Source organism: Gadus macrocephalus, chromosome 18 (genome assembly GCF_031168955.1).
Source record: "Gadus macrocephalus chromosome 18, ASM3116895v1".
NCBI lineage: Eukaryota > Metazoa > Chordata > Actinopteri > Gadiformes > Gadidae > Gadus > Gadus macrocephalus.
In genome coordinates, this window is record NC_082399.1 from 19,336,561 (window position 1) to 19,397,508 (window position 60,948).

Sequence of the window (60,948 nt, forward strand, 5' to 3'; positions counted from 1 at the left end):
CTTCCTTCTCAATTCACTGTTGCACTCTTTGCAACATTGATCTCTGAGAGCACATACAGTGTGTATAGATCTTAAAACAAGTATAAATATTAAAAACTGTAAAAATAACTATATAAAAGCTGTGGATAAGTGTAAAGTGGCGTCAGAGTTCCTTAGTTCATTGTTTATTTAAGCTGTTTATGGCAATGGGTATGAATGAGTTTTTGTGTATGTTTTTCTTAGATAGGGGTACTCTATACCGGCGGCCTGATGGCAGAAGTTGGAAGGACTTGTGCAGGGAGTACTGATAATTGAATTTGAGTTGCCAGTTATTTTGCTTCCTTGATTGACGATCCGGGAAAGCTTTGATTTGTTTTTGACAGAGGTGAGGGTGAACCAGGATGTGATGTTGAACGTGAGTACAGATTCTATGAGTGATTTATAGACAGCTGTTAAAATGTCCTGTTTGACATCAAAGCTCCTGAGTTTCCTCAGCAGGAACAGGCGTTGCTGTGCCTTTTTGTGCCTTTTGTGTGAGTCTGTGTGCTGGGAGAAGGACAGGTGGGTGTCCATATCTGTGCCCAGGTATCTAAAGGCCTCTACCTGCTCCACTGTCTGCCCATTCAGCCTCAGAGGTTCAAAGAGAGGTTGGGGGGAAGATGTTTGCCTCCCCCCACAACACAGCTCCTTGGTCTTGGAGATGTTGAGCTCCAAAGAGCTCTCTTTGATCCACTGCATCAGGGCGTTGACCTGCTGATAGTAGGCAGCCAGAGAGGAGTGATCCTTGATGTCGGCCACCAGAGCCATGTCATCTGCATACTTAAAAAGGGGAATGTCACTGTTGTTGTTTGTTATGTTGTTTGTGTAGATGGAAAATAAGATTAGTGATAAAACACAACCCTGGGGGACACTGGTGTTTAAAATCATGTTCTTGGATTTAAAGCCATTTACCACCACGTGCTGGGACCGGTCCTGCAGGAAGTCTTTTATCCACAGGATGAGTGATGGGTGGACTTGTATATCCAGAAGGCGGTTGCAGAGGGTGGCCGGGTTGACTGTGTTAAAAGCGGAAGAAAAGTCCATGAATAAAATCCGTGTGTGGGAGTGTGGGGAGTCCAGCTGTCTGCAAACGGTGTCCAGGAGAGTCAAACAGGCATCCTCCACCCCCCGCTTTGCCTTATAGGCAAACTGAAGTCGGTCAAGCTTGTCCACCACCATAGAAGTGAGGTGATCACACACCACCCTCTCCATACACTTAGAGAGAATAGATGTGAGGGCCACCGGTCTGAAGTCTTTCATCTCCCTGGCGTTGGCTCTCTTCGGCACCAGTTTAAGCGTGGACTCCTTCCACATCCGTGGGACACAGCTGGAGTCCAGGAGATGCTGGAATAGTCGAGTGATTACATCACCCAGCTGAGCTGAGCATTCCCTCAGCACCTTGCCCCTGAGCCTGTCCGGGCCAGAGGCTTTGTGAGGGTTGATGCGGCCCAGCATGGATGTGACCTTCCCTTTATCCACTGTGAGTGATGAATTGCTGGTGAGGGTCCAGTCATTCTGGGGGTGTGGCATGTTGAACCTACTGTAGTATGTGTTGAGCTGCTCTGCAAAGGTGGCAGGGTCAGAGCATTGGATGAGGGCCGGTTTCTGGGCTCTGCCCATCATGGTGTTTAGTCCCTGCCATGCCTCCCTTGCCGCCAGTGGTGAATTTTTCCTCCACTTTGTTCTTATAGTGGAGTTTGGCCAGTCTGGTCTTCCTTCTCAATTCACTGTTGCACTCTTTCACTCTGTCTTTGTCTCCCTGTAGGAATGCCACCTTTTTGTTGTTAAGACACTGTTTCAGGTCCTTGGTAACCCAAGGCTTGTTGTTCGGGTACATCTTGACCTGCTTTGTTGGAATAACAGTGTCCACACAGAAGGACAAATAGGAGGTGATAGAGTCTGTCAGCAGATTAAGGTCTCCCTCACAGCTTTGGAAAAATATTTCCCAGTCTGTGATCTCCATGCAGCCCCTTAATGCATCAACAGAGTCATTGTTCCAGACTTGAACAGTTTTTGTTTGTATGTCTTCTGTTTTTAGTTTTTGTCTGTATTTTGGAAGCAGCAGAATGACATTGTGGTCGGAGCGACCGAGTGGTGGGCGGGGCTTTGCGACATAAGCTCCCGGTATGTTACCGAAGCACAGATCCAGCGTTCTGTCAAGTCTGGTAGGTGTGGTCAAGTCAAGTCCTTTATTCATCCCTTTTTAGGGGGAAATTCTTTCTCTGCTTTTGACCCATCCGGGTAGCCGGTGAACACATACACACACAGAGGTCCACACACATGGGGGCACACACATGGGGGCACACCGGCACTACCGGAGCAGTGGGCTGCCGCGGTGCAGCGCCCGGGAGCAGGTGGGGGTTTCAGATGCCTTGCTCAAGGGCACCTCATCCGTGGATTTTATCAGGATTCGAACTGGCCACCCTCCAGTTACCAGTCCAACTCCTTCACCAGTATGCCACAGATGCCACGGTGACATACTGCTCCAAGTTTGGAAGCAGTGTGGTGACATCGCATCTGTTAAAATCCCCTAGCAGGAGGACAGGCTAATCGCTGCTCTGATTGACAGCTCTGTTGTAGCAGTCAGCAATGCGCTCCGCTGCAAATGTGAAATCAGGTCCAGGGACATACACTAGGATGGCTGTAATTTGTGTAAATTCACGGGGAAGGTAGTGAGGCCTGAACGACACGGTCATGATTTCATGGTGTTTACTGCATTCAGTCTCTCTTACAGTGAAGTTGACAGCCCACTTTGTGTTGACAGCCATACAGAGCCCGCCCCCAATCGACTTCTGCGTCATCCTAGTGTCTCTGTCAAAACTAATGATCTTAAATCCATCTATATCGACATCGGTTATTTCTTCTGACAACCATGTCTCCGTGAAGCAGAAGAGGCTGGTTTGACGGTAGTCAAGTTTGATGAGTGCGGAAAGTTCAGTTATTTTGTTGCGTAATGATCGCACATTGGAGAGAGTTATTGCAGGTAGTGGCAGCCTCCTACCTCGTCTCCTCATTCTGTTCCGTATTCCTCCTCTGGATCCCCTTTTCCTACGAATGCGCTTGATGTCATGATTCCTCTGTAGATGCTGAGGAATCCCATTCAGGCAAGAAGGTGTTGCTTGTAGATCCAGCGAGGCAGGCCGCAGATCCAGCAGAGCCTCCCGTGAGTAGGTGAGCCTCCCTCCATGGCGTGCGGCAAGAGTTTGCCGGTGTGATACAGATCGCAAATACTGGTTCCAGAAAGGCGATCAGGACACACAAACTCGCTAAATACTTGAGCATAGTAGTTAGACTTGCTGTCGGTAAATACCGCACTCTCAGAAAACACAAAACAACTCCAAAAACATGCAAATTACGGGAGCAGCACGCCGCGAGTCGCTCACAGAGTAGCGCCCCGTTGCCATGAAAAAAATAAAAATAAATTCGTTGCAGCAGACAGAGCAAGGTACGTTTTATTACTCTGTTTTCTGGGAATAATTGACATAAGCAGAAACCAAAAACCAGCCGTTTTTTCGTTTTGTCCAAAGAAACGAAAATCAAAATTTCAGCTTGTTTATTCGTTTTTTGGTTCTTACTGAGCGAAACGAATTTACCACTCAATATCTGGTTTCCGCCGGTGGGCGGGTCCTCTTATTGGCTAGCGTGCTTTGTTGACCTGTGCTCTTCATAATAAAAGTTCTTCCGTTTTGTCGTGTTATTAAATAACTTGCGCGGAGTCCAACTGTAAAGCGTGAATGTTTATTTCACCACGTGCCTCCATTACTAAACTCGCACTGCTCCTCCCCCCACTGACGTTCCACCTCTGACGTCATCCTACAGGTCTCCCAAACTCTACTTAAAACAGTTACACCACATCTCCCCTTTCTAGAATCAATGGGTAGACTGCCATTGATTCCGCAGGACCTTAGGGGATTATTTTGCCCCTGTGGCTGGAAGGTCTGCTCCTATATGAGTCATTCACACTCACAACAGACACACAGCAATTTAACCTTGCTTCGGAACAGGAAAATACAAACTACAATACAAAACACCTTGTACTGTCTATGCTCACTCTAACCCTGAAACGTGAACATTTACATTCAGACAATGCAACAATAAAGTGGCTCAATAACAGTATCGAACACATGTTTGTCTTTTTTTTTTTTTGAATTGTCTCTAGGTCTCTGTAAAGACTGTGATAAGCAAAATTACAAGTCGAACCGGGTCGGTCTTACCACAGCTCTCCCAGACCTGGTTCTAACTGTAGGAGTAGATGGTGGTTCTGGAACATTCTGCTGCGGTGGTGCTGCTGCAGGTCGTTCTGGAACACCTACTAGATTCTGCTCAGCTGCACCACTGTTGCTTTGGTCTGGGGAAGGCCGCATGGCTATGAGATGACGACGGTTTCGCCTGATGATCCCGTGGGGTCCCTCCACCAGATATGAGCGAGGTGTGGTGTGACTTCCGATGACAGCTCCAGCCGCTTTTTGGTCTGTGACCCAAACGTCCTGCCCAGGAGTGAGGCTGTTGAGGTTCCGTGCACGGTGTCGCAGGTTGTAGTGTTGTGCATCTCTCCCCTTCCTCTCCTCCTCCTTCAGCAGTACCGCGTCTCCATCCGGAAGAGCAGGCTCTAACAGTGCAGGCAGAATAGGCACAGTGGTGCGAAGTCGCCTCCCCATGAGAAGTTGAGCCGGGCTGTATCCATTTTGCAGTGGGGTAGACCTGTATGCAAGCAGGGCAAGATATGGATCACCCGACTTCTTCAGGAGCCCCTTCACGGTCTGTACTGCCCACTCAGCTTCGGCATTCCCCTGGGGGTATTTTGGACTGCTGGTCACATGACGAAACCCATAGGACTCAGCAAAGTTGGCAAAGTCAGCTCCTGAGAACTGTGGCCCGTTATCAGTGACCAGTGTCTCACAGATCCCGTGACGTGCAAAAATCGACTTGAAGTGAGTGATCACATCCTTAGATGTTGTATGGCTTAACAGTGCGATCTCCACGTACCTTGATGCGTAGTCCACTACTAGCAGGTAGGTTTTGCTCTCTAGGACGAACAAATCTGCTCCGCACTTTTGCCATGGTCGGCCTGGATACGGTGTTGGCGTCAGCGGCTCCCTGTGGTTCCGTCTCTCCTGGCAGCATGCCCGGCAGTTCAGAAACACCTCGTTCAGCTGCTGGCTCAGCCCTGGCCACCATACAGACTGTTGCGCCCTCTCTCTACACTTGACCACACCTTGATGACCTTCGTGCAGCTTGACAAGAACATCATTTCTCATTGTTGAGGGGATAACGAGTCTTTGTCCTTTCAACAGTAGACCATGCTGAACTGTGAGAGTTCAGACCAGTACAGCTTAAGAGCAGGTTCGTTAATGCCATGGGCTGGCCATCCTTCTGAACACAGCTGCATCACCCGTGCACACACACTGTCCCTCTGCAGCTCGTCTCGCAGTTCAGCTAGATAGCTGGTGCTCGCAGGTAAGTTCTCCATTACCATGTCGACGTAGATATTGGTGTCTTCAAACAGCTCTTTCTCAGCTGGTGTCTCTGCTCTCTCGACTGGCGCCCGTGACAGTGTATCTGCCGTCCACAGACATTTCCCTGCCACATGAGATATGGAGTAGGAATAGCGCATCAGACGCATTCTGAAGCGCTGGATCCGAGGAGGTAGGGCATCCAGAGCTTGAGACCCCAGGAGACTCAAGAGAGGCTTGTGATCCGTCTCCAGCTGGAAGTGTTTTCCAATCAGGAAGTTGCGAAACCTCTCGCAGGCCCAGGTCAGTCCCAATGCCTCCTTTTCCACTTGTGCATATCTCTGCTCGGTTGGAGTGAGAGACCGCGACATGTAGGCTATTGGCCTCCACTCTTCGTCCCACTTTTGTAGTAGCACTCCTCCAAGCCCGTATGATGATGCGTCTGCTGAAACCTTGCATTCTCTGTTAGGATCGTACATGGCTAGCACAGGTGGCGACGTCAATGCATTCTTCAGATCCTGAAATGCTTTGGCCTGCTCAATGTCCCACATCCAGCAGTTCTTTTTCGACAGGAGATCTCGCAGGGGTTTGTCCCTCTCCGACAGCTGCGGGATAAACTTGCCCAGCTGGTTCACCATGCCGAGAAAGGATCTTACTTCGCTCACTGTTGTCGGTTCCTGCATCCTCTTTACAGCCTCTGTCTTGACTGGGTCTGGGCTGATGCCGCTGGCAGAGACCACATGGCCTAGAAAGCTCACCTCTGACCTTGACAGGTCACATTTCTCAATGTTCAGGGTGATGCCTGCCTTTTGGATCTTCTCCAGCACAGCATGCAGGCGGTCGTCATGCTCTGCCTGTGTACGTCCCCACACCAGCACATCATCTATGTGGCACACCACACCCTCGAGCCCTTCTGTGACCTCTGTCACCATTCTGTTCTGGAAGTGCTCGGGAGCCGATGCTATCCCGAAAGGAAGACGCTTGAAGAAAAAGCGTCCAAAGGGTGTGATGAAGGTTGTCAATTTCACTGAATCATCTGTTAGGGGAATTTGCCAAAACCCCATATTCGCATCCAGCTTACTAAAAATTCTGGCTCCAGCCAGCATTCCCAGTGTTTCTTCCACTGATGGCAGGATAAACTTCTCCCGACGTACTGACTCGTTCAGTTTAGTGAGATCAACACATATGCGTACAGCACCTGTTTTTTTTGGCACCACCACGATACCAGCACACCAGTCTGTCGGCTCCTCAATCCTGCATATCACCCCGAGGTCTTCCATGCGGGACAGTTCCTGCTTGACTTTACCCATCAATGGCAATGGGATCCTCCTAGGTGTTTTGAGTGAGAACGGTTGAGCCCCTGGTTTCAGCTTTATGGCGTATGGCTGACGCATTTCTCCAAGTCCGCTGCATATTCTTGGGTAGGTTTGCTTTAATGTCTCCACAGTGACACTGTCCAGTCTGGCAACCAGCCCCAGCTTACAGCTCACGGATCTTCCCAGCAAGGCAGTGTGTAGATTACGTACAACATATACGTCCTCCATCTCTGCTTTCTTAACTCTCCTCAGCAGCAGCCTAACAACGCCCACAACATCCAGTGGACTCTTACCTGGTCCCAAGAGTCATTTTGTTGCTTTTCGGAGTATTGGTGGATTATTCTTGAATATCTCCAGGAACACAGCGTGTGGCAAGACTGTGACGTCGGCACCTGTATCGATTTTGAACGTCACACTGCTGTCATGGATGCCTATGCTGACTGTCCATGGTTCACCATTTGCTGTGATGCTGCCAAGGAAGATTGCATCGTCCTCCTCTTCTTCAACTTCATGCACAGATTTTGGCGCTCTGCACACGCGACTGTAGTGACCCATTTTGCCACATGCATGGCATTTACTTTCATTTGCAGGACAATCTCGTGCAGGATGAGATGGAGTACTGCCACATTTGTAACACTGCGCTTTCCCTATGCTATTTCGGGCATTGTGTGGCTCATTTACGTGCTGAGGTTTGTTTGTAGCAGGCTTGCTGGTCTTGAGCATTCTGACCCTATCCACAGGCTTAGCATCACTTGCCTGTGTTCTGGTGTCACCCCGCAGTGAAACTTGCTGCTTTTTGACCTCTTCGCTTTGGCGTGCCATTCTAACAGCTTTGTCCAAGGTAAGGTCTGCGTCCAGCTGCATGCATTCGGACAGCCGGTTATCTAACAGTCCAACAACGAGTCTGTCTCGGATAAGCTCGTCATGTAGCACACCGTAGCTGCAATGTTCTGCTAGCGCGTATAAAGCAGTGACAAATGAGTCTACTAGCTCTCCTTCTCTCTGTATGCGCATGTTAAACTTAGCACGGTCGTAAATTACGTTTTTCTTGACCACAAAGAAACTTTGAAAGCCATCACGTACCCCTTTGTAAGTGCTTTCCTGAATAGCCGTTAAAGTTAGCCCACGTAAGATGTCATCCGCTTCGTCCCCCAATGTATTGACTTGGTTCTCTTCAGAGCTTGCATTTAGGTTACTTGCCAGGCGAAATCTTTCGAATCTCCGGATCCATTTATCCCACTCTTGCGGCTTTGAAAAGTCGAAGGATTCCGGTGGCTGGATATTAAATGTAGCGCATGGTCCCGTTGTTGCTGCCGTTGGCTGCCGACCTCTGCTGCTATCCTCTTCTCCGTCGCTCATCCTGACCTTCTCTTTCTTTAGTTCGCAGGTTTAAAATGGTCCTTTTCCGTGGCTTCTCCCTCACGCTAACTACAGGACTTCTGACACCATGTCGTGTTATTAAATAACTTGCGCGGAGTCCAACTGTAAAGCGTGAATGTTTATTTCACCACGTGCCTCCATTACTAAACTCGCACTGCTCCTCCCCCCACTGACGTTCCACCTCTGACGTCATCCTACAGGTCTCCTAAACTCTACTTAAAACAGTTACACCACAGTTTGATAATGTCGACAAAAATGTATTATAGACACTAGCAGACACAGAGGACCACACCACCCACAGTCAAGACTGACACGGCTTCAAATAACAATAATAGTATTCATAATCATTTGAAAATGAGAACTTCTGAAGTTATGATGACTTCAGTACAGTTGATGTTTAGCCACAGTTAATACATGCAGAGTAGACCTGAGGGCTTTACTACGACATCATTGTCCGGCTCTGAACTATGCGCTCTGTGCGCGTTCACATCAAAGGAGCTGCGATCGCGGGCTGCTGATTTCCTCACAGCCTGAGAGCTATGAGGAATACAAGTGATCACAACACATTTCTGACAGCTGAAAATTGCGCAGGGCTCTCCGTGAGACGCACGCAATTCAACCCATGCACACGCTCATAAATATTTTTTTCTTGTTGAAAGATGAATGAATGAATGATTTATTTCAAATATGCAACAACAAAACAACAATAATAATTATAAAAAAGTTTTCCCAAATGGAGTGTCATTTGGACAAAGCCCCTCAGAAGTGTCAGAAGTGTCCCAGTTAGGTCCTAGAATAAGGTATTAAAATTTCAGGGCGGTAGGACCTTCCTATCTCAAAAACAGTTTTTCCACCACATTCTGAACCATTAGGTCTTGCAGGCTACACTTCTGAGGGGCTTTGTCCAAATGACACTCCATTTGGGAAAACTTTTTTCTCTAAGGGCTAGAACTCCAAATCTCGGATATGTCGTTCACGGGGCCCCGAGAAATGTGTGTAAACATTTTAGCATCCCTAGCTATCTCGAAAAGGTCGGCAAAGGGGCGTGACCTCCAACAGTACAGTAAATGTACATAAGACAGAGGTTAGTTTCTAGTCCCCATTTTTTGTGGGATGGAGGTGTACATTTGTGGCTAAAGGTGTGTAGACACAGCTGGCCTGTGGCCACGTTTTTGAAGTCGGGGGTCAAAAGGAGCCGGCACCACGCCCCTTATGAGATAACAAAAAGTTAATGTGTGTTTCTCTCATAACTTTGTCATTATTAAAGAGAGGCCTGATTCTCAGATATGCATGTTGGATGGCTAGGGTGTAGGTCTGGGAAGAACTTCAGGCCAAAATCTTGCAAGCGAGCCGCTGGGTGAGTTGCAACGAGATGGAGCACTTTCTGAGTCATTTCCTGTAGTGCTGGAGCCACAGGTTGAAGCGTATGCGTCCTTTGAGACCCCCTTTGATATATAAGAGACCCTATACAGCTTACTTAACTGTTGTCGACTCAGTCACCTATTGCATCACTTCCTTTATTCGGCCTCCTAATTGATCATTGTAGTAGGCTATAATTGAATGCCCTCTTTCATATATATATATGATACCTCCACCACTGGGACGTGGCAACAATTCTCCAAATCCATATGGGGAGGGGGGGGATGCTTGTGGACAGTAGGGGTTTACCCTAGACATAAATAGGAAGTAAAATCAGGAGAAGGAATGACCTCTCATAAATATTTATTTAATAAATTGTTTCAAATAACCCTCCCTCGTTAAATCAAAGAGCTTGGTGTTTTGCTTTCAAAAATTAGTGATAGAAGAAGTCTAAACTGCAGAAAATTAACACATCCAAGCTGCCTTTTAAGGATACCTTGGAATATCTGTCTATTTTTCAACCATCGGACCCTAGTTTACGACAAAAACAACCCAATTGACGGCAGCTCCTTTGCCGCGTGGTTTTTAGAGCCACGAGTATTAGAGGGGGCGGTCAATAGCAACCACCATAGCAACCATGACGGTCAAGTGACTGGATTCAGCCCCGTTGAAAAAAATAGAATACCTCCCTACACACTCAGTAGTAGATTAATGATATTTAAATTATTATGACCATGAAGTCTTTATTTGCATGGGTTTACATTTCGTTGTGTAGCATGGAAAAATCGGAGAAACACTCCCATTCAGAATGCATTGGTTTACACTTCGTTCTTTGGAGCACGGTTATTTTTATTTATTTTCCGTTTTTGAGGAGTTGAGGATTTTTCTGCAATAATCCAAAATCCAATGGAAAACCCGTTGGCTTTTTGTCAAGGGAACCGAGGGCGACGCTCACTTCCGGATTTGCCAACATACGTCATCCCTCTCCACCACTCTATACTGTAAAAACACATGTTCAAGTTGAATGATAATGCATTAATTTATTCTTTATTCTGCCATAGTAACACGGTAAATAAATGGCAAAAATAGGCTGAGAACGAATTCGTATTTACGATATTGTAGCGACCCTGGGACAGTTAAATCGTTTGTGTGTTATGTGTTTTGTATTTGTATTTCGTTGTCCGTTAGGCCAGTTGTTCTGTGTGCATGTATTGTAATGTTCTTCTTGTCAATCAGTGTGGGGGCGAATCATAAGGTCAGCTGGGGGAGGGCCTTGGAAGAACATGAGGGTGGGGGCCTGCACGTGAGTGAGACTGTGTTGGGGGTTGCCGGGGTAACCGGGGTTTGTTTTGGGTGGGATTTCTGCCGTTGGTTACGGGGGGTTTCAGTGACCTGGTTTTGGTTCATTAAAAGTTCCTTCAATTACTAATGACTCGACATCGTTATGTCACCGGCGAGGTCATTACAAAACGTAATCACGGACAAAATACGTTTTTTAGACAAACGTAATTGAGAATGCCGAATAGTTCTCTGGGAACGTAATTTTGATGAGAAAGGGTTGCTCTGTCAGTTGTCAAAAAAAGCGCACGGATGTGGCCTCTATAGCAACGACCTCAGCTACCCAACACTGATCAAAAAAACGATTGTTTCTCTCAATCAAAACACAAAACAGGACAACTGATGCCCATAAACTTAACCCATACATGTTTTGTAATTAACAAGGACACGTTGGTGTAGTTGTGTTGAGGAATGTCACAGATTTCACTGTAACTTCGCCGTTAATGTGCAGCCACCGGGTCTTCCGTTAGCCAATGGGATGAATGCTCATAGCTTCATATATTGCCGTGGAGGGATTACATTGCAATGAGTGGAAAACCCCCTGCGTCGAAAAAAGAAGCACATGGTCCTGCGTTAGCTAATGGGATGAATGCTCAAAGCGTCTCTATGTGCAGCCATCGGCTCTTCCGTTAGCCAATGGGATGAATGCTCATAGCTTCATATATTGCCGTGGAGGGATTACATTGTAATGAGTGGAAAACCACCGGCGTCGAAAAAAGAAGCGCAAGGTCCTCCGTTAGCCAATGGGATGAATGCTCATAGCGTCTCTATGTGCAGCCATCGGCTCCCCCGTGAAGTTGTTACATTGTAAGGAGTTGAAAACCCCATGCGTCGAAAAAAGAAGCGCAAGGGTACCCTTTTACGTCAGAAACTGAAGCCAAAGTCACTGACCGTTCGTCAGAAATCGACGCGCTCGGAGTGAGAATGTGTTGGTCAGAAATGTGTTGTAATCACTTGTATTCCTCATAGCTCTCAGGCTGTGTGGAAATCAGCAGCCCGCGATCGCAGCTCCTTTGATGTGAACGCGCACAGAGCGCATAGTTCAGAGCCGGACGATGATGTCGTAGTAAAGCCCTCAGGTCTACTCTGCATGTATAAACTGTGGCTAAACATCAACTGCACTGAAGTCATCATAACTTCAGAAGTTTTCATTTTCAAATGATTATGAATACTATTATTGTTATTTGAAGCCGTGTCAGTCTTGACTGTGTGGTCCTCTGTGTCTGCTAGTGTCTATAATGCACATACAGTAATATTTTTGTCGACATTATCAAACGGAAGAACTTTTATTATGAAGAGCACAGGTCAGCGAAGCACGCTAGACAATGAGAGGACCCGCCCACCGGCGGAAACCAGGGGCTGTATTCACAAAGGATTTTAGGGCTAAAAGTATGTCCTAACTGGCGAATTTAGGAGTAACTCCTAAAAATAATGGGCGTGTCACTCTTAAATTTAGAACTCCTAACTTTTTTCACTAAGAGCAATTCACAAAGTATTTTAGGCCTAAAAGTAGCACCTAAGTCTAGGAGAGCTTAAAAGTCCTCAAGAGGACTCCTAACTCAGTAAGACCTATTCACAAAGAATCGTAAATGCCTGCGAGACGAAATGTTAGGGTATTAAACTTGTTGTGGAGTTAATCGCAATGCAATAACATCCCGACTAACAGGAATAATCTGATTAGTCCCGAAATAAAATGTTTGGCCATACGTTATTTAGCAACAGGTGCAATGCAACTTTGCAATTTTAAAAATATCGCAACCATCAGTCAGCCGTGCCATAAACTTTCCTTTGGACATTCAACAATTACACAGGATCAAAGCCAACTTCATGGCAATTGCAGGTATGCCCGGTGTGGTCGGTGCTATTGACGGGACGCACATAAAAATAATTGCGCCATCAAAAGACGAGGACGTGTTCGTCAATAGGAAGAAAGTGCATTCCATCAACACGCAGGTTGTTTTTGATGCAAATTTTAACATAGCCTGGATGTTGTTGCAAAGTGGCCTGGATCTTCAGCTACCCATGATTCGCGCATTTTAATGGAGAGCGGTCTGAGGCAGCTTTTTGAGATGTACCAGTTGGGTGTCACTTGCTGGGAGACAGTGACTATCCATGCAAGACGTGGCTCTAGACACCCTACCTCAATCCACAACCGGGAGCACAGTTAAAGTATAACATGTAAGTGATTACGCATATTACGCTTAGTCCTACGTGTAAAACACATCGTATTGGCTATTTGACGCCTTTTATTTGTTGAATCCATATTTATTATTGTTTACTGATTTCTTCCATATATGCTAGAGCACACAAACATACACGAAATGTTGTGGAGAGAGGAATTGGGCAGATGAAACGTCGGTTCATGTCCTCCACGGCAAAATACGCCTCACCCCAGAGAGGGCAAGCACAGTCATTACTGTATGTGCCATTCTACACAACCTCTGCAAACGGAGGAACATTCCACAGCCAGACGATGATGATGATGATGATGGTGATGGCGATCAACATGACAATGAATTTGGCTGGCATTTAGGGATCACTTTGAAAACACATTTTAGGTAAACACCTTGGCACAAATCAGTCAACACTTGTGTAGTTCATAACATTTATTTTCTTTTAAATTTTACGTATTTTTATTGTTTGCTTTCTCTCTCTCTTGAACGTGCAGGCTACAACGTCATGAATAGATCTGCGCTGCATGTGTGAAAGGGTAGAACTCAGTCTTTATTTGTTTTTATGACTGAGTACGCATTTCTAATTACTTTACTTTGCTCTTTTATTTCCAGGACGTCCTTCAGGAGGAGTTGCTCACACGGCTACAGTCAAGACTCCAGCAAGCACTTTCCAGGCAGCCTCTTGATTTGGACTTCCTAGAGTTTGTCTGGAGCAAGGTACGTTTTATTATTCTGTTTTCTGGGAATAATTGACGCAAGCAGAAACCAGAAAACAAGCCGTTTTTTCGTTTTGACAAGAAAACGAAAATCTAAATTTCAGTTAGTTTATTCGTTTCTTCGTTTTGTCAAAAAAACGAAAATCTAAATTTCAGTTCGTTGATTTGTTTTTTGGTTCTTACTGAGCGAAACGAATTTACCACTCAATATCTGGGGCCGTATTCACAAAGCATTTTATCTTACCGCTAGGAGTGCTCATAACTCGCGCTAAAACATTTTACGTAGGAGTTTTTTCTTAAAAGTTATTCACAAAGCCGCTGAGACCTACTCTTACTAAGGATAAATCACAAAGAATGAACTAAGAGTGACGCGCCGTTGCTATGGATTACGTCAATTCTCGTGCACGAGTTTAGAAGCAGTCAGTTCGGTGATTGGTTGTTCAGACGAGCCCACTGAATCACCGAAAAACAAGGAAATAGCCTAGGCTAGAAATGAATTCCTATTAAGTAGTTATAGTGCAGTTAGCAGAATACACGCATGATGACAATTTTGTGCAGACCACGATAATGACGTTGTAGCCTGCACGTTCAAGAGAGAGAAAGCAAACAATAAAAATACGTACAATTTAAAAGAAAATAAATGTTATGAACTACACAAATGTTGACTGATTTGTGCCAAGGTGTTTACCTAAAATGTGTTTTCAAAGTGATCCCTAAATGCCGGTCCACTCGGTTCCACACGGCCAAATTCATTGTCATGTTGATCGCCATCATCATCATCATCATCATCATCACCATCGTCTGGCTGTGGAATGTTCCTCCGCTTGCAGAGGTTGTGTAGAATGGCACATACAGTAATGACTGTGCTTGCCCTCTCTGGGGTGAGGCGTATTTCGCCGTGGAGGACATGAACCGTCGTTTCATCTGCCCAATTCCTCTCTCCACAACATTTCGTGTATGTTTGTGTGCTCTAGCATATATGGAAGAAATCAGTAAACAATAATAAACATGGATTCAACAAATAAAAGGCGTCAAAGAGCCAATACGATGTGTTTTACACGTAGGTCAAAGCGTAATATGCGTAATCACTTACATGTTATACTTTAACTGTGCTCCCGGTTGTGGATTGAGGTAGGGTGTCTAGAGCCACGTCTTGCATGGATAGTCACTGTCTCCCAGCAAGTGACACCCAACTGGTACATCTCAAAAAGCTGCCTCAGACCGCTCTCCATTAAAATGCGCGAATCATGGGTAGCTGAAGATCCAGGCCACTTTGCAACAACATCCAGAAAATTAAAATTTGCATCAAAAACAACCTGCAAAAACGATGGAATGCACTTTCGTCCTATTGACGAACACGTCCTCGTCTTTTGATGGCGCAATTATTTTTATGTGCGTCCCGTCAATAGCACCGACCACACCGGGCATACCTGCAATTGCCATGAAGTTGGCTTTGATCCTGTGTAATTGTTGAATGTCCAAAGGAAAGTTTATGGCACGGCTGACTGATGGTTGTGATATTTTTAAATCGTCGGCATTGCAAAGTTGCATTTCCCCTAAATAACGTTGTGCTGTTCTGATGTTTATTTGGTGAAAGGGAGACCCCTAGTGGTCAACTTTTAACGCAATGTTTTTGTACTAGCAGTCTTGCCGTAGTTCGACGATGCATGTGAACCAACAGTCACGTACTTTTTCTCTTTTGTATTGGTTGGCCAGAAAACACGTTTACCTGTAAGTAGATGTCATACAGCTATCTTGTCATGGAATTAAATTAGTTCAGAATGTATATTTTGATCTTTTATGCTAATCGCGAGCATCTTAATGTAATTTCCAATAGACGTTTGCCCTAAGCTAACGTATATGTTAATGTTTGTTATGAAACGTTTTAAACGGACAATAGATGAATACTGTTCTTGAACGTCTGTATGAGATACTGAAAGATGTATTTTGTATCTGTCCAGTTTTACAGTGCTTACCAAGTAAAGTTTGGAAAGGAAACAAGCTGCTTCATTCTTTATAAGGGAAAACTGTTATCTATCTGCCGAGCTGACGCAACAGGCTAGTTCGCGCCACACACACAAGGAAGCGGGGGCAGAATAGTAAAAAGGCAACTCTTCCAACGGCCAGCGTTCGTCCGATCTGGAGGTAAAGTACCATCTAACACAATCACCATGTCACTTAGAAGAAAAGAAGAGGATTGTGATGAACTAGAAACAAGATCACTCGTATCCAACTGCTCCAGAACCAGCAGACAATCAGTAGCTAATTCTATGGCAGTGCAAGCACGGGCTAAAGCAGAAGCTGCACGTGCTGAGTTTGCATTTGCTCGACAAGAGGCAGAGCTACTAAAACAGCAAGCCATTCTAAACGCCAGTCTGCATGAACTGAAATTAGAAAAGGCAGCGGCGGCTGCAAACGCTGAAGCTTTAATCTTAGAAGCAGCTGCTGAAGAATATGATTATGAATGGTCAAGCCCAATTAAAAGGAGAGCAAATGAAAACACAGAACCTCTAACCCAAGTCGAAATGCACAATTCAAATGCTCAATTGCAGACTCCTGTTACAAATCCAGGTCACCAGTCCTATCGGGGTGAAAAAGCAGCCTGCATGGTAAATACAGTCACAGTCTCACCATCAGATGCAAAGCCACAGAAAACTTCACATTCACCAGAGCGCCAGCCTACCATGGACAGCGGTGAAGTAAACAAATGTGAAAACCAGGGCCATGCACATCTGAGTAAAAGCAGTGACCATGAATTTATTGAGCTGCCTCAACCCCACACACTCACAGGAGAAGACACCTGGATCCCAAATCAGGCAACCAGCACTGCACAGAAAAAATCATACAGCTACAGAGGGCTCTCCTACAACCTGAAACCAACCAGTGATGATTTCCAACCTTCCCAGCCTTACCACACACAGTCATTCCCTATGTCCAACACAAGCTCATCCAGCGCAGTGGCTGCAACAGACCTAGGGAGGTACCTGATGCGACGTGAGCTGGTGAGTTCGGGCCTGCTGAAGTTTGAGGACAAGGCAGAGAACTACTGGGCCTGGAAGGCATCTTTCATCAGCTCCACCGACGACCTAAAACTCTCTCCCAGAGAGGAGCTTGATCTGCTGTGCAAATGGCTGGGGCCTTCGTCGTCTGAGCAAGCTAAAAGAATCAGAGCGGTGCACATTCACAATCCACCTTCAGGCCTCAGGATGTTATGGCAAAGACTGGAAGATGTGTATGGCTCACCAGAGGTGATTGAAAACGCTCTTCTAGGAAAACTTGAAGAATTTCCTAAAATCTCAGTCAAAGAAAACCACAAGCTAAGAGAACTGGGAGATATTCTCATGGAACTTGAAGCAGTCAGGGCAGATGGATTCCTACCTGGTCTTGCATACCTCAACACCTCCCGTGGAGTAAACCCAATAGTCCAGAAACTCCCGTCCAACCTGCAAGAGAGGTGGATTACTGTAGGATCACGTTACAAGGATCAGCACAGAGTACCATATCCTCCTTTTTCAGTCTTTGTCAACTTTGTCTGTGAACAAGCAAAAACACGCAACGATCCTAGCTTTGCTAGCATAACAGAAGCATGGCGTACAACAAAGACAGAAAAGAGTGTTTTCCAGCCGTCCAGTCATCACACAAGAACATCAGTTGCTGTGAGTAGGACTGAAATCTCAACAAGTGGCGACGATAACAACACAGCAGCCAGGAAACATGATGACCCAGACAAACAGTGTCCACTACATAACAAGCCTCATCCATTGAGAAAATGTCGTAGCTTCAGAAACAAAACTCTGGAAGAAAGAAAAGCGTATCTGAAGGAAAAACACATCTGTTTCAAATGTTGTGCGTCGTCCACTCATGTTGCTAAGGACTGTGGGAAGACTGTGCTGTGCCAGGAGTGCAACAGCGACAGACACCCAGCAGCTCTACATCCAGGTCCTGCTCCATGGAAAACCGAGGCCCATGTGAGTACCATGGATCACAGCGGGGAGCGGCAGACGCTCGAAGCCATTCCGTCTGTGACGTCGAAATGCACGGAAATCTGTGGAAGTGTGAACACTTCAAAATCATGCTCCAAAATCTGTCTTGCATTAGTGTATCCTGCAGGTCAAAGACACCTAGCCATGAAGACCTACATTGTTCTTGATGAGCAGAGCAACAAGTCGCTAGGCAGAACAGAATTCTTTGAACACTTTGGAATTCAAGGCACAGGAAAACAATACACTTTGAAGACGTGCTCAGGAGTGGTGGATACGGCCGGACGGCGAGCCAGCAACTTCATGGTGGAGTCATTAGACGGCAACATCCACATTCCTTTGCCTACGCTGATTGAGTGTGACATGCTGCCAGACGACAGGTCTGAAATACCGTCACCAGATGCAGCCAGACATCATCCTCACCTCAAACACTTGGCAGACAAAATCCCAGTCCTCGACCCAGAAGCGTCCATCCTCCTTCTCCTCGGAAGAGACCTAATTCAGGTGCACAAAGTGCGAGAACAATGTAACGGGCCACACAAAGCACCGTTTGCCCAACGACTCGACCTGGGATGGGTGATAATCGGAGATGTGTGTCTAGGAAGAGCACACAAACCCACCACTGTCAACATCTTCAGAACCAGTGTGCTGATAAGCGGGCGCCACTCCCTCCTCAGCCCATGCAACAGCAGCTTAACAGTCAGAGAGAAGATTGACAGTGCTGTGCCACCCCACACCTCTCCATGCGTGTCTCCTGCAACCAATGAAATAGACAGCCTGGGCAGAAACGTGTTTCAAAGAACACAGCGTGACGACCAAGTTGGCCTTTCCATCGAAGATGAGTTGTTTCTTGACCTCATGGATAAGGAAGTCTACATGGACAACGCAAACTGCTGGGTAGCACCGCTGCCATTCAGGCCAAATAGGCCGCGCCTGCCCAACAACAGACAGCATGCTGTCAACCGTCTCGCCTCCCTCCGTCGCATGCTGGAGAAGAAAAGTGCCATGAAAGAACAGTTCTTCAACTTCATGCAAGCCATGTTTGACGCAGACCAAGCAGAGCCTGCTCCAGAGCTGAGGCCTCAACAAGAGTGCTGGTACCTACCAATATTCGGTGTTTATCCCCCACAGAAAAAGGACCAGATACGGGTAGTGTTTGATTCCAGTGCGAAGCACGAAGGTACCTCCCTCAATGACGTCCTTCTCAGTGGGCCTGACATGAACAACACCTTACTGGGGGTCCTGATGCGCTTCCGCAGAGAGCCTGTAGCAGTAACAGCCGATGTGCAGCAGATGTTCTACTGCTTCATTGTCCAGAAAGAGCATCGAGATTTTCTGAGATTTTTGTGGTTTGAAGATAACAACCCAACCAAACGCATCACTGAGTACCGGATGAAGGTACATGTTTTCGGCAACTCTCCTTCCCCTGCGGTAGCCATCTACAGCCTGAGAAAAGCATCCCTGCATGGAGAAAAGGAACACGGCAGCGAAGCCAGACAGTTTGTCATGAGAAACTTCTATGTTGATGATGGGCTATCCTCATTCCCCACTGAAGAAAAGGCCATTGCCGTCCTGCAAAGTACAAAAGAAATGTTAGCAGAGTCAAGCATTAAGCTACACAAAATAGCCTCTAACAGCCGCACTGTGATGGATGCCTTTCCGCCTGAGGAGCGGGCCAAAAACTTAGTGGATCTGGAGCTAACTGCTGACCCCTTGCCACTGCAGCGCAGCTTGGGACTCACCTGGAACTTGCAGTCAGACACATTCACTTTCCGTGTATCCAGAGAGAAGAAGCCATTTACTAGAAGGGGAATCCTGTCTACTGCAAATGGGCTTTACGACCCCCTGGGCTACGTGGCACCTGTCACAATTCAAGGAAAGGCCTTAGTCAGGGAGCTGTCTGCCGAACAAGCTGAATGGGATGCTCCTCTGCCAGCGCTAAAAGAGGAACAGTGGAAAATGTGGACCGACTCACTCCATGAGCTTGAGCAGCTTCAGATTGAAAGAACCTATGTGCCTGTTTCTTTGTGCTCCACCAAACATAGAGAACTCTGTGTCTTCTCTGATGCTTCCACTATGGCCATATCAGCAGTGGCCTATCTTAAAGCAACAGATGAAAATGGACACACTCACATTGGATTCGTCATGGGCAAGTCAAAGCTGGCACCTCATCCTCCACACTCTTCCCATATGGGTGGAGTGTGGGAACGGATGATAGGCATTGCCCGCAGAATACTGGATGCACTGCTTTTAAAGACAAACACTGCCCGTCTGTCTCATGAAGTTTTGGTCACACTCATGTCTGAAGTCATGGCCATTATGAACGGCAGACCCCTTGTTCCAGTGTCATCTGATCCAGACATGCCTACAGTCCTTACACCTTCCATGCTGCTAACACAGAAAGTCAACCCAGTGCTTCCACCCACTGGAGAGTACGACCTTAAAGACTTATACATCAAGCAGTGGAAGCAGGTACAGGCGTTGGCCGACGCATTCTGGAAACGCTGGCGTCAAGAATACTTGGTTTCCCTCCAGCCAAGGAGAAAGTGGCACGTTGAAAAGCCAAACCTGAGCGAAGGAGATGTTGTGCTGCTCAAGGATGCACAGGGCAAGCGGAATGAATGGCCTGTCGGAGTGGTGTTGAATGCCATTCCCAGCAAAGACTCTAAAGTTCGCAAAGTAGATGTGAGGGTGGTCAGACAGGGTACTCAACGGGTGTATTCTAGACCAGTCTCTGAAGTTGTTCTACTTGTAAAAGGGGAATAGTGTCATAACGCATTATAACAAGCGGGGAGTGTGCTGTTCTGATGTTTATTTGGTGAAAGGGAGACCCCTAGTGGTCAACTTTTAACGCAATGTTTTTGTACTAGCAGTCTTGCCGTAGTTCGACGATGCATGTGAACCAACAGTCACGTACTTTTTCTCTTTTGTATTGGTTGGCCAGAAAACACGTTTGCCTGTAAGTAGATGTCATACAGCTATCTTGTCATGGAATTAAATTAGTTCAGAATGTATATTTTGATCTTTTATGCTAATCGCGAGCATCTTAATGTAATTTCCAATAGACGTTTGCCCTAAGCTAACGTATATGTTAATGTTTGTTATGAAACGTTTTAAACGGACAATAGATGAATACTGTTCTTGAACGTCTGTATGAGATACTGAAAGATGTATTTTGTATCTGTCCAGTTTTACAGTGCTTACCAAGTAAAGTTTGGAAAGGAAACAAGCTGCTTCATTCTTTATAAGGGAAAACTGTTATCTATCTGCCGAGCTGACGCAACAGGCTAGTTCGCGCCACACACACAAGGAAGCGGGGGCAGAATAAACGTAGTGTGGCCAAACATTTTATTTCGTGACTAATCTGATTATTCCTGTTAGTCTGGGATGTTATTGCATTGCGATTAACTCCACAACAAGTTTAATACCCTAACATTTCGTCTCGCAGGCATTTACGATTCTTTGTGAATAGGTCTTACTGAGTTAGGAGTCCTCTTGAGGACTTTTAAGCTCTCCTAGACTTAGGTGCTACTTTTAGGCCTAAAATACTTTGTGAATTGCTCTTAGTGAAAAAAGTTAGGAGTCCTAAATTTAAGAGTGACACGCCCATTATTTTTAGGAGTTACTCCTAAATTCGCCAGTTAGGACCTACTTTTAGCCCTAAAATCCTTTGTGAATACGGCCCCTGATGTCTCTTAAGACCATGTACCCAGAAATGATAATAAAAGATTAAAAAAACAATACACAAAGTGATGGTGTGAAAGTGTAGCTGTATTTTTGGTTTAAATATCAAACTTTCAACACACAATATAAAATATAAACAAACAAACTCTTTTCAAATTGCTGTAGTTTCTCAGCATTCAAATTTCCTCAACCATTTCAATGAATCCACCACTTGCCTCGTTGACCTCTTTTACTAACTCCTTCGTAATGTATGGAGCCAGCCCGAACCCTAACCCTAACCCGTCCACAGACATGGTGACTAATGTATGATAGTAAGCATTATTGGCCCTTAACACTAATATTTGGAAACACTGCCTCAAAAGGATATTGGCCTAAGCAACACCAGTAGAGGCTATACTTTTCCCTGAACTTTTAAACGTTGCAAACGTGCAAAAACATAATTATATATTTATGTGGCATTCAGTCCAATGCTTAAAATATATCTGTGGCATTCAGTAGGCCAATGCTGTGGTAAAGTGTGTAAAGTATGACCAAGTGTTTCTTTCTGTTTAATAGATAGAACTTTATCAATCCCCTGTAGGAGAAATTTGTTAATGTTTGTCCCTATAAAACAATAATGGCAACAAAAAAAATAATACAAAACATGACGGTAACTCTAAAGTCAAACCGTCCAATCTGAAGGCTCTACTTAACCACTCCCCCTACTCACTTCCAGCAATGCAAAGCGAACAGAACTGAGGTGGGGAGGGCGTAGCTTAAGTAGTTTGTGACCGACCCAGAGGAACGCAACGCAAATTCAATGTGAACATGTATGAGGCTTTAATAAAATCCCGGACGATTTTGAAATTCCGCCCGGACACATTTATTTTTATAAGTGTCTCAAAAAGAGGGTATGTCTGGGCAAAAGAGGACGTCTGGTCACCCTTCGTAAGGGGAACCCATTTGATTCCTACCTGTTCCACTGTTAAATAGTGGCGCAAGTTGGTGGGCGCTATCCTGGTAATTTCTCTGCGTGAGAAATAAGTGTGGCGTGTGAGCGTGTGCATGGGTCGAATTGCGTGTCTCACGTCGAATGCGTGAGACTTGAGAGCCCTGCTTCCCCATGATGTGGCGTCTCCTCTCGACTGATTATGTTTGTTGAGATTGCCGGCGCGAAAACCCAAAGTATTGTTCGCGCATACTCCAATAAAGTTGGTGAAAATTATGAAGAAGATAAAATAGAACACAATGTCATGTTTACAGATGTTTGAATTTTAGTTATATTTTTTTTCAGGTTATAATCTATTTTTTTAGTGTTGCAAAACCTTTTTTACAAGGTGTTGAGTTTTCAAACCCAGACTTACAAGCCTTTGAAACTTTTTTTTTCCAGGTTTGAATTATGGCAGGAAACTGACTCCAAAAAACAAGAGGATCGGCCAGCTGTTTTCAAGGTGTTACTATCTAAGAGGCTGAATATTCTTGCCAGGAATTAAAGGTGCTTGCTCACCGGTGTAAAGGGCCAGGCGTTTTCAAAAGCGGCTGCTGCTGCCGAAAGTTTCAACACGGGGAAAGCTGAGCTGTATGGCAAAATCTGTGCACGTTGACGTGGGCGGCAACCGCTTCATGGTCAACAGCTTTTGTAACCGCCTCCCCTCTGCCGCCCACTGGAGAAAATCCCAGGGCATTGAGGCTACGTTTACACGATGACGGTCTGAACAGAAGACGCAGAAGTGGCGTTGCGTCTTCACTTTTTATTCCGCGTTTAGACAAGCGTTTTCGGGAGGAAATCTGCGTGCATACGGTGACGCAAATGTGTGTGGAATTCGATTGGGTATGCATGCCAGGCTGCTAGGTGGTGCTGTGATAGACTATCACACAACACCGCCATGTCTGAGCGCATGCGTAGAATCTTCCTTCTCTTATCCGTGCCGCAAAAAACAAAAAGATCCTTCTCTGTTCAGTAATACTATCGCTAAATATCCTGTACATTTCGTGGAAATACTCCTGTATGCTTGTTAGAGCTGCCAGAGCAGCTTGAAGGTCCGACGCATGGAAATAATCTGACATGTTTGTTTATTTCCTTGTACTGGCACATGTATGTGACCTAAACGCGTACGCGACGTGAGCAGATCTGAGCAGTGTTTTGCGTCTTGGCTGTTTAGACGGAAACGCTACGGCGGAGCGTTTTCAACTTTTCCACTCTGGAGGGTGGTTTCAGATTTATGCGTTTTCATGCCCCAAAAACGCCGTCACCGTCTAAACGAAAGGCACTTCCGATGAAATATTTTGTCGTTTTCACCCGCAAGCGTCCTCGTGTAAACGGGGCCTGAGTTTGGAATATAATCCTGAATTGTAATGGGGCGTGAGGTTGGACCCAAGAACAGCACAGACCGAGACCAGCGTTGCAACAGTTCAACAGTTTATTGTCCAAATGGGGAATCCAAGCTAAATGGAGACAGACAAGGGGCAAGCAGGCAGAGGGGTCAGAGACAGAAGGCTGTTCAGGTTACCAGCGCAGGAACGACGAGGACGGGTCAGGAACAAGCAGGTTTGAAACCAAGGGAGCCATCCGGGAAATAGTACTAGAGAGCTATGCATGCTGCTAAACACAAGACTGAGTGGAAGGAGTGGGTTTAAATAAGGTGGGGGAACACAGGTGAAGGTGCTTGCACTGATGAGGTGGGAGTGGCAGGCAGGTGATCAGGAAAAGTACTGGCAGGGCTGGCAGTGGGATGGAAAGCCAAGAGCGGATTATGACAGTACAGAGCTGGCAGTAGGACGGAAAGCCAGGAGCGGATCATGACACTGAATTGTGTCAAAGGCCTTTTGAAGGTCTATTAACACAATGCCACAAAAGTTCCCCTTATCCACCTCTTACCTAATAAAGTCTGTATGATAATGCAGAAAGGTTTTAGAAGATTGCTTTTTTCTAAAGCCTGATTGGATGTCAAATAAGATGTTATGCTCTGCTATATAACTGTCTATTTGCTCATAATTAATTATTTAATTTTTTTTTGATATTGTAGACAGGATAGATATAGGGCCAACATTTCCAGGATCAGATTTCAGGTTTCAGAAAATGTTTATTTTTAATTGATACATTTATAAGATGGGTTATGACATAAGTGTTTTTTTCAGCAGCATCCCTGAGAAATTGTGACGTTGTCAAAAGCAGTAGCCTTGGAAGGATTCAGGCCTTTGAGTTTTTTTAGTACCAACTCCTCTGTTACTTCTTTGAAAGAAAAAGTGTTTGGCTGGACTCCCTTTTCTTGATAAAAATTCACCCCATCCACCGTTCGCATCACATTTGTGACATTTGATCGGAGACCTCTTAACTTCCCTGGTACAGTAGGTTAAAAAAATGTCACTAATTCCATACACATTGACGATCGCGTCGAACGATGACATAGGAAGGTTCATGAACATTCGTGAACATTTGCGCTCATTCATTGAGCGTCACAAGACGAAGTAACATTCAACAGATAACTTATTTTACAAATAACATTTATTAGCGTTGCTAACTTTATATTTTTATTGTATTTAATTGTTTAATCGAATTTAGCTAGTAAACTGAGTGTATTAACACAAGCTAGCTAGACTAAGATACACTTTAAACACTCAGTTTACTAGCTAAATTCCATACAATAAAAATATAAAGTAAAAACAAGTGTTTTCTGTATTATGTTATTTCGTCTTTGGCAACATGAGCGCAAATGTTTTTTGAAACCTGCCTGGCAAAGGACAATCACGTCGAACGCTGACGTAATGTTTCGAACGCGGATTACGTAGGCGGTAACATTTTTGCCCCCGGTACAATTGTGGTGTGACACCTGCCATTAAATGACCATCCCGGGCTGCCCCTGTCTGTCTCTGGGGCTGAACAGCTGTTTGAGGGGTCTCCTGAATGGTGACCATCTCCACGCCCAACCTGGATCTAATGGAGCTGTCAAACCCAAATTGTAGCGGGCTGAAAATTTTACCGCTTTCGTAACCCGCGTTTGAAAATTCCAAACCTGCCTGGCAGCGGACGATCGTGTTGAACGTTGCCTGGCAATGGACGATCGCGACTAACGATGACATAGGAAGATTCATGAACACTGTATTTAATTGTTTACAATCTTGGTGTGACACCGCCATCGGTTGCCTGAATGTCTACGGTCATTGACTAAAGGTACGAACACACCAAACGCGTACCCCGCGTATAGACGCGTATAAAATCTGCAATTTTTCCATAGGGAACCATTGGTTTACGCGCGTATGAGCTGCGTATATGCGTTACATGCGCTAAAGCAACATTTTACCCGCGGCAGCGGCGTATGAGCTGCGTATATGTACGCGCGTACATATACGCTCGTACATATACGCGCGTACGCGAGGAGTTCAAAAAATTTAACTTTTTACGCTCATACGCATGACGATTAGCCGCGTTGCCCAATCAGCGTTGAGCTTGACCCGACGTCACTGGCAGAGAGTAGTGACGCTTGCACAGAAGCATACGGCCGACATCTTTCTTTATTCTGGGTGGAAATAGTAACATAGTTACGCCATTAAATGCGTTTATGTAAACATTTTTAGCGAGAAATGTGCATTTTACTTTCATAATGTTCGCTCGGTGAATGTGAAGGATGTTTGGTTTGATAGTTATGACGAAGAGGGAACACTCCGTTCACTTGCATGGACAGAGTCTCTGGTTGCTAAGCAACCTCAACGTCTTGGCGGACTATATCTCTGCTGATCAACACTACGAATGCTGGAAACACACCAGACATACCATGTGAAGTTATTTAACCAGATTATTGTTATTTATATCTGAGATTATTTAATCTAACCCGATCCAAGCTCTATCATGCACCCAAACACGGCGGCGTTTGGGTTTCCTTCCTCGGACTCCTAAATCCAGCGCAGCCACAGGCGCGTAGCTGCGTACGTAGGACCATTTTTGACACAAAATGGTCAAGCAACATTTTAGCTGCGTTACGTGCGTAAATCTTACGCGGGTACGCGTTTGGTGTGTTCGTACCTTAAGGATGAGCATCTGGACAATGTGTGGGCATGTAATCTTACAGCTACATTTCCTCTATTCTTCTGCCAAACCTCTCTTCGGTACCTCTTCCTTCCCAATGTCCTCGAGTTGCTGAATGATCTTTCAATTAAGCATTGGTTGCATGTCAAAATTTCTGAAAGTTACATAAAAAGATTTTATAGGATTACTTTATTGACGGATAATTGGATGTGGGAGTCAAACTCTCTCTCTCTCTCTCTCTCTCTCTCTCTCTCTCGAAGAAGAAGAAGAAGAAGAAGAAGAAGAAGAAGAAGAAGAAGGAAGACCAATGACCTCTGTGGATCAGAATGAAAGGGGACTTATTATGAAAATAACACTTTTCCTAGGATTTGGGGTGTTGTTTTGGGTCTCTGGTGCTCCCACATGCATACAAACTTAGATTTTTTGAGTGAGATACGCATTTCTGAAAGTTACCAAACGAGCGAGTCAGTTTCCGCGCCCCCTCCTACGTACGAAGGGAGCACAGTTGAATATTACTTCCCACTTCCCCACTCCCCCCCAATCAGAGCATAGCTAAGATTTTGTGGACCAGCGGACGAGCAGCTCCGGCGGGGGGAACTCGGCGGCAGCTCAGCTCCGGGAGTACAATCAATTTCTCTGCCGGACTGCCGCCGAGCTCCCCCCGCCAGAGCTGCCGGACTGCCGCCGAGGCTTCGGCGGCAGTCCGGAGGAGGAGACATGGAGGAGAAAGGGATTGTACTCCCGGAGCTGAGCTGCCGGACTGCCGCCGAGCTACCCCCTGCTGGCAGTTCAGCTCCCGGAGTACACCCGCTGGAGCAGCCGGAAAGCTTCGGCGGCAGTTCAGCTCCCGGAGTATACCGCCGGAGCTGCCGGACTGCCGCGGCCTGATGGCTTCGATGGCGGCCAGACTGCCGCCGAAACGGCGGCAGTCCACTACGAGTCTTTACTTGTTGTAGAAGTACCAGACACATCAGACGCAGTCTTTATGATTCACAGTAGCGTGCGGTGCCCCTTCATTTCCGTGGGGCAGAAACTACTGGCGTATGACCACACCCACAATTTATATACATATTTTACATATATTTTTTGAGCTACATCAAAACATGTTAGCTAAACTAATTGTGAGTAAGAATAAACTAATAGCCTAATGTTACTGCACGCTTTTGAAGTGCCATCCGCAACACTCGTCATATGATGTCCCTTATAGGGAAGTTATTTCTTCCATATTTTATTTTAACAACAGGCTTAGCGAGTTCATTGCAAATACATGAAAAGTAAAAATACAAGTCATCAATCAAGCAGACCTTCGATTTGGAACTTGGCCCGACGATGTGTGCAAATCTCTCAATAACAACACTTTTGAAATCAGATATTTCTCAATAACAGCTGTTTAAATCAGGTATGCAATTTGAATACCTGCTGAAATAAATGAATAAATAGTCTTCAATGCCGAAAGATACAGGCGGAGTAATTCGATTTTAAACAACAACAGTCCTAGAATATGACCATGGGGCAGACTACTTTACGACCATATGGGCGTCTTATAGCGCTGATTGCAATTCTTATTGCAGCCTGCAGGGTTATGCGAGAAACATACGGAGGGACGCGGTCGTTGAGCACGTTAAACTCAACTAGAATCGCCAACATCAATTTGATATCAACAGACAAAATAGTCGCAAAGCCTACAGAAACTATAGATAGTTAATGTGACAATCACATTATTAAAAATAAACTTGGAGCAATGATTTACTGAGGAACTATTTTTTTGGGAGCATGCTTTTAGAGGGAGTTCGCCGCCCCACCTGCCCATAGGACGGCACGCGGCTGATGATTCATAATATCATCCGAGGCGCACATAGCTTTTGGCCGTGATATTAGAAATAGTATTATATAAATACCCATATATAATAATACTATTATTATATCAGTGTTTCCCGCAGGATTTTTTTCAGCAGCGGTGGTGTGGTCCCCGATCCCTCTAGGGGGCTCCGGGGGCATGCCCCCCCGGCCGAAAATTTTTTGTACCCTTTACATTGGAAAGCATGAATCTGGTGCACTTTGAGAGGAGAATATGCACTTAAATCCTATTCAAACAGTCCTGTGTATTACTGTAGATGGGATTATTGGTGTTGTAACTTTGCCTTTTGTGTCTTCATTTACAGATTTTTATATTTTTGTATAGTAATATTTAAACAAAAAATGCCACAACGCAAATATAATTTGCACAATTTATTTACAGATTTTTGCCTAATGCTTAAACACTAAACATGGTTGCTATGCCCAAAGCATAACTGTTTTTTACATAAGACACTTTGTTCAAAAATGAAATCCCCTGCAACAATGGGCAAAACACATCTTTTTAAATTATAAACCTAACTAAAATTTGAAAAGAACACAGACTCACACACATGAAAAATAAAAAATAAAGCTAATTGAATACCAATCAGTGTGAGCCTTAGCACTACAAATAGACCTCAGGTGAGCTCAGCTCCTTTGTGAGACAGTGAGAGTCAGGGGAAGAGGACAAGAGAGCGATGATAAGCTTGTTATTGCTTAAAACACTTCTTCTTAGTCTTGGGAGTCAAAAAGTGATGAGAAAATTATAAAATAAATATAAGTTATACATAATAGAAACTATTCATGATCTTTTAAGAAGTCCTTAGGTTTTTTCCCTGCATTTATGCTAATGACCACATGCTTACAGGCAATTAGCATAAATCCCTAACTAAAATACGCGATGAAAACAGATTTTATATGGCAATAAAGAACAACATCGGATCTAACAGTATGGATTCATTTTTCAAAGTTCCCGAAAATACCTAGGCTGGATATAAGCTCCTGTAAAGGCTATGAGTGATCCCAAAAAGAGCGACAACACGCACACACACACAATACTAGAGGAAAAACGGCACGGAGGTTGCGGTTTATAGATACAATAAAATGATTGGGCTCAGAGGGTTTTTAACACTGGTGGTCATGTAGCGACACATTTTAGCAACTTACTTTCTCTCTCTCTCTCTGTCTGTCTGTCTGTCTCTCTCTCTCTCTGTCTCTCTCTTTCCTTCTTTCTTCGATCTTCCGCTTCACTCGCTACTGCTAGAATCAATGTAACTTTGCAACCGTGCAGGGTAGCCTACTGCCAACAACTGCCACACTCGCTGTGTATTTTCCTTCTTTGATGTTGGTTACGTGACGATGTGCCGCGTGCTGCGCAATTGATGTTACGCGCTGTACATTTTCTAAAAGGAGCTACGTAAAAAAAAAAAATGAGGAGAAGGATTTTTATTGCAGCGGCGGAGAAAATTCAGCAGCGGCGGCACGCCGCTGCTGTGTGAACGTGGGGGAAACACTGTATATTATATAGATATAGAGCTCCAGGAGTCTGCAAACGGCAACAATCCTTTCTCCTCCATTCTGTGGTTCAGTTTGACAGCTCATTGGTCAATGGGCAGCTGCTCATTTGCATTAAAGCTAGAAACACCAGAAACATCGCATTCTGAAGGGACTGAAACAGAGGGGAATAGTGGTAGGCAAGATTTTTTTCCTAAAACCTATTTCCAGCAAACAACACAGTGTGGATGGTACACTACACAAGCCTTGGTCTGTGTGGCTGAAGGGTAGCTAACTGTTTCAGCTCAGCGAACGTGGCCCCGGATGGGGTCAGAGGGCCTCTGCCAGCAGACCCCATGTGTATTTTAGTCCTGGTTGTTAAATTGCATATGGCTGACTTTCCCTCTGGAGTTTGACCCCTTCTTTTTCAATATAGATATTTCCTTTGTTTAGGAACGATAGTCCTAATCGAGGTTGATGCGTCCCCCATAATTGCCACATTGCTCCCCAAAATAAAGGCTATGTCTAAATAGATACAAATACTTTTTTTTTTAAAGAAATTAAGTTATTTGTCCCCATAATATTAATTATCATAGGTTTATAAGATTCTCTTACAATTGATTATGACAGTGTTTAAGATCATATCAATATATCAGATCAATATTTATCAAAATACTGCAGTTATAAAATAAATAAATAAAACAAATATAAACATCTAGATCAAAATATACGAACAAACGATAAAGGGATATAGTAATGCATAATGACACCAGAGCAAAAGTCACCTTAGATAACAAGACAGTAAAATCAAACTTTAAAATGTGGCTTGTGTTTTGATTATGCAGGGAGGGTTCTTGTAATAGTGTATTGAAAACTATTATGTGACGTTGCAAAGGGCCACATACAGTCTATGTACAGAGAGAGTTTGAATAGCTTGTAGACCTTTGTCCTGCTCTTCATGGCAACGATCAACAGACCCCCTATAATGCCCTTTATTCCTGATAAAAATACAATCAAACAGACCCCAGGTTTTCTTGATACCTGCTAGAAGTCAACGGTTCATCCTGCGGAGCTTAGCAGGCAGAGTGTCGGGGACCTGCTCCGGAGGGGGTAGCGTCTGCCTCTCCACCTCCTCCTCCCCCTCCCCTGACTCCCTGTCCAGCGCCAGAAGCTGCAGCTTCTCCTCTGGCAGCCAGTGGATGGGCGTGGAGCTTGACCGCAGCCTCTGGATCCTCAGCGGCAGGTCCCCCAGGCTGGAGGCCTTCACCCCGGGCAGCAACAGGCCGGCCTTGGGCCCCCGCCATAGTTGCTCCTCCTTGGTGGAGCTCATGCACTGGAACTTGCTGGGCAGCCTGTTTGAGGAGGAGGAGGAGGTGGTGGTAGAGGTGGTGAAGGTGGCCTGGTCCTCAATGAGGTTCGCACAGTCCACTGACATCAGCCTCTCCCGGCGACTCCTACCTCGCACCTCGCAGCCTCCCCCTCCTCCCCTCAGGGACCGGGAGTTGGAGCTTGAGGTGTCCACGGCCAGCACAGTTCCGGGTGAGGTGAGGGGCGGCTTCTCCTCCTGCTCCTTGACACTGTGCGGGGGTGTGGGGACCTCAAAGTTATTGTGGAACTGGGAGTAGTCCACCCGGAAGAAGCCATCCTCCAGGGACATGACTGGGAGGAAGCGATGCCCCCAGAGTACCTCATCCTCGGTATAGGATGTCCGGGCCTGGCATGTCATCCCTGGGAGGGGGAGGAGAGGGGGAGGAGAGGGGGAGGAGGGAGGGGAGAGGGGGGGAGGGAGGGGAGGAGGGAGGCAGACCCACAGGGTAATGTCAGGCAGCTAAAACCAAGGTAGAAGAATTAAAGGTTGATTAGCCATTTCCATATCTTTCCATGGGTGACATAGAAATGGATATATCAACAGCTGCTGACAGGTTGATTCACCTTCACTCTCACTTGTGAGGTCACTAATGGGTATAAACGGAATTGGCTTGTAAAGAATATTAAAAACTAGGGGCCCTTTAATTCAATGACCGTTGTGATCGAACCATCATAACCATCTCTCCAGGCTTCACAAGAACATGATATCGATTGTTCATCACAAAAGGCAGTATTGTCCTTTAAAGCTCAGGGGGAAATCTTCGAGCGCGCTATTGAATATTTGAAGAGGGTGAAATTAAACAATAATCAAATCCCAAGACAAAGGAAATGACACAGATTGTTTCCGATTTGATGTGTTCATGTTTTTTCTTTTTAATCTTTTGTTCGATTGAATGTGATTATGAAGAATGAAGAAAGAAATAAACGAGAGATAAACAAAAAATCTTCTTTCATGTTGTTACCGGTGGTCTCCACGATGCCCTCCAGGATGACCACGATCTCAAACTGCTCGCTTCGGAGGGAGCGCTGCGACAGCTCGAAGAAGGGGCTCCGGCTGGTGATCTGGTGGCAGATGGTGAGCGGGGACACCAGGAAGAGCTGGTCCGCCCCCGTGCCGAAGCCCACGTCCAGCTCACACTGGTCAAGGGGCAGGAATTCCCCCTCAGGGGTCTGCCTTGACTGAGGACCAGAGAGTCAGATCGGTGGAGCTCTGTGCCAAAAACCCTTCAGATACACAATTTTACTATAACAATGTAATAAAAAAAATATATATATAAATCTCCTGGTCTCACACTCAATAGAGTTGATCTCATATTATTTGTTTGAGATTCAAATTCTACTTCTTATTTTTTTAGATCAGTATTCTCATGAATTTGTCTGAAACTAGTCTAGTATTTTCGACTCAACTATAATTCTCTCTCTCCAGCCAGGATATCATTTAGAGAGAGCACTTTGTCAGAGTCCTGCTGTGCTTAACCACATGGAACCTAATTCCGTTGACATCCTGTGACTGCACAACCATTGAGCATGTGGTGGCAGCCTGCAGCAGAGATAGATTTCAGTAGTTTAACATTAGAATCTCATTTGCTGGTAACATTCATTCAGACAAGCACTCCTTATCTTTATTTTATTTTTTAATTTTAAGTGAGTTTTCCCTCTCGTACTGTAAGGGTTTCAATGAAAGACTAAAATGTTACAGAGGCGTTTTGGATGAGGTTAGAGGTTAGGGGTTATCATTTTTATATATTGTCCTGCCTGGCAACTTAAAGTGCCAATCCGAATATCTACAAAGATCTTCATGCAAATACATGTCCAGGTAGCTGTTGGCAAATGAGGTAACACAGTGGTGATTGAGCCTATGGCCACCTTGCATATGCACAAACCTGTTTATGATCAAATGTTTCACTCTGCTCCGAGAATCCTGTTAAATGATCAATGACAGAAGACTAAAGCTGGAAGAACACAAGAGTACATGACAGCGATGGAACACCCATCCCTTACAATCCTAGAAGCTCGACAGTGATGTAACAGAACTAATTAGGTGAATTGCTTTGCTGATTCGATGATTTTCATGATAAATTGGACACTTCCAACCCATTTTTTACTTTAAATAGGAACAACTTATAATTGAAAATCGACTCGAAAGTTGGGAAATTGGGGACTTTGAAAAGGTACACTTCTGTCAGCTCTGGTTCATAGTGACATCTGAGTATATATATTTATATGTATATAACAATAGGTATGTGGCCTAATGGTAAGTAAGTAAGTAAGTAATAAGTATCTGTCTTCAACTTGTGTAGTGGGAAGAGACACCCTTGTTTAGTCACTTCATTAATTAATTATTAATACCATATATTGTGAGAAAGAGGTATTGCACCCCCCAACTCACATGCGGGACAGTACACAACCAAGGCGTCAAAACGCAGAAAGCAGGAGGCAGCTCAGAAAGTTATAACAAAAGAAAATAAAAAATACTTTGAGGTAGACATACAATACAGCCTCACAGCAAGCTGATGCATATCAAATGCCAGCCCCGCCTTCCTCCCCACCCAGTCTCCCAATCAGGGTTAAATAGGCCTACCAATCTGATGCCAGATTGGGAAAACCCCACGCTGGGATAGGTGACACAACAACGACCACAAAAGCCACAGAAAAATAGCCCCAACAATTTTTCTTCATACCACAATGCATACAAATACCTATACACACAACACAGTATTGGACATAAATCACACCTGCAATAATGACGACACACAGAAGCATGAACTCTACCTCACCTGCCCCGCCATTAGTAAACCCAATTAACTGTCCTGGAATAGAGAATAACGCCTGATTTCCACCGGGGACGTAAGTATGGCAAGCCATCCCCGCCAGAAAATGCCATAATTTAGTCGCGTATCACCTTCATTACGCCGTAAAAAACGCCGTAAAATGTAGAAAAACAAAATACGCCGTCATGCGCAAAAAGCGCCGCTTTTTACGCCGCAATTAAGCCTTTCAAGAGCGCGCGTAAAAAGCGCAGTTTTGAACGTAAAATACGCTGCGTTTGTGCACATCACAACGGCGTAAAATACAGCGTCTCTCTAGTATGCTAATAATCTCCGCCCTTCTTTTCTCTCAGCCAATGCATTTGAAGTGTTTGCGCCCAATCGCTGAACAAGACAAGCAGACCAAATCAGTTCAGCACAGAACTGCTTTGAGGAGTTCTCCTCTACGAGTATTAGTGCCACACATGAAGAAAATTTTTTTTTTTGCCGTGACGAGATTAAAGTCGACACGTCGACTTTAAAATCAACATGTCGACATTAAACTCGAAATGTCGAGAATAAAGTTGAAATGTCATGTCGACTTTAATCTCGACATCTCATGTCGACTTTAATCTCGACATGTCGAGATTAAACTCGAAATGTCGAGAATAAAGTTGAAATATTATGTCGACTTTAATCTCGATTTGTTGACTTTAAAGTCGACATTAAACTCGAAATGTCGAGAATACAGTTGAAATTTGTTTGGAGGGATAGCAACCGCTCCACGGGCCTGCACTGAATCCAATGCCTTGTGTAGATAATTTGGTAAAATTGTATTTCAGAATCGGGTTTAACATGGGAAATGGGCAGATGCAAGGATACAGATGGTTGCACCTCCGTGCAATACATAAAGGTTATGTTGTGTCGCAAAATACAGTAAGACAATTGATCAAGTTGCTTGATCCTGAGGGTGTGGAGCAGCAAAGGCGTGCCAGGCGTCTGAGGCGCGGGCAATATCACAGCAAAGGTCCGAAATGCACTCCTGCTTATGGATGGGTACGATAAACTAAAGCCTTACGGCATTGCCATCAGTGGTTGCATTGACGGTTTTAGTCGCTATATTGTTTGGATGGAGGCCGACACCACATACAATGACCCCAGGGTTATTGCCGACTACTTTGTGTCATCCGCTGCATGCTTGGGAGGATGCCCGGAGCGTCTGCGTGCTGACAGGAACGGAAAATGGACACGTCGAGATTAAAGTCGATATGATGTTTCAACTTTATTCTCGACATTTCGAGTTTAATCTCGAGATGTCGATATTAAAGTCGACGTGACATTTCAACTTTATTCTCGACATTTCAAGTATAATGACTTTAATCTCGTCACGGCGAGTGTGGCCCTAATACTCTGTCGTACTCCTCTCATTTGTTGTTAGTTGTAGCGTCATATCTTATATATTAGTAAATCCAGTTACAACAGTGTGGTCACCGTGGCCGTGGCCCAATCGATAGAGACGCTTGCTCTGTAGGCAAGAGGTTGTTTTAAAAAAACAAAAACATATAAAGACGTTTCAAACGTTCAATCGAGTCTCTCAAGTTTCAAGTTTATTTATTATTATTATAGCCATTTCAACAGTATATAAAATACAGTTGATAGGAATTTGTTTTGGTGTGCTCACATGTATCACACAGCAACATAACAACACAACATTACAAGACAGAAAGCCAAAACGGCACATAAATAACAAGGAGTACAACACTTAACACACATGAAAAACACACAATGCATGGTTCGCGGGGAATGACAGCAGTAAAGTACAGTACAGTGGTGCAAAAACTGCAAGTGAGGTAGACCATGAAGATCTTAAAGACCTTAAATTGCTTAGTGCTTGTTCAAGTGGCGTATAGCTTGTAGATAGGTACTATCCCTTAAGCGTGTTGTTTTGCTTGTGATGCTTCTGTACCTCCTCCCTGATGGTAAGAGTGTGAATAAGTGGTGTGCTGGATGTGTGATGGAAAATCTACATGTTGTATTGTTTTGGTCTATATGAATTTAAGTTTTGTTGCTATTCTGTGTAATTTTATATAGTGTCTGCCTTCTGGGCTCCTTTTGGGTCATTTAAAGTGTGAACGTTCGAGAGTCGTGTGAAACATTTTATTGCCTGCCTGTACCTATCTTCGTGTGTTGTAAATCAGCCAATCGTAATGCTTTGATGTCCTCAACCCCCTGGCTAACGTCAACGAGACCAGAAGGTCACTCACGGCCGCCGACCCCTCAAATGACATCGGGGGGGGCTTCAATAGAAAAGATTACCATCTGGTAAACAAAGGCTGTTGGTTTTATGGGGGGGACACCCCCTCATAATGCCAACCCCAGTGAATAAGAACTCATTACTTTCAAACACTCGGTGGACTTCTGCAGCGTACCTTCAGAGAATGAAGTAACACGCAAAGAGAAGCTCCCATCTGAGGCCTCCGATTATTGTAATGTATGCCTGTTATGTTGTTTGTTGATGCATGTTGTGATGTATCTTTGTTCGTACTTTTATTACAAAAATATATGACCACTAATTGTCAACAAGTATTGTGTGCTTTTTCGCATCTAAAGATCTCATCTGTCTCAGACGCAATATCTAATAGAGAAATTGTCACGACAGATGAGAGGGGTCAGAGATGATATTCCTAGTTTTCCTGGAAATTCTGGTGTCATAGTGCGAGCCTATGGTAGGCAGACTACAGCCAATGATTTTAGAGGCCCTGCGTACTACCCTCTCAAGCTGTTCTTTGTCCTGGCTGGTAGCACTACCATACCAGACCAGGAGGGAGAAGGTGAGCACGCTTTCGATGGCTGCACGATAAAAATGGGTCATGCCTGCCTGACTTACCCCAAACTTCCTCAGCTGACGGAGGAAGTATAACCTCTGATGGGATTTGGAAATAATAAGACTAATGTAGAGGTTCCATGATATAGGGACTGGTGGATAGTGGTGCATAAGAAGCGGAAGGAGGAGACCCACTCCACAACTTGGCCATTAATGGAGATGGGAAGGTGCTGGCCTGCCTTTTTCCTATAGTCAATGATGAGTTCTTTGGTTTTGGTTGTATTTAGTATAAGGTTATTGTCTTCACACCACTGCACCAGCTGTTCAACCTCAGTCCTGTAGGTAGATTCCTCCCCATCAGATATGAGGCCTATGACGGTGGTGTCATCTGCAAACTTTAATATTTTAACAGATGCAGAGTTTGATGTACAATTATTAGTGTACAGAGAAAATAATAGAGGTGACAAGACACACCCTTGTGGGGCGCCGGTGTTCAGAATCCTTGGTGATGACACATTATTCTTGATTTTAACACACTGTTTCCTACTGGACAGGAAGTTTAAGATCCACTGACAAAGTAGAGCATCAACTCCTGCGGCCAGGAGAAAGTTGTACAGTCTGACAGGAATGATGGTATTGAAAGCCAAGCTAAAATCAATGAACAGTACACGGGCATAGGTGGACTTAGTGTTCAGATGTTGCAGAATGAAATGTGTGCAAAGTGAAACTGCATCGTCCACTCCCCTATTAGCCCTGTAGGCAAATTGGTGAGGGTCTAGCGTGATGTACGTCAAGTACCTACAAACTAGGCGCTCAAGTACCTTCATAACAATACCTTCTACAATGGCCAGCTTTATTGTTTCCCATGGGAGCCGGCGACTTAGTCTGCGAGCGGACGATCTGAAACTAAATCGGAAACTAGATTTCTTCTTCGAAGGTTGTGCTCCACACAGAACCTCCTCACCGTCATAATATAATATCTTTTGTGCATGTATGTGTATTTATGTTGTATGTATGTATATATACATATATATATATATATATATATATATATATATATATATGTGTGTGTGTGTGTATGGATATATATGGATATGGATATATATATGTTATATTTTATTCTTAATATTTATTTATTTATTTATTTGTGTATTTGTGTATGTATATCTGGAGTTCGTGACAAAAATAATTTCCCTCTGGGATTATTAAAGTATTTATCTATCTATCTATCTATCTATCTATCTAATAGAGCACTTCGGGGCACCAGATTGCTTTAGAGCGGTACTGATCGCGGCGTGTCTTTCCAGTGTCAAATAGTTCACGAATAAAATCACCATAAGGTTTAAGTGCGGCCATAACTAAGGCTAAATATAATTAGACAGTCTATTGCTGGTTTAGTTGGTTGGCTCTTTTTTCTTCGCTGCGTTCTGCCTTCTGATGTAGCCAATAACTATACATGTATCTATTTTTGTATTTGTTTTTCTGTTTAGGGTTTAAAAAACCAACACACAAAACACACAAACACAAATCAAATGCTGTTTATTTGTTTATTCCTTTTGGCCTTTTTCAGTTTCAAAACCAAATCAGAAAAACCAAAAAACAATCCTGTTAATTGTTTTTTCTGATTTTGTTTTAAATCTGAATATTCAAAGAACGAACCATACACGGATTCTTCTACCATATTCTATCACTTTACTGACACACACAATGTGTGGCAGTGAAGTGACAGGATCATTCCATAGACAAAAATCTTTCCATATAACTAATTTAATTTAGGATAGTCATTGCACAGCTGTAACCAAGTATTCTCATTATAGCCTAGTTATATCCTAGTTTTGCATATTTATAAATTGGATCCTATTTTCATATTTCATGTGGCATCTGTATTTTTATGTAGGCTACAGCATCTGTATTTTTTAATTTAGATTATATCTTCTTTATACATTTTACCTTTTGCTGAGGTGGTCGCTGTATTAGCCTACTGTATAGGCCTTCTGTATTTGTGCAAGAGTTATTTGTATTGTGTAACCTGCTGGATTATGAAAGCTAGTTTGGGGTAAATAAAGTGGCCGTTTCTCAATTTGCGTTCTTTTCTGTACTTGTGTGCTTGCGTTCTTGTGAAACGTCATCAGTCGTAGCCCAAGTGGGCATACTTTTTCTTATTATCTGACGGACTCTTTACCCTGCACCTGTACAGAGTTGGATGTGCTTGCACTCTCTACTACTATCAGCGAGTTGTAGCCGTTAGGGATTTTCTGCCCATACACGGTGTCTAAATTAGTATGTATGTGTATCAGTTCCGCACAGTTTTCTTCATGTCAGCTCAACCGTCTTGTAGTTATGGTTACCAACTAATCTGGCAGCTATCAGGGTAATTTGCCTGTAGATGACGATAACTTGTAGGCTAGTTTACTACTCAGATAAGTGAGTTATTTTATTAGTGTAAGTTAACATCTATGTACAATTTTCCAGGACTTTAATTTATTTGGCTTCAGGACATGATTTAGCTTTACGTATCACTTGGTGTCCAATTGTCTCTTGTGTGTATCATGTCATCTAGAGCAGCGGCCCCCAACCACCGGGCCACGGACCGGTACCGGGCCGCGGGACATTCCTAACCAGGCCGTAGGTTAGTAGGCTACGACATGAAAAAAGAAAAAATTCTTGCAAAATGCATGCACACTTAATCAACTCAATTTACTTTGCAATACTGTCACTCTTTTACATGCCATAAGTCTATATGCAGTTGTTAGATTGCATATAACATGTTTGCATTTTTGGCAAGGTCTTAACTTATTTTCTTAGGCATAACCATAGGCGTCGATTATGGGGGGGACATGTCCCCCCCACTAATCTAACTTCGAATTTAGTCCCCACCACTTTAAAAAATGTGCAAACCAATTGCGACTGAAAAGATCTCCACGTACTCAACCGAAATCGTTGAGTCTAAAGTCATGCGATAGGCGCGCACGAAGACATCATTTATTAGATAGGCCTACCTAATAAACCGTTGGAACACACAAGACCGGAACCCATAGCAACGTCGGTAAACAAACCCCGAGAAGCCCAATCCCTATGAGAGCTCCCCGCGCTACAGCCATCCGGAGGCGCACTGAGCTTTTGGCCGTGATATTATATATACAATTATATTATATTATATACTATTATATATAGAGCTCCGAGAGTCGGAAACGGCAACAATCACTTTCTCCTCCATGCTGCAGTTCACCCCAGACTGCACTGCACTGAGTTTGACGGTTGAACGCTGATTGGCTGTTACGTTACACATGTCACTCAGTGGCCACGCTGTAGAACGCTGATTGGCTGTCATCACGCGAAATTCGTGTCAAAGTTGAAATATTTCAACTTGAGCGAATTGTCGCGCCAAAAATCCTCGTGAACGTGCTCGCCTGTGCGCGGTGGAAGAGTGGCGCGACAAATCAAAATTTGTCGCCGATTTTCTCTCGCAAAAAATTCGCCCGATACGCGTCTATCCATTCACTTTGTATGGGATCCTGTCGCCCCGTCGCGTTTGGTGTGAACACACAGTGAACGCACTGGAGAAGTCTCAAGACAAGACAGCCAAAGTTGACATTTTTATTCAGAAAATAGCCGGTCCTTTTGCTTCCTGTAAAAAGCATGCTTGTGACACTGGCTAATGATATGGATACATCATCTAGCCTGCATGTGGAGGGCCACATTAGGTAATAAATTGGTTTATGTAAACTTTGCTGCTGGTTCTGTTTGCTCGTGATGACCTGGCCAAAGGTTACCCACGGTCCTAAGCAATTGTGATCTGATTCTGGTTGGTGCTCCAGCTAGTATGCATTGTAGATTGCAGCTAGTAGCAGGTACACACGGTGCTATGCCAATGTGGTTATAGTTGTTTTGACTGATTGAGATATGTGACGACTTGGAGCCTGGTAGGCCTATCCTGACATAAATATGTTCTCGCATAACCTGTGTGATTATCCTAAACTGTAGGGGATTTTATTCGCGGGCAATTTGCTTATGATGTTGTAACGAGTGAAGTCTACATTGGTCCTTCGCAAGTGTTTACTGGTGGTCAGGATTTGGCAGATGCAATTCTCCTCTGGGCGCTTTTTTTTTTTTTAATGCAGCATAACATATGCTACCAGCAGCCCTTGCTCGTCTTCAAAGGCTGATGCTCAGTACCTCGTTTCATTTCGTACCCCCTTTACAGTCTTGCATTGTTTTTCTGGTAAACTTTGTTGATGTCAAGATAAGTGTTCAATTGCCAACACTGTTCTTTGTCCTGTGTGTATTAGTATTACATATCCCGAGCCAATACCCTGGTGTTTCCAACGCCATTTTGCCAAACAAGCCAAAACACAAACTGTGGTTTTCAACTTTTATTGTTTGAATAGGATTTTCAACACCTGACAATACACTGTAGAGCATATTGTAATGCAGCGTTGAATGGATGAATAGCTTACATAAGGGTACCCAGCACTTTTCAAACCACACTTAAGCTTATGGTTATTGTCCCCACCACTTCTAAAAACAAACTGACGTTGGGTATAACTGTCTGTCTGTCACGTCCTTAACACGTATTGGCTTCAGCGGCTGCGCGTGCAGCCTAAGCTCACTTCACTTGTTCAGTTCAACAGTAGTGTCACACTATGAGCTCAGCTCAACCTGACACTCCAGAGGGGAGAATGACGACTGTCTTTAAACTGGCAGATAAAGTTGCTGCATTTAAAGCCAAGCTTGATTTGTGGGGACGACGAGTGGACAGGGGAGTATTCGATATGTTCCAAACATTAGTGGGGATTTTGGGAGAGACTGAGGCAGGGTCCATTTTCTCGCAGCTGGTGCGTGATCACCTTGTTGCGCTTTCAAATGAATTCGAAGGTTACTTCCCATCCTCCAAAGATCCATGGCGAACTAATGAGTGGATCCGCAACCCATTTGTCAATGTCCCGAATCACTTGTCAGTGCAGGAGGAAGATCAAATGATCGAAATAGCTAATGATGGTAGTCTTAAAAGTGTGTTTGAGCAAACCTCTCTGGCGGGTTTTTGGATCAAAACCAAAGCGGAGTATCCCGAGACATCCGTAAAAGCGCTGAAAACGTTGCTTCCATTTCCCACCACGTACCTATGCGAGGCCGGGTTTTCGGCAGTGACTGCAACTAAAACAAAATTAAGGGTGTCACTGTCTACCATCACCCCCAGATGGAACCTTCTTGTTGCAGGGAAACAAGCACAGGGCTCCCACTGATTAAAATGAATTGTAGCCTATTCTGTGGCCTCACAAACGCCTGTTAAGTTCCCTTACTGACATTTTGTGTTGTGCATGTTTACACTTGATAGATGTTACTGCAAGTTTAGTTCAATATATTTATGTTCATAGTTGTGCATTTTTCACTTGTTCAAGTTCACATTCTTTTTTAAGAGTTTGTTACCTTCACTGTTCATAAATAACGGGAACTAGTTATTTTAAATGAATGCATGCACAACACTATATGAAAATATCAACAAATTGGCAACCTCTGCGCAACATAACCCAACCCCCCCCCCCCCCGGCCCGCCCCGCCGGTCCGTGAATTTTTTTGGAGAATCAAGCCGGTCCTTGGTGCTGAAAAGGTTGGGGACCCCTGATTTAGAGCACATCAGGAACATCAAGAACATCCAACATCCATGCATCTTGCTAAACAGACCCACCTAGTCTGTCATCCAGGGGTACACAGCTTTCTGTTGGTACTTTACGCAATCATGTGAGAAGCAGAGGTTTGTGATTTCATTAATTTTTCAACTGCTCATGTGTCAAGTAGCTCCTGTTGTAATCATGCAGTGTTGATAATGGTGGCTAAACCAAGTAAACTCAGTTCATCCACGTCATATTTATACAATTGGGTTTGCACAAATCTAAATAGTTCATGCACCTTCTAGTAGATTTTATGAACTAATTAAAACTTCAAATGTTTGCTACGGTCTGTGTACTAGGCATAGTATATACACATAATTACTCTATTCATTTTTTAACTCTACACACCTGAGGTAATCTATATGTAATGGTCGGGATTATTGCCGCCACCTTGTAGGGGTAACACAGTTCTTAGTCTGGAGAGGACTGAGTGGGACAGGATCTAGGTCCCCCACACCCAATGCCTATGGCTTCAATGTCCAGGTGAGTGGACACTTGCGTTGTGCACTGTTTAGCCGTCTAGATCAGGGCAGCCCCATTTGGGGCCCGCAGGCCAAACTTGGCCCGCGACTGATTTTATTTGGCCCGCGCCTTACCCACTGTATATATTATTGTTTTCCACCAGCGCTCGCACTCATTGAATATTATTGATTGGTGCACTTCCATTCCTGACCATAGAATAACATTGTGATACATTGATGGTAGGGTGGCGCTGTTGAGCTCCTATCCTCTTGCGCTCCAATCCGAAGTCACGTGACAGCGAGTAAGTGAGACGCAAGGATGGAGCGGCAGTGGCACACAGACAAACGCAAATTCCAAAAATGTTGGGAACATGATTATTTATTTACCGAGGTCGATTCCAACGCAATATACAGGCCCAAGGCCTAGTAATGTTCCATGTCTGTCTTCAAATATTTCATAGTGCTTCAATTATTTTTCTAATTTAAAGAAGATAGATTTTATGATTTATTTATTATTTTTTGAACATTAATGTGAAGCACAATAAACATTGTCATTCATTTTTCAAAATGACCTTGTGATAGTGTTGATTTTGCACGCGCATGCTATTTATACCCATATTTAACCTAATATACTGAAAAATTACAATTTTGGCCCACGAGCCTCCCCCCGATTAAATTTTGGCCCTCCAGAGGGAAGAATTTGGGCACCCCTGGTCTAGATCAACGGTAGCTTACTAAGGTTTGGCTAAACAGGTGAAGTGCCCCTACCCCCAGGTAAGAAATAAATAAAATACAAAAGAAATACAATAGAAAATGTCTGTCCTTTAACTCTGATGTTTACTCAACATGAAACACTGCTTATTTCAGAGAAATAGTTAAAAAGACACTTGCCAATGTTCAACACAGTATACATACATTTGTTCCCATCAACAATAACACTTAAACCGGGAAAACATAAATCACATTACAATGCTAAATCAACAGACGTGCATTTAACATTCGAGTCACAATCACAATCACGATCCAACCGCTGGACAACTTCTGGGACTATTTTCAAGATTAGTATTATTTTTATATATTATATATACACTATCTATATTATAACACTTATAACACTCAAGAAAGACACTTTTCCTTCGGTCCTGAACAGGGGTATGTGCACGGAATGCAAAGCGGTGCAATGTCCCTTCCAGTGCAGTGCGTGTGGATGTGTGTACCGGCGCAGCGTTAGTTCTTTCAGTCACAGTTCTGTTCGGGCTGCGAACGGTGTGTGTGTGTGTATTCGGTTTCAGTGTAAATGGTTAGCAGGGATTACGATACCGCAGCAGAGGCCGCATTTCAGGATGTGCGATTGCTGGCAGGGCAAAGCCCTCCCGAAACGTCCCCAGCTCTCGGGCAGCTCCAGGCAATCACGTAGGACAGCGTCCTTCCTCACAATAATCACACGGAGGGCCTCTTTTCACCGACGTTCAGACTCCCAGGCAACCACGCAGGACAGCGTCCTCCCTCGTAACAATCACACGGAGGGCCTCTTTTCCTCGTCGCCTCCACTAACGTCCAGACTCACACCACTACGAAACGCTCAAAACCGCCGCACCATTCTCAGCGACTGAGTTTACACAAAACCGTACCAGATTGACTGGTACAACTTCGTACTAAACTTAACTTGGTACTTAACTTATCTAACAAAACAAAACGGAAAAACCAGCATGCAACCACATTACTTCGCCTTGCACACCGCCGGGCTCCTTCACTGTCTTCCCGCTTGTTCACTGTCTTCCCGCTCGTTTTCTCTTAAAGTCTGTATTTGTACCCGTTACATATAGCTTACTGGATGACTTCTGTTGTTATTCTGTCATAAATGGTTTAACATAACAGTAATATGCAGTAATATTCCATAGGCATAGGCACACAAACTACCATAGGAACACAAACTACCGCCTACTCTGTAAGTGTGAGTAGAACTACCGATGATGCACCTTGGGGACCCTTGACCTCTACGCCAATCAAGCTAACGCCAGCTAAAAGACCTTGGTTAGCTGTAGAGGAGGAAGATGAAGATGAAAGACTCCACAGTGATCGATGAACCACACGACTCCACATATGATCCTGCTCAATCTATGGAAGATGTGTCAGAATCCTCACAGATTTTGTGAGTGCATTGGCTTATTATTTCCATACAAAGGAATGACAACAGATGACTTTACATATCTAACTAACAGCACCATTTTCTCTTTCATAATTTGTCTTCCACAGCACCGCCACCACACCTGGCTACACTGATTCCAAGTACATTGTTTGCAAGAGGTGCCTACTTGAGCTTTTTGAAAAATGTCCCATTTGCAAACGGCCTTCTGAAGTAACCCCATGCGCAGCGGACGTGGTACATTCTTGGCCGTTTACCAGAAATGTCGTCACTGCGGGTTATACAGAGAGTGGAAAAGTCAGCCTGTCATTGGGAGCTGCCCCATCATCAACCTCCAACTGTCTGCTGCCATATATTTCACGGGCACTTAATTTTTCCAGTTGCACAAGGTATTGATTCATACCTTACAGAGCACTCACCACTCACCATCATATCATCACTATCAGTATATTGTCTCTGCCCTTGTTGTTCAAAGATAAATGAATAAAATAATTTATCAGGCCTAGTGTTGTTAATGTCTTTGATCTATTGCTCCAAACCTCATATGTTGCTGTGAATTTTACTGATAACTTATGCATTGACCTGTAGGTATTCAAAGCCACGCACCTGAAATCAATTGGATATACCACATTCAGAAGGCATGCACAGACCTATTTGGAGACAGAAGTGATCCACAAATGGCATCAGTTTCAGGAAGAATTGCATTTTCTGAGCCAGAGAAAGTTTAAATTGGCGTAGATATGAGGTAAACTAGGTAAGCTACTCACCAGGTAAACTTCCTCATTTAATTTCAATACATTTAGTATTACTACTATGAAGTTCCACACAAAATAGCACGCTCATAAACATGTTCAAAAGCAGTGTGCTCATTACATCATTTTGATATTTGCAGGTCATTGTGCAAAGTACTGTAAGGCAGCTATTTGTTGATGAACCTTGAGAACAACAACATAATTGACGTACAACTTGTCCAGGTGAGTAGTTCCACATATGTCAATTGAAGTGTTATTCATGCCACACAACACATAGGACTCATTGCTCTCTTTGTCACACAGACACACACATACACTCTTTTTTCTGCTCTCTCACTTACTGAAACACTCACTAGCTCTTTGTATCTCTCTCTCTCTGACTTCCCCTCTCCCTCCCTCACATACACACATACACACACACACACACCCTATTCTTTTATCAGACGATAAACGTTTGAAAATGATTTTGTTGACCAACCATATTGTCTCACTAAATGGATTTCTAGTTTACAAATGGATTGACCTTGTGTCATACTGCACATGGATGTGAAATAAACTATGTCACTGTGTGGTTTCATCACATAATACTTGGACGTAGTCACAATATGGAGAAGGAGGGTCTGAAAAGAAGCCTTGAACTTCTGGAGTCGAAGGGTGTGGCAGTGGACTACATTGTCAATGACCGCCATCCCCAGATACAAAAGTTTCTTCGGGATCGCAATGTAAAGCACTTCTATGACATCTGGCACCTTGAAAAGGGTAATACTTGTCTTTGGATTTGATTCAAGATATAATTACGCAATTTAATGTAAAATTAGTATACATCAAAAAAGTAGACCAATTATAGGACAGAACAAGCAAAGGTGACAAAGGTGACAGACATTTAGCAGACGCCTTTATCCAAAGCGACATGGGCTTGCAGCGTGGTGATTGAATCCCGGTCTCCCAGAGGTCAGTTGGGTATGCTAACCACTGCTCCAACATGCCCACGTATGGAGTTATATAACTTCTTCATCAGATTGATTTTGACAGATTTTATTTGTTTTTGTTTGTTCATTAAGTATGTCTAAGAAATTGGACAAGGTGTCGAAGGAGAAGGACTGTGACATTATGAAGAGGTGGCGGCGTGGCATCAGCAACCATGTCTACTGGGCAGCAACATCATCATCCACCGGGGCTGAAAAAGTGGCTAAATGGACCTCATTAATTAACCACATTCAGAACATATACAGCCACGACAACCCAGCTCTCCCCAAATGCCTCGTAAAAAGTGGTTTCAGCCAGGTTTGTAAATTGTATGTAATGTTTTTTGACTATCTTGCTTTTGTTTCTGTAAATAATAATATATATATATATATTATTATTTATACAGAAACAAAAGCAAGATAGTCAAAAAACATTACATACAATTTATATATATATATATATATATATATATATATCTTTTTTTAGGCTCCAAAGCCCTCTATAAAGTGGAAAAAATACTAACAAACAAGAGGGTCCTTACTGATGTGGAAAAGCTGAGCTCAAAGTACCAGAACTCAACACTGGAAGCTTTCCACAGTGTTATTTTACGTTTTACACCAAAGAATGTGTTTTTCCCTTTTATTGGGATGTTGTGCAGGTATGTTCAGATTTACTGACTAACAACATATATTTTTCTTACACAGCAACAATACAGACCTAAAGATATGTGTAGATATCTTTGCTGCGGTGACCTATGTAATTGTTGTTTGATAAGACCTGATGCAACCAGTGTTCTGCTATGACAGAGTTATTACCACACCCTATTTTCTCCTTCAGACTGTACCTGGCAGCCATGCATTTTAATGGGAATGCTGGCCATTCCCAAGCCAAGACAAGCCCCAGCAGTAAAAACACAACCAATATAATGTAAGTTGTAAGAAAGTATTTATTGATGTATAAAACACTTTGTACATTGTTACAGGTAGAGTTGACCTACATTGTATTTCTTTTAGGCTGTATCTTCAGCCTGATGCATCTACTCTTTGAAAAGGTAGTCCCTAACCCCCTGCCCTACTTGGAGGAACGTCAGAAGATTCCTGTGCCCAGTTACCCGTCGTCCCAATACGAACATCCACTCTTAGAAGACGCTTTTGCGGCCTATGTATCACGCTTTAGATTGGAGGAGGTTTAAATTCAACATATTGGCCTTCCGCATCAGGGAACTCCCTGCGTATGCGTTGGACCACACAAGAGGGGATAACAACACGTACCTTCCTGCCAAGATATCCCCAGTACCAGCTGACAAATGACCTGTAGGCCAAGTACCTGAAACGGCTGTCAAAAAGCAGAGGACATTATTGTTCATGTATATACATGGCCAAGGCTGTCATGGTCTGCCTGCTTCCTTGTCTTGTTTTGGTGTGTTTCCCTGTGTTTCCTGTTTTACTTTGTAATCTCTGTCTGGTTTCTCCCCATGTCCTGTCAAGTTTCCCTCCTGTGTGATTACTGCTTCCTCCCCTTATGTGTTTCAGCTGTTCCTCGTTGCGTGCCCTGTGTTTGGTATTTAAGCCCTTGTCTTTCATTTGTTCCCCGTCAGATCATTGTGGTTCGTGGTGAGTTATGTCCTGTGTGTTACCTGTGTTCCCGGTGTTCCCTGTGTTCCCCGTGTTACCTGCGCCACCTGTGTTACCCTTTACCTGAACTGTCTGCTATTGGGTCCTACCTGCCTGCCTTCCCCCTGCTAACCGTGACAAAGGCTGAACTCTATATAGTGTGTGAGTTATATGTTTAGTCATGTGTAAATAGAATAAACTTTCTTCAAAATGTTTATTTGTATTGGTATTATTGGTAGGCACAGCTCCATCACTTTGACTTGCACTATACAAAATAGTGTATGATCTTCGTAGACATGTTTGAATATGCTGATGTGCCATAGTGTAGACATTTTTTCATCTCACTTACTCATTGCCTCCAACTTGCAAGTTCCCATTATCACGTTGATAAATGTTCAGGGCATTTTGCTGGGAATACCTATTTCTGATCTAGACCTGGGTGGAGGGTCATGCATAATACTGGTGGATCCTCGTCTTCCATTATTCTTACAACCTATGCAATCAGATAGGTTTGATTAATACAATCTGATTTTACTGATATTGTACAACCAAAATGTAATCCATATCACCCATCGTGGCACTGTCTTACTGTGGTGTCTCCCTGCAGCATACATTCTGTACCTCTGTCTGCATTGTAGAAAAATTCCCACGGGTACACCTGAAGCAAAAGGTATGTGTTAGGCAGCCATCAATAATTAAACACATATTAGGCTATAGGCCTACCTAATATTAAAAAAAACGGTCTGATATGATGTATGAAAATGAAGATGCTGTAGTTCTTTGCAAATGACTAAATCGGCCTACAACACATCTCTGAATGCCAACATAAAAGAGAATTATGACTATTCTAAGCCTAGGCCTCTTTGAATAACCTGGTTGCTCTGTTAGAATGTCTATCAATAAAGCAATCACTGACAAGCAATTTGATGGAAAGGGCTATATGCAGGTGTGTAGGCCTAGTGGTTTAATAAAAGACAAATTTGGTTATCACAGCAAGGTGGACCACGACGTGATGATTATAAAAAGACATACCAAAAGTGTTTGAACAGGTAGCCTGATTCCAGGAAAGTTGGGTGCATAGGCTTATTGTACTATATGTTATACGTAGGCTAAATATGGATAATATCATGCGATTTTGGAATATTACAAATGCATTGGGTTCATTAATGATTTGGAGGTGCATAAACTATTTCAGAAATAAAAGAGGTGGGAATAGGCCTAGGCATTCACCAGTCCTATATGCCAGTATTTTATCAAACTTGTTTGATAAGTTAAGTTGGCTCAAATTACCATTCTGAAACGTCCATCATTGTACGTGTTTGTGGTTGTTCTTGGTCTTCTCCTTCAGTCTCATCTTCCGACTCTGGATCAAACACGTAGGGCAAACTCATTACTTTCAAACACTCAGTGGACTTCTGCAGCGTACCTTCAGAGAGTGAAGTAACACGCAAAGAGAAGCTCCCATCTGAGGCCTCAGATTATTGTAATGTATGCCTGTTGTGTTGTTTGTTGGTGCATGTTGTGATGTATCTTTGTTCGTACTTTTATTACAAATAAAAAATGACCACTAATTGTCAACAAGTATTGTGTGCTTTTTTGCATCTAAAGATCTCATCTGTCTCAGACGCAATATCTAATAGAGAAATTGTCACGACAGTTGGGGGCTCGTCCGGGATACCTAACCTGAAGATTCTACGAAATATCGCTCCAAGACAGGTCTGAGGATTCGGTCTCAGTCCCAAAGCTCTACCTCGCCTCCAGGTGACTGTAACCAGACTAATGGGGACGAGGAGGGGGTGCCTGTGGGGGATAAACTAGTGGTTCTTCAGTACGGTATCCAAAGGAAAAAGAATTCGAGCAGGTGAGATCACAATACTTGTTTAAGCTACAATAAATCCGTTACGAAAACGGTATATACTGTTTTGGGAACGTATATTCGAACAAATCGGCCACGTTCGAACTTTGTTATAGGAACATACGGTAAAGCAACTCCGGTAAAGTTCCGTCAATATATATATGGTTATATATGTAACAGAAAGGGCAGGAGGGTCTGTCAAAACGGTAAAGGGAAACCCGTTAAGCGCTGTTGGGGTCATATATAAATAAATAATAATAATAGGCATTCATTAATAAATATATGTATATGTGTGTAGTAACAAGGAGGTTTCGGCGATATTAGATAATTTGTTAAATAATAACTAATAGTGTGTATGGATCTAAAAATGTATAATAAATCGGGAGAAACATAGTGAAATATTGGTATAAACTGGGTTTTCCTGAGATGGGGAGTTTTAGCTTAAAATGGTTGTTGAAGTTTTAATTATGTTGGTGTGCATTTCATTTGAGGGAAAGAGAGAGCCAGGATAGAGAAAAAAAATCAGCCAGGGACAGAGAGCGTAGAGAGTGTAGGAATATTTTTATCTCAATTTCACCCGAGATGTAGACCCGGACCTGGACTGCACCGGCGGACCGTGTGCGAATCCCCCTTCACCTCCACCGTATGACGACAACGCCCAGCTAGGCCGCCGCCCTATCATTCAACCTCTATCCAGACCTCACGCCAAAGGAGGCACCCGCTAACAGCGCAACAGGGGTTAAGGCAGTCCGGCATACGTTTTCCGTGCATGGAGACCCAGTGACATTAAGGACATAGCAGAATGTCTCCCGGACCCATCTGCAGTGGGAGGGGAATCCCTCGCTACAGCCATTCTGGAAATGGCCCATCACCCATCGGCGAACCACGCCAAGTCAAACTGGGCCTACGGGGGGGTCGTATTCAAGGCGACATTCCCGGGAGAGACCAAGCTGATATAATGTTCGTGGAGGCGCCGGACGGCAAGGACGACCACAGGAAAGTGGGGAAGCACAGAGGCAGGCCTGCTTTCGTTGTGGCGTCATGGATCCTTGGTTCAACGATTCTCCCAAAAGAATCGACAAAGACAATGGAAGGGCCGGCTGGCAGTTCGCACCTTCCCGTGAAGTGACTGTGAATCATCCAAGAGGCGGAGGTGGAAGGGGGCATTCGCATTGACGGGACGCAGGAGCAGGACAGGTCCAGGGGGGAGGTATGAGCACCATGACACATAACACAACCAACACGCAAAATGGTCTCGGCGTCGCAACGCACGCAAGCACCACATCCAAATGATTGTTGTGTGGTTCTCACCAGCCATACGCGGCCGGATCAGCTAAATGTAGTATTATATATGGTTGTTATATATATTTGTTATATATGGTTATAGTAAACAACGGGCTATTGTAGACAGTGGATACTCGATTAATACAATCTAACACAACCATTTTAATGGTCAACCATATCACACAACCATGACATGACTCCAACTGACCCAGACTAACCCCGACTGACCCCCGACTGACAACAGAAGTGTATTGCCTAATATTGAAAATGCAGATTTTTATATTATGATATTTTGTTAATGTTTTATGGCCAAAATGGCAACAAGGTGAATTGACGAACGTATGAGAGTGATTGGAAGAAGTATGTGTTATGGAAGGAGAAGAGATAGATGAGAACGGAAGGCAAGACAAGATAAGGAAAGGGGTGGGGAGAAAGATAACCCATCTGCATCAAGTTTTGTTCAAATAGATCCGGACCTGGACAATGCTCCTCCTTCTCCTGCTTTCAGCCCGACCAGTTGCCCAATACAGTGCAAATACCCCACGTCACAACTCCTCTGCATCAGACTTTATGAAGTTACAGACCATGGGAGGCCCACCTGAAGAGCTACGGACCTGTCTGCTGGACGACACAAGGAGACAGTCCAGCAGGACCAACAGCACCAGAGTGGAGGCCTCCATAGTGCCTGTGTAGCCACAAGGAAGTGGCCTGAACATTGAGACAAAGGAGGGTCTCAGAGACGGGAGAGACGTGGGGACAGGCACTTCAAAGGACAGCCCGTGATGCAAATGAGAGGCAGAAAGCAGAGAGAGAGGTGGAGGCGTGTCCAGGCGGATGGAGAGAAAAGCAGTGTCCAGGCGGATGTAAAGTATCGCACTAGACACAGCATTCACACATATTACAAGAGAAAGATCTAATGTGTAACTAGGACTGTGTATAAATTGTGTGATAATTTCTTACATCTGAAAGGTTTGAAAGTCATCAGGAAAAGTGGTTTGAAGAAACATAGACAAGTAGAAAAGTTGAAGGTTAAAGAAATGTGTTAGACAGAGTTCAAATGTACGACAGCGGTAGAATTCATGAAGGCACAAAACGTTAAAATTGAACCCCAAAAAGCATAACCATGATGTATGCTACAATGTTTTTTCAGAATTAAAGTAGAAGGTTTTTGGTGCGCTCGCAACAGCAAGCCATGCTTACAGGCCTGGGCTTTCCCTTATAATGGTAAATTGACACATGGGAAAGTTCATGCGTCAAGAGGGGGGATGGGGAGCCCACAACAACAACCTTGGGTATACCAAAGCAAACCAAAGGAAATAATTACTCAAAAAAAAAAAATAAACAAACCCCATGTAGGTCCCTCAGAGACATCATGAAGGACAATGGGAAAGAGAAGAGGAATACCGTTTAAATGTTGGGTTATACTGTGTGTTATTAATGCTGACTGGATTGACAATTAATATTTTAGAGTAGTAAACATTAAGTGCTTGCCAACTACTCATGTGTTTGTATCACGGAAGCAGCATTAAGGACACATCAAATAAGAATATTTTTGTTTAGAAATGTTTTTAAAAGGTAGCCTTGTTTCTTTGTTTTAGTTTTTTTTCCTGTTTTTATGACTTTTGAATATATGGAAACAGAGGACTTGATTGTGATGTTAGGTGATTTTATGCTACCTTCTGTAAAAGCGAACGGTGGTATAAATATCTGTACTTGGAGGCCATGGTCGGACATAGTAGATTATGAACATATGCATGTTGTGAAAAAGTGATCATTTTAATCCTAAAGGTTGCATAATTTTGTGATTATAAATAATCAAAGGGGGGATTGTGATGGAAAATCTACATGTTGTATTGTTTTGGTCTATATGAATTTAAGTTTTGTTGCTATTCTGTGTAATTTTATATAGTGTCTGCCTTCTGCTCTCCTTTTGGGTCATTTAAAGTGTGAATTAGAGCAATGCTTTGAAGTATGGGCCTTTTCCTCGACACTCTGGCTAGCGTAAACAAAGTCAGAGAGTTACAGGGCACGGCCGCCGACCCCACCTTAGCCTCGGGGGGGGGAGCTTCAACTGTAAAGATAACAATCTGGTGAACAAAGACTTTTAGTATTGGGGGACCACCCCCTCCAGATGCCAACCCAAGTGAATAAGAACTCATTACTTTCAAACACTCAGTGGACTTCTGCAGCGTACCTTCAGAGAGTGAAGTAACACGCAAAGAGAAGCTCCCATCTGAGGCCTCAGATTATTGTAATGTATGCCTGTTGTGTTGTTTGTTGGTGCATGTTGTGATGTATCTTTGTTCGTACTTTTATTACAAATATATGACCACTAATTGTCAACAAGTATTGTGTGCTTTTTTGCATCTAAAGATCTCATCTGTCTCAGACGCAATATCTAATAGAGAAATTGTCACGACAATGGTCATTGTGCTAGTGGTAGTCTCTCAGTCATGGATGCCCTAAACGACACTATGATGGTGGTGCGCAGAGTGCAAGCAGCACGCATTATAAGCTGAAGATTCAGACTCTGTGGCCCTTTTCGAAGATACAATGCTGAACAATTTCGACGTCGGTACCGTCTGTCCAAAAGACAGGCGAGGCGCCTTATTGCCTTGTTGGCAAATCAACTTGGGTCCAGAGGTAGAGGGAACATGCCTGTGCCAGTAGCGCACAAAGTTCTCCTTGCTTTATGGTACTTTGCCACGGAGATGTTTCTCTGCAGCTGTGGTGACATGATAAATGTCCATGAGAGCACAGAATGCTGTGTGGTGCATAGGGTGGGACGTGCCATCGCCGCCCTTCACCCAAACTATATAGCCATGGCAAATGAGGATGAGCAGAGAGACATCTCCAAGGCGTTTTACGTTCATGCCGGTATTCCTGGGGTGATTGGAATAGTGGACTGCACCCACATTCCAGTCGTTATCCATGGCACAGTGTGCAATCAAGCCTAGATACGAATAGACGTGGGTAAGGTAACATCACCTGATATTTGTTCTGGTGCCTCGCGGCAACCGGCGGCATGTCGCAGTTCATGTACTTCAGGGAGTCAAAGCCATAGTTCCTTTCCCCCAATTCCTTCTCAACCATGGCTGAGATAACCCCCACTACAGTCTCGTTGTGGAAATACAAGAGACGTCAAAGAACCGACAAGAAACTCTTACAGTGTGTATTCACACACACACACACACACACACACACACACACACACACACACACACACACACACACACACACACACACACACACACACACACACACACACACACACACACACACACACACACACACACGTGGCGCTCGCACACTCGTGTCTCATTGGCTGGCCAAGTCTCTGGGCGGGCCAGGCAGAGTAAGGGGAGGAGCTTACTGCAGTGTGACGACATAGGAAACTACATTACAAATCAGCGCGCCTGAGCCTCCGTTTTTTTCAAAGGCGAGCAGAACACCTAGTGCTCGTTTTACATCGAATGCAAGTTTTAGCCACTTGGGGACCATAGGCAGGCTAGGGGAACTCATATATGGGTTACTACCGTATCCAATACAAAACCCTACTCCTCACCAACAAAGCTCTCCACAACCTAGCCCAACCTTATCTCTGCGACCTCCTCCAAGAATACACTCCCTCCCGCTCCCTCCGCTCAACCTCTGCTGGACTACTATGTATCCCCACATCACGACTCACTACAATGGGTGCCCGGTCATTCAACTGTTCAGCACCCAGGCTCTGGAACTCCCTCCCCCCACACATAAAACAGTCAGACACCATTACAACCTTCAAGTCACAACTCAAAACTCACCTGTTCAAACTCGCACACAACGTCTAACTGATCACTGTTTTGATTGTTTTTTTTTGGTTTTGTTTTGTTTTGTCTTGTTTTTGTTTTATTTATTTCTTATTGCTTATGTTTATTTATTATTTTTTTTCCACAATGTCTTGTTTCTTAAAAAATGTACGATGACTATATGCTCTGTAAGGTGACCTTGGGTGTCTTGAAAGGCGCCTCTAAATGAAATGTATTATTATTATTATATTTATGTTAGAAAACCTCATAAAGTGAGATTTTCATGCCATGGCACCTTTTAATGCATGTGAAATGCATATTAAGTGTCAGATAGTGGAGTAGACGTTTTGCAGTAATCTCAAGGCTCAATATGAAGAGGGGGTTTACGGTGGAGTCCTTCTTGGAGATCGGGGCTATCCTCTGCGGCGGTAGGCTACCTCATCACACCCGTTCGGACGCCAGCGACCCGTGCAGAGGCCCGGTTCAATGAAAGCCACAAAAAGACTTGTTGCTGCATTGAGAGAACATTTGGCGTGCTGAAGAGTCGCTTTGCTTGCCTGTCCTTTGGCGTACGGACCACTCCACAAAGAGCAAGCAAAATAATCAGACCCTCCAGGATTTCGCGATGTTGCGATTTACAATTTCAACCAATAAACTAATCACCGCGAATTGAGTGCAGTGTCGCAATTTTAACCAACCACCGCAACTTTCCCGCAAATTTGACCAATCAGTGGCGTCGTCTTGAACTGACGTTACCTTACGCCTTACTTCCGTGTTTACTACTTCAAGCGATTCAGGCATTCATGCAGCATGTCAGCGTCCATTGTTTCACACTTGCCAACCAAAATCACTGCAAAAGATCACAAAAATGGGTCGGCTTAGCTCAGGAGGTAGAGCAGTTGTCTTGTAACCGAAAGACTGCTAGTTTAATCCCCAGCTCCTCCTAGGTGAGTGTTGATGTGTCCCTGCGCAAGACACTTAACCGTAACTGCCCCTGACGAGCTGGGTGACCCCTTGCATGGTTGACTCTGCCGTCCGTGTGTCAATGTGTGCATTAAACGATGTAAGTCGCTTTGGATAAAAGCGTCTGCTAAATGCCCTGTATGTAAAAGTAGTATCCTGGTATTCTACATGAAAGCGGGGGGAAATAATATTGCACTGCATTCAATGTCGTGGTGGAACATAAGCGGCAATCTTCTATTGATATGCATTTTGCTACCGCGAAACATAACTACAGAACTGCAGGCAGGACGTCAGACGACCAGGCAGATCATTATGACACAGGCTGTTCCATCCAAGTCAATTGCCAGCGCGGAAAGAATCAAGAATCCATTATTCATAGGACCATTTCTCAGTGTTTTTGTTCTTCTAATTAATGTTTTTTTCAGTAATAACTTAAGATTTAACAAATGACTTTGTTAATATTATCAGAAAAATCACAACTTTTATCGCAATTCATTTCCTCTCGCACTGTAACCGCAACAAAAACACTGAAAACACTGCAACTTTCATCGCAACTTTTTGGAAAAGGTCACGCAACATCAGGCGTGAAATCCTGGAGGGACTGCATAATAGTCGCCTGTGCAGTCCTCCACAACTTGGTAATCGACTGGAATGAGCCCCGTTTCCCTCAGCCAAATAGGCCTTGTATTTGAGGAACTTAATACCTCTACTGGGCCCGATACTGCTGATCTAGCAGGAAGTGCATTTCGGCAAGCTATTATTGCTAACCATTTTAGTTACCGTATTTTCCGCACTATAAGGTGCACTTAAAAGCCGGTAATTTTCTCAAAAAACGACCTTGCGTCTTATAATCCGGAGCGCCTTATATATATGGATCAATTGGTTAATTGGTTGATCCATACTGGTTGTACACGGTGCTCTGTCAAAATGTTTCAGCATGAAAAACCAATAAAAACTATTCAATAATAATAAAATGTTTCACTACAACTACGACAAAGCCGCACCGCTTGCAGCATTACGGCTACCGTAGTCAGTAAACACCGGTACTGAGTTTACTCACAGTCCCACACCACGTGACGTATAAAGACTCCAAAATGGCACCTTCCAAGAGACACGCTTACGACGCAGAGTTCAAGCTCAAGGCTGTCAGTCACGCAGTAGAATATGGGAATAGAGCAGCAGCAAGAGAATTCAACATTAATGAATCAATGGTACGGAAGTGGAGGAAGCAAGAAGATGACCTGCGCCAAGTAAAGAAGACTAAACAGAGTTTCCAAGGGAACACAAGATGGCCACAGTTAGAGGACAAACTCGAACAGTGGGTTGTTGAACAGAGAGCAACAAGTAGAAGCATCTCTACATTCGCTATTTGAATGAAGGCAACAGCGCTAGCACGGGACATGAACATCGATGAATTTCGAGGCGGTCCTTCTTGGTGCTTTCGTTTTATGAAAAGACGTAAACTCTCCATCCGCACACAAACTACCGTCTCGCAGCAACTTCCAAAAGATTACCCAGAATCCAAGAATGGTCACTTTCCGCGCATACTGCAAAAAGATCACTGAAAAGAAAATCCAGCCAGAGCACATCACCAACATGGACGAGGTTCCATTCACCTTTGATATTCCCGTGAACCGCACTGTGGAGAAAACGGGGACCAGTACGGTGTCGGTACGCACTACAGGGAAATGAGAAGTCAACCTTCACTGTAGTTCTCGCCTGCCAGGCTAATGGCCAGAAACTTCCACCCATGGTTATTTTCAAGAGGAAGACCTTGCCAAAAGAAAACTTTCCAGCCAGCGTCGTCATCAAAGCTAACCCGAAGGGAACGATGGATGAGGCAAAGATGAGTGAGTGGCTGAGAGAAATTTACTTCAAGAGAACGGTTGGCTTTTTCCACACAGCTCCGTCCCTATTGATCTACGACTCCATGCGCGCCAATATCACAGATGCTGGTAAAAAACAAGTGAAGCAAACTAATTTGGAGCTTGCCGTCATGCCGGGTGGATTAACTAAAGAACTCCAGCCGCTAGATATTGGTGTCAACAGGGGGTTCAAAGCTAGACTGCGAGCTGCGTGGGAGCAGTGGATGACAGAAGGCAAACACACGTTCACCAAAACGGGGAGACAGCGCCGGGCGACTTACGCCACTATCTGCCGATGGATCGTGGATGCCTGGGCGGATATATCGGTCTCAACTGTGGTACGAGCTTTCAAGAAGGCAGGAAGCACTGTTGCCAGGCAACAGCAGCGACACGATACCGATAATGACGAGAGGGAGCCGCGCATGTTGGATGCCGTACTCGCCGAACTCTTCAATTCGGACACTGAAGAGGAAGAATTCGAGAGATTCGTGGAATGAACAGGAAAAAGTAACTGAACAATTTTGAGTTATGCTAACGTTTGAATTAGTGGTTTAAGACTTTTACGTGTTTACAAATGAACAATGAGTTGTCAGAACGCTTAATAAAGTTTGACTTTGTCTGACTGTTTTGTTGACATTCCCTTTATGGCTGGTTCAGACCACGCGATTTAACATGTCACACTATACGATCACAGAGCCAGGAAATCGGGCGGAAGACTGGCCACACTACAAGATTCGAGGGTGCGATGCTCTCTACTTTGTATCATTCACGTTTGCAAGATATTTAGAAAATGCGCAATGTGAAGAACCTTTATGTACTTTGTCATAAAGGTTCCAGTTTTATATCTGCTAAATGCAGCAACTCACCCTCACAGTAGTTGTGTTGCTCGTGAAGAGCGATACAATTAGCACAGCTTCATCTAGTGGATACATAAGGCAACCCCAGTCAAACGTTTGACTACAGTATCTTCTATTCTATGCGCTTTGTAATCCGGTGCGCCCTATACATGAAAAAAGTTCTAAAATAGGCCATTCATTGAAGGTGCGCCTAATAATCCGGTGCGCCTTATAGTGTGGAAAATACGGTAAGCATGGTCAAATGGGAATTTACCTTTTTATGTTTCGTTGAATAGCACGATCCTCTGTGCATTCATATATTTTGTTTGCATACAAATAATCTGTTTTTTGTCGAGTTTTAGTTGGGCACTTGCCTATTTAAGCAACTCCTATATTGTAGCCTTTATTGTACTGAAGGCCTATCTGGTTTAATAAGTGTAAATATATCATACATTGTCATTAATACTAATAAAAATAATTCATAAAAATAATTCTGTGTGTGTGTGTCGGTTATGATGGAGCCTTGTTTCATCCTGCAAACTGGTTTAGTCTCCTCTTAACCCACGTCAGTTTCAAGATTATACTAACACGCACAAAATAATCTCCTCTCCTCTAGTGTCTGATGTGAATTTCTCTGAAGACAAACCAATTGAGAACAAGGAAAACGCAGCTGCAGGTTAAACCACAGGTACATATGACACAGCAATGGAGCTGAAGACGTCACGTGACTTCTTGCGTCACCGACTGTGCTGCCACAGTTACCTTGAAAAAGTAATCTGATACTGATTACTAGTTACTCCTTAAAATAGTAACTTATTTACTTTACTGATTACTTGATTTTAAAAGTAACTAAGTTAGATTACAAGTTACTTTATTAGTTACATTTAGCTGCGACAACACCCCTGCAACCTCAAAATAAAAAATGTCAACCGGTTTTGCCAATACTAACTTTATTGGAAGTGCAACGTCAACAATGTATCTCCTTACAACATAAATAAATGTTTTCATAAAAAAATCTTTTCAGACTTTTCTGAAGTCTTTTCTGACTTCAGAACATAAATACTTACTTAAAAAAAATTGAATTTTCTGAATTCTCAACATAAATCCTTGCTTTTCTACAATACAAAATAAAGACAGTCTTTCTCGACCTGACATATTCTTAACATGTTTTATGAACATTGAACTTTTCTGAACATTGAACTTGTTTTATGAACATTGAACAATGATACTTGGTATCATGTCTACTTTTGTTACGTTGGCTTATGAGTGAAACAGTGGATCGGGGCGGGTAAACCAATAGTTGTACCTCATTAACAGAAGCTTCTCAAACCTCTTGTCAGAAAGTCTATTTCTTCTAGGCGTGAGCACCAAACCTCCCAGACTGAAAAGCCGCTCCATAGGAGCACTTGATGGGGTTGGAGAGTTATACTTCAAGAAAATCTACCTGAAGGTCATAGGCTGACCTCAGGTAGTCCATGACTTCCGTTTCTGCAGAGTAGGTCTCCTCTGTCTCTGCCTCAAAATTTAAAAAGTCCATCTCACCTTGGCTGGCAGATGTGGTGGGCACACTGGCAGGGCTCTGTGCTGCAGGAGCAATTTTGTGGCACTCCGCTGTCAGAAGCTCTTTTACTCTCTCCCTCCTACCTCAGACCTGCAAACTCCTCAGAGGAAAAAAGGTGACAGTGTCACGGGGGGATTTTTTTAATTGTAATATACAAATTACACTAGTCTGAGCGTGACTTAACAAAACTCAGCATACTTTATCAAAAATCAATGTCAAAACATCCTTGAGGCTTATAAAAAATATTTTATTTACAACTGTCACAATTTTTTTATTATTATTATTTTTACTTATTATTGGAGAGACAAAAAACAATTATTATTCTGTGAAGTTGATAAATTGTCACTTTTAGGTTTTCTACCCAGTTACCAAAAAAAGAAACACTTGGAATAGTATGCGCTGTGGCAAGCACATGGTTTGCATGTGTTACTTCGAAGGCAAAAAAAATCTAAAATACAAGAAGACACAAAAACCTACATTCAACCAGTGGGGTATGGCCC

General features: G+C 43.8%; 1 protein-coding gene and 3 long non-coding RNA genes across 4 annotated transcripts; 3 read left to right on the plus strand and 1 right to left on the minus strand.

Annotated features, from left to right (window-relative positions):
• Positions 1-16,684: 16,684 nt before the first annotated feature.
• Positions 16,685-21,052, plus strand: LOC132447002 (uncharacterized). Its single transcript, XM_060037606.1, has one exon. It carries the CDS (start codon positions 16,685-16,687, stop codon positions 20,498-20,500), a length of 3,816 nt encoding a protein of 1,271 aa, XP_059893589.1. The 3' UTR covers positions 20,501-21,052.
• Positions 21,053-35,925: 14,873 nt separating this feature from the next.
• LOC132446532 (uncharacterized) lies at positions 35,926-49,814 on the minus strand. The gene is made up of 2 exons (XR_009522907.1): positions 49,710-49,814; positions 35,926-36,283 (listed from the first exon to the last, which is right to left on the minus strand). It is a non-coding gene; the product is annotated as an uncharacterized LOC132446532 (long non-coding RNA).
• LOC132446513 (uncharacterized) lies at positions 42,318-45,767 on the plus strand. The gene is made up of 4 exons (XR_009522886.1): positions 42,318-42,441; positions 44,745-44,971; positions 45,076-45,354; positions 45,554-45,767. It is a non-coding gene; the product is annotated as an uncharacterized LOC132446513 (long non-coding RNA).
• A 1,435-nt stretch (positions 49,815-51,249) lies between the features above and the next one.
• LOC132446526 (uncharacterized) lies at positions 51,250-52,838 on the plus strand. Its single transcript, XR_009522901.1, has 2 exons — positions 51,250-51,361; positions 51,944-52,838. It is a non-coding gene; the product is annotated as an uncharacterized LOC132446526 (long non-coding RNA).
• Positions 52,839-60,948: the final 8,110 nt, after the last annotated feature.

What these genes read in the sequence shown, in the direction of transcription:
- LOC132447002 (XM_060037606.1), top strand. Translation starts at nt 16,685, where the DNA reads ATGTCCAACACAAGCTCATCCAGCGCAGTGGCTGCAACAGACCTAGGG.